Consider the following 71,318-nt stretch of genomic DNA (forward strand, 5'->3'; position numbering starts at 1 on the left):
CTTACATGTTCACATTTCTTTAGATGAAATGAAGGGCAGAGGTGCGCTCCTTCACAGCTCCAAACTCCGCCATGTCAACAAGGCCTTGGGCATCTGGATGTCCCCTGCAGAGGATGAGTCTGGGAGGTTCTGTGCCTTAGCCTGAGGACCACTCAGAGCATCACTTTGATCCCACGATTCCCCTGGGTTCTGGAAGCTCCCTCCCCCCGCCACCTCCATTTTCACATTGTAGAATACAGTGCAGAGAGAAAACAAACCCACTGCTTATTCAAGGACCACAGGTCTTAGAACATGGTTGCACCGTGTCTGTCTGCAAGCACTATGTGGTGGGCATGGGAGCTTATTGGCCTGACATTTGTAGTGTGGCTGCTTTGGGTGCTGCAGGCCCCTTGGGAGTAGAGAGGCTGGAGCCCCTAATCAAAGAAGAGGTGGGTGGCAGAGGGGCTGTGCTCTGCACCTCTGAGCTCTTTAAAAAGGGGAATGGAGCTGGTCAACGGTTGTTAAGAGGACAACAATGACAAAATCTTCTGTAAGAAGAGGCTGCCAGGCTCCGTTAGTTAGAAAGCCGCCCTGCGTGTGCACGAAGCTTGTGGATGAAAGGGTTGGGGGCTCACACCAGAGAACACGCTGAAGCAGAGAAGACTCTCAGCCGAGAGCTCCTCCCTGCAGCCCCCGGGGCTGCTGCAAGCAGACCTTACTAAGTGGACTCTGCTGCGGGCTGAGAAAGGCCAGCTAAGCCCCTCACCACTTGCAATTTCCAAGTGTGTGTGGGGTATGCTGCCGCCCGCGGGTGGGTGCCGTGTTTCCTCTAATTGCATAATACTACACCGTTCCCTGTGTGTAGTGGCTGTTCTATATATACACACAGGGAGGCAACATATGGCCCGCCCTACCCCCACCTGTCAAAACTGTGACTATATCACTTCTGACGACCAGAAGGAAGCTGCTAGGCCGAGCCAGGATTCTAAAGGCTGAGGAGGTAATTCAGAGCCGTGAAAGGCGGCACCATATGCTTTGGGGCTGCCAGCTGCTTCTGTGCCTGGGGAAGGGTTAGTGCCTGTCTGCGAAGGCCAGGGATGCACGCACTGTCTTTGCTGCAGTGCGCGCTGGCGCAGAGCGGGGGATTTGGGGTGCCACTTTTTCTCTTCCTGGAGGGGAAACTTGTTGGGGGCCACGATTCTCCATGAGGGGATTCAAAAAAAAATCACAGTCTCATCTAAAACTTGCCCTTGATAACGGTCAGGCCTGGCCCAATCGCATTTCTTTAGAAAACATGTTTGTTTTGGTGGTTGTTTTTTGGTTTCGTTTTTATTGGATAAAGATTAAGAAAGCGCCATCTCGGTGAGAAGTGAAGCAAACCCGCCCGGCGGCGCGCAGCCCGGGCCGGGTCCCTGGCGCTGGGGGCGGGCGGCCGCTCTACCTGGAGGCGCTGGTTTCTGCCAGCCGGTTGTTCATGATGCCCAGCGCGCCCACGCCGCCCGAGAAGCCGTTCTGGCGCGTGTTGACGCACACGCTGCGCGGGTAGCCGTTGGCCGTCTCGGACAGCTGCTTCTGCAGCAGCGCCAGCGACACCTTGTTGGACGCCGTGAGGTCGCGCATAGAGATGAGCTCGCCCGACAGGCGGCGGCCCTCGGCGTCGCTGTCGCGAGTCGCGGGGTCGGCCCCCAGCGCGGCCAGGCGACGGCGCAGCCGGGAGCCCGGGGTGATGGCGTTGCGCCGGGCCAGGGGCGCGCCGGGAGCCGGGCAGCAGCGCGTGCAGCAGCGGCAGCTCAGTTTGCGCAGCATCCAGTTGAGCACCTGCTTGATGAGGATGGAGATGACGTTGAAGAGCGAGTAGATGCAGCACACTCCGAGCAGGATGAAGAGGAAGTTGCCCAGGCGGTAGAGCCCCTGGTTCCGGTAGGCGGCGTGCTGGCTGCTCACTAGGTCCCCGAAGCCGATGGTGCTGAAGGTGACGAAGCAGAAGTACAGCGAGTCCATGTAGTCCCAGCCTTCCACGCTGGTGTACATGGCCGAGGCGCAACAGGCCAGCAGCACGGCGAACAGGCCCAGGATGAGCAGCACATGGTACACCGAGGGCTTCCAGCCCGCCAGGCTGTCGGCCTCGGACAGCGCCGAGCCGCGGCGGAAGGTGGCGGGCAGCAGGCCACTGCGGCGCAGCTGGCGCTCCCGGCAGGCGCGCATGATGAAGGCCAGCAGCGAGATGATGCGCTCCAGAAAGAGGTTGAAGAACAGGATGGTCCCCGCGCAGCCGAACAGGCCGTAGGCGATGAGAAAGGCCTTCCCGCCCACTGTGGCTGGTGTGGTCATGCCGAAACCTGCGGAGATAACAGCCAGGGTCAGCGAGGGCTGGTGGTCGCGTGTGCCGTGGCAGGCGAATGCAGATGCGGAATGAACTCATTTGCTGACCGACTTAAGTCAGGCGGGGGCGGGACAGTACTTAGACGGTTCCCTCTTTTGGTGACTCTTGATCATGGCGAATCCCAACAAGATGGCGCTCTGCCCTTTGCCTTGGGGGTATTTGGGCGGATATGCACTAGGATGGGACCCGGGGGATGCAATGAGCAGCACCAGGTGCGCAGATGCAAACCACTGAGCTGCCCACAAACCAACGAAGGACGCCTGTTCCCCTAACCGACTTTTTTATGGACACTGTCGGGCGGACAGGCTTGCTGGGCCGGGCTTCCGGAAGGACATCTTGGAATCAGGATTGCTTACTCTGGGCCTAGTGAGAGAGAAGTGCCTGATAGCTCTGGTCCACTACGAAGCCCACACAAGGATTATTTGGGGACCAGTTCCCCTCCCCGCCTGTAGACTGCAAATCTGGACCTCTGCCCCTGGGAGCTCTGTCCTGGAAGATCTGCCTTGTACTCAGGCAAGCTGCCGAGCGCTTTGAACCCTTGCAGTTAAGAGGTAACCGGCCCACTTGTTGAAAGCCAGGCCTTAGAGGGCTGGTTAATGCATTCCCACAGAAAGTCTGGCTGTCATGGGGTGTGGGTGGAGAGAAAGCTCTCTTGATTTTCTTAGTGCTTAGAGTCTGAGGTGTCTGAGCATTGTCAGACATCTCCACATCCGTGGGAACAGACCTTCAGAGGCAAACCACTCTCTTCATACCCCACAGAAGAGGACAACCTGTGCGCTGCTGGGCAGTAGTAGGCCCAGCGCTAGGAAGACAGCAAGGATGCTTTGTCCCATTTGACTTATTATCTCCTTAAATATGCCAGAGATCTTACACCTACCACGTGAAGTGCAAATTCCCTAAGCTGAGATGCTAATCACGTTCTTGATTCCCTGGAGGAAGTGCCCAAGGAAGGAGCCTTTCATCTTATGCTTTACTGACTGACGTTCAGGGGAAATCGTATGACATATTGCTTATCGAGAAAGATAGTGTGTTCTTTGCATTCCACAGTTGGCCACAACAGAATATTTAAAAAGCAAGTAACAGTAACATAACAAAGAAAATGTTAGTGGTTTGCCCAGGAATTTGTAAGAAGGATTTTACAATGTTCTAAAGTCAATCTCAAGTTCCTGGGGTCACGAAGAAACCAACGCCGTATGTGGATTGGTGTATGCGTGTATGTGTGTGGGGTGATGGACACTTGTAATCCCAGCACTTAGGAGGTAGAGGCAGAAGGATTCGGAGTTCAAAATCATCTTTGGCTACATAGTAAGATGGAAGCCAGCCTAGGATATAGGAGACCCTGTCTCAAAAAACAAAATAAAGTGAATTTAGAAAGTTCAAGATTGCAGGCTGAAGGAGCACATTCTGCTTTTGCAGCAGTTCATATCTGAGTAACTAGAGTCCCTGAGTGGTGCAACGGCCCCTCCTTCCAGCTGCGGCCTGTGGCCACTCTGAGATGCCCCCACCGGAGCTGCTACCGCGGTGGCACCTGTTAAAATGCCGGCATTCTCCTGAGTCTGCAGACATCACAGGAGCTGTCCATGCTCCTTTCCTGAGTCAGCTTAGGACCTTAGTGAAATACCACTGCAGGAGCTGTCCTGCAGGAGCGGTCCTCTCTCCAGCTTCCTCAGCAGCGCCACAGAGATGGTGCCTCAGCCAAAGCAGGCTGCAGAGTCCAGGAAGGACTTCCCACCCTAATCCTTGGGCCCAATACAGGGAAAAAGAAGGTGAAAAAAAAAGCCACCAATCCCTGAGCAGGAAAACCCCACCAATCCCTGAGCTTCCCACAAAATGCTACCAATCCCTGAGTAGGAGAACCCATTAACCCTTGAACCCTCCAATCCCTGAGCTCCCCAAGCTCAGGACTTGAAATCCCACTAATCTTCAATCTGGAAATCTCTGCCCTGAAAAGCCCCAACCCCTAGGAAATCCTATCTGAGCTCTGCCCTTTGTCTACTCCAGGGTGCAGAGGCAGCCATCCCTGGATTTGTCCCTCTGCGTCCTGGACCTGTCAATAAATCTCTTTTATGAAATTTGCTGCCTCATGTGATTTGCACGACAGAAGAAGCCAGGAAGCACTGGAGGGAAGGGAAGAAGTGGGGCTGAGGCTCCTGGGAGCTGCGAGGCCTCTGCTGAGGGGGCTCTCCTGTCTCACGATGCTTTTCCTCTGGGACACTGTCCCACCTCAGAGCCATCTGGGTCCTGGGCTTCTGAGTCCCAGGATACTCTTCCATCCCAGCAGAAACGCTTACAGCTAGAGTAACTCTAGCTCCAGGAGGATTTAAGACCTCTAGCATTCAAAGCCTTGGGTGCTTGCCCTCCAATAGACCTGATCCACGTAGTTTAAAGTCCTAAATTGATAAGCCAGTGTCCAGCAGCATACCTAGACCTTGGGACATGGGAGACATCATAAGGGCGCCTCCCACGTGAAGGAGAAAGTACGAGCCATCGGTATTCACAGCATCACGAACCAAAGAGGCTGTGTGCAGTAGGAACGGCCCACTTCAGTAATATAATGCAGTATTTTAAAAGGGATGCCTGCCTCGTTGATCCAATGATAAGAGTTGGGGCTTTCTTGGGGAGAGGGTGGAAAAGATAGGGGTCCTCAAAATGACATCCAAATGCTAGCTGTGTCGGATGTGTTATACTCTATTTTCTGTGTTTTCTCACACTCCTGTGTTAAGAAAAAAATATCTTGAGTTTTAGAGTGTTGCAAGTGGAAGACTTGAATCTCCTTTTGTTGTAAGTTACTATTTAAGCTTGAGGACAGTTTTACTAGAGTTTGGGAGAAAACCAATGGGATCTTTTTTATTTTGTCACAGCTGGTGATTCTAGCCAATGGGACAAGGCTCTACCACTGAGCTCCATGCCGGGCTAAGGGACCTGCATTCTGACCGGGACCCCCATTCTGGCCGGTCCCTTGCCCCTCACTGTGTGGCCAGCGAGGCTGGGCTGTGAGCCTGGCCTGCAGCTTGTTTGGAGACTGACTGCCATCTCCACTTGTCACAACACACCGCTTCCACTTAAACAAAGCCGCCGGAGGGCTGGCGGGGCGGGAGGGCGGATGGATTCCTTTGTTAAATTCCTAAAGAAATGGAAAATCTTAAGCCTGGGAAACTGAGCTTAGCCTTGTTAAGAGAATGCTGAATTGGATTTTCCTGTTCTTTCCGTCTTTCAGCTAAAATCTCAAAACTGAGAAGTAATTCCTCATTCTTCCTCTGGGGTGGGGGTGGGGGCTCCTGCTGCTGCTGCTGGGGGAAGGGGTGGCACGGAGAACGCCATCCGCCCTGAGTGCCGCGACTCTGCTGCTTGAAGGCTTCGTGGCCCTCCTGCATCGTGGCTGCTGCCTTCACCTGGATGTGTGGAGCCGCCACTGCTCTTGCTCTGTTGCACAGATGACGAGGCTGGGCACAGCGTATGAGATGTCTGTTGCTTCTGGATTCGCACAGGCAGGGTGCTCCTCTCTCCCTTGGGGTCCCCACAGGCCAACCTTGCTCCATGTGACCAAGACTGTCTCTTCCATCCTCCAGTGGGGGGCAGATCCCTGACTGGCACCCCTAACCCTACCCCGTGTCTGGCTTCCTGATTTCCACTGAGACCTTCCTTCCTTTAGCACTTGGATTTAGGGTGTGGATCTGGCTTCTTTTTAGAAAGCCAAATCCCCCAAGGGCCCCAGCAAGATGACCAATACCAGATAAGCGGCTTTTAATCCCAGCATTTGTGCCTGGCCTGTTCGTACTGCTGCTACATATAGCAGGGCCGGAGCCTGTGCTGGAGTCTTCTGTGGCCCACGCTCTGTTTGTTCTCAGCACAACTACTTGGGAGGGCAATGACCGTACCTCTGGAATGACTGGGGGCTGTGGACCTCTCTGTACATAGGTGACAACAGGTCACTGACTAAGCAATGACAGTCATTGAGCATCTCTTATTTTTGTCTTACTCACTGGCCTCACTTCTCTCCCTTACTTTCTTATAAACCATAGTTAGTTCAGCTCAGGAGACAAGGAGGGAACAGTCCACTCTCCGTCCCCATTAACGCGCAGATCTCTGGGTCCTGGGAAGGGCTGAGGAGCTTGCCTAGACTTTGCTTCCTCAGTAGAGCAGCAGTGCCCTCAAACCCAGGCAGCTCATGCGCTTCCAGACAGTCTGGAGAAGGGCCTCGAAGCCCCAGGCACAGAGAAAGCAACCCCGCCACAGAGACTCTCCCCACCTGCCACACCCTGCAGAGGTGCAGTCCGGTTCCTGCTTCACACGATTTGCCATCCCAGTCTACAGAAGCAGCCACCCGGGGCTTCAGGATGTCACTCTGACAGAAATGTGAGCCTGCCTCCCCCACAAATGCCGCCCTGCTGGCAGGGTCCCCGAGTTTAGCTTGAGAAGCCTGGAACCGAGACAGGGCAGACACTGCTGATGGGCATCATGTACCCCTGGGTGACAGTTTCTGTGTGACACACCAGACACTGACGCTCTCTTCCTATCCAGCCACTCTGTGAAGAGCTGCTGCTGGACCCGCTTGTCAGAGGCTGCACTGCCCTGGCCTGCCCTTGCCACTGGGTTAGGCAATAGGAGACTTGGCCCTTTCCCTCTGGGACCTTCTGTCAGAAGGTGCTGCTCTGTCGACTCTGGGGCAAGGGGTCTAATTTATAGTTTAATCTGGCATTCTCTTGAGACTAAAAATGCCACTAATAATTTCTCCAGGATGATTTATCCATCAGGGTGTTACAAGCAGTTGGTTATATGATTATTGTCCAGATTCCATGACATGGCCCATTCCAGGGGGTTTATTAGTGCATTTTAACAAGTATCTATCTCTGTCTGAATCTCCTGTACAATAACTGAAATCATTATGATGCTAAATTTAAGTTAAATATGTCAGTAGATATCTTGGAGGATTTCTTAACTGGACTCTGTCCAGCTGTAGAGAGTTAATTAGAATTTCCACTGTAGGCATATTTTTTACTAAAAGATCGTTCCCTGTGTGAATTAGGACTGGAACATAGGGCCTGCATCTTGATTTGCTAGTCCCACCTGTTTGGATGACACTTCCCTAGGAAGCATTTCCTAACAGCGCCATCTCATTTGACACAGTTTTGACACCATCTTGTTCCGTGACCTAGGCTTGCCTCAAACTTTCTGCAATTCCCCTGTTTCAGGACTGGGATTACAAGTACTGGAATTACATGCATGCACCACCATACCCTGATAAATTCGAATTGGTTAAATTCAAATTTAACTCAATATTCAAGAATTCCAGGGTTCATGGGAGGATGGGCTCAGCTGAGTCTCTTTGTCTGGAAGCGGAAGAGAAGGAGATGTGGGGTGAGCTGTGAAGTGAGGGGCTGCATTGTGGGTGGAACGCAGCCTGACTCAAGGAGGAAAGGAGGGGGACTGGAGGGAGAGCTCAGTGGTCAAGAGCCCTGGCTGCTCTTCCAGAGGCCCCAGGTTATATTCCCAGTAACCAACCTCATGGCAACTCACAGTTGTCTGCAACTCCAGTTCCAGGGTATCTGGAGTTAGAAACATGATGCACACAGATACAGAACACTAACATGCGTGAAATAAAAAGAAATAAATGTAAGAGAAAGGAGAAAGGTTCTCAGCCATGCTCCATGGATGAAGTCTTGTCAGTTGAGAGAGACAGGATCAGAGACGTCCCAGGCCACAAGCCGCAGACCTGGCATTTCAGGGCTGCAAGATGTCAGCCTGCTCTATGTCACTCTCCTGGGTAGACAGCCAGCTGTCTTGGTAAGCCTGAGCCATCTGACAGTCAGGGCTAAGGATGGCTGGTGCTGAGGAAGGCAGGGTGCCCCAGACATCAGCTGAGCCTTCACAACCCAGGCGCTGTGCCAAGTACTACACGCTGAGCAATCTATCTAACCCGTGGGTGCCGTAACTCAAGGGCACCCACCAGGTTTCCTTGATTTTAACTCCCAGCCTTTCCCACTGTCTACCTTTTAACATGTATCAAATTGTCATGCACCTTACAAGCAATGACAGAATTATTTAGCAGATTTTAAATTCCACGTGATACATCCACGGTTGAGACTATGTATACTGAATAGTGCCTTTGATCGACAGGCGGTGGTGGGAACTACTCTCATACCCATGCGTGAGACTCATAAATGGGATCCACCTGACAGATAAAGATGCTGAGGTTAGTAACTTGCCTGAGATCCCTGCATAAGTGATAATGTTCGTAGCTGGAAGAACTTGGGATAAGACAAGGGAAGAGAGATGCACGTGAGAGAGTTTGGAAGATAAGGAAGGCTGTGCCCAGTGTGGCAGGGCTTAGATCTAAGGTCACAGCAGAATCACCTGGGCAACCTACAGACTCTCCCAGTCTCCAGGTGTGCCCACAATAGCACCCCCTGAAGGAAGTGCCCCTGCTGGAGTGACTGGGAAAGCCCAGTGGGTGGAAGGGGTGTTTGTGCTCAGTTTTGAAGACTGGAATTTCAAGAGCATCGTAGCCAAACTCCAGGATCAAGAGAGGCATGCCTGTACACAGGGTCTGGGGCACATGTGGGGGTCAGCCTTCTGGTGCCTGCTTGAGGCTGCTTGTGGCTGTTGGAGGATGCAAGTCTGAGGGGAAATGAAAAGGAGAATGCTGGGAGAGGCTTCTATCTACCTTGTAGCTTTGCATGAACAAATGCTACACAGCTCTGCTTTCTAGGAATGAGAAAGTCTGGAAGTCGCCATTCCCAAGGCTTGGGCACCTTTCACAGACTTCTGAGGGCAGGACCTGTGGTAGCTGGCTCTAAGCTCCCTTTACAAGGGAGGCCACATGGACAAAACACTTCTCTGTAGACTCTGATTTTCCCTCCAAGAAACCCAGTGCCAATCTTTCACTGTGGTTATGAACACAGAAGGGTGTGGTTTCCAAGGGGATGGAAGGGCCTTGTGGGAAGCACCTTAGGCAGACATGGCCCCTATACCATGGCTAAAATGCTTCAGCGCAGATGTGTGAGAAAAGTGCACTTTAAAACATGACATAGGAATCTGGGCACTGGAAACAGCTCAGCCTGCCTTCATCTTGGACACATCTGGTCCCTTCTCAGCCTCAGCTTCACCTCTGGGCTCTCTCTCTGCTGGGTAGGAGGTCCATGTAGAGGTAAGCACCAGCTTTGTCAAGCCCAAAGGATAGATAGATGATCAATAGCTAGATGATAGGTAAATAGATAGATAGATAGACAGATAGATGATAGATAGATAGGTGATAAGTAGATAGATAGATAGACAGATGATAGATAGATAGATAGATAGATAGATGATAGATAGATAGATAGATAGATAGATAGATAGATAGATAGATAGACAGATTGTCTTAGTCAGGGTTTCTATTCCTGCACAAACATCATGACCAAGAAGCAAGTTGGGGAGGAAAGGGTTTATTCAGCTTACATTTCCACACTGCTGTTCATCACTAAAGGAAGTCCGGACTGGAACTCAAGCAGGTCAGGAAGCAGTAAGAAACATCCCTCCATGGCCTCTGCATCAGCTCCTGCTTCCTGACCTGCTTGAGTTCCAGTCATGACTTCCTCTAGTGATGAACAGGAATGTGGAAGTATAAGCTGAATAAACCCTTTCCTCCCCAACTTGCTTCTTGGTCATGATGTTTGTGCAGGAATAAAATCCCTGACTAAGACACAGATGATGGGGAGATAGATGATGAGATGGGTAGATCTATCTTGGTGGGAAAGCTGAGACCGTGGCCTTGTGTTCCATGTTAGTTGCTGCTTGTGCTTGGGCCAATTTGAAAAGCAGGCTGTCTGACTTAGGCCTCTCCCGTGAGTGCAGGGTGGGTGTCGGCTCAGTCCAGTGTCTGATGACTGGGTACAGAGGCAGGAGCTGGCCAGCCACAGGACACAAGTACCACCTCCCGTCACCCTAGACAGGCTCGCCTGGCCTGCCTTTTGGGACCGGGAGATGATTTCTTTGGTTAATGGCAGGAGCCTGAGGGACCAGGGAAGCTGGGACAGGGGACTGACCCCCGTGGTGCAGGCCAGTGCTTTCTCTTGTTGGTGCTGCAAATGAAATCCGAGGCCTTGTTCATGCACACATGCGCTGTGAGTTCCTTACCTCTGAGCCACAGCCCAGCCTCCAGCTAGGCCAGCGCTTGCTTTTTAACATGAGAAAGGTTTTGGTAAACTGTGAGCGAGAAGCAGCTCCCTGGAGCTCCGTGCCTGGCATAGATTCCTGCTGGGGCTGCTCTCAACCCCCACTCTGTGCTCGTCTCTGGGATTAAACTCTTCTCTCATCACCAGAAATCATTCAACAGAATGAGTTATTAAAAGCTGGTTAACTGCTCCTGCCTCCGGTAGCTCCTGCTTCACAGTCACTCCTGGGGAGCCACTGTCAAACACAGGCCCTCTGGAGCTGACGGGAAGATGACTCATTTACACAGAGTCAGGCTCTCCTGCCCCCCAGCTCTGTCCCTGTCTCCTGATGACTAATCCCCTTCAAGGATGAGATCACCACCCCTCCTGCACCTCCACCAAAAGAGCAGAACCCCAGCCTCAGCCCAAGACTTTGGGCTGAGACAGAACCTAAAACCAGACAAGGCCTTGCCTGAGGCAGAAGTGTGGCCAACAAGAACCCAGGGTTAGGAGCAGCTGGCTGCAGGGTTGTCCCTCTGCCTGCTAAGCCCTGCTCCTGGATCTTCCCACTTCCGAGCACTCTGACAGTGCTCCAGGGATGACCAGGAAGAGTCTGGCTGCCCGTCAGAGAAAGACAGAGAAGGGATGGAAGAAGGCAGCCCCTAAACACCATGGCTTCACAAGGGAACGAAGTCTGCTTGCAGTGAAAAAAGGTTCAACTCCCCTTAGCCAGGTCTTTACACACATGCAAAAGTACTCCCTGGTCTCCTGGGTAGCCTCAGGCTGCCTTGAAGGCCTCTGTGCCCAGGCTGAAGAGACCTCAGGGAGAGAGGGGATAGAGCCCCTAAAAGCCTGCTGCCGAGTTCTGGGGATGCCTCAGTGACCCACAGAGATGCACAGTCTCAGTCTTTCTACTGAGCATCCCCACAGATGCTGGCCTGTTGGCTGTCCGTAGTAGACAAGAAGGCACAAGGAAAACAGACCCACAACTGCGCCCAGAGAAGTGCCCAGGAGGGTCCACAGAGAATCCCTGTCTGCCCTGCCAACCTGCTAACAGGTGTCACCCAGAGGCTGGCAGACAGGCCCATAAAGCAACTTCCATAACACCTCAGAGTGTGTCAGCTCAGAGCCTCCCTTAGAGCCTGGCGGGGTCAGCAGGGGTGGGATTGTCATGGCTGAGCTGATGACTTAGGCTGGGCTGGTTCTAAATGTGAACTCTGACCTCAGTCCCTGTAGCAGGAAAGCCAATGTCCATTTGTTGTACAGGAAGTAAGTGGAACAATGACACCTTGGGAACCCCAGGCCTAGCGCCCAGAGTCATTACACAGGCTTGGGGAAGGAACGCGTAGGAAAGAAGAAACACAGAACACAGGGCACAGTTTGGGACACCCAAAGCCTTTCCATTGTCCCTGTGACCTCCACCCTGCCCCTGGGCCCCAGCCTGCAGGAGAAAGGGTACAGCTGTGACTTTGCTTCAGGCCGCATACCTGATCATCACATGCAGAGGTTGGCTGTGGTCAGGGTGCTACTCTGGCTTTGTGGAAGGAGATGGGCACTGTGGTGGTTTGAACGGGAATGGCCCCCACAGGCTCATAGATTTGAATCCTTGGTCATTAGGGAAATGGTGCTATTAGTAGGCATGGTCTTGTGGGAGGAGGCGTGGCCTCAAGGGAGGAAGTGTGTCCCTTGAGGTGGGCTTGATGTTTCAAATACTCAAGCCAGGTCCAGTGTCGCTCTTTCTCCCTGCTGCCTGCTGAGGCGTGAAGCTCCGGCCTGCATGGCTGCAAGCTTCCCTCCGTGATGAGAATGTGGAGGGAACACTGTCTGAACATGAGCCAGCCCAATCAGATGTTTTCCATAGGAGAGTTGCTGTGGTTGTGGTGTCTCTTCACAACAACAGGGCGCTGACTAAGAAGACAGGGACCAGGGTCTGGAGTTGTCAATGACCTTGGTGAAGGTCACAGAGGCCGTCCGAGGCCTCGCTGCTGCTCCTTCACTGACTCCAGTGAGCACAGAGATAGCCTGGGAACACTGCCTCTTCCTGCACACTGCACACTGCCTCACCTCTGGCGGGTCTTCTGGAAGCGCAGGCTGACAGTGTCACTCCTGCTCTGGCTGCCTGAGCTCCGACTGTTTCCACAGCCAGCCATGCTGAGCTCCCCGCAACCCTCACCTTGAGAATCGACTCATCAGCAGGTGGCATGTTTTGAAATTTTTATTACATTATTTTTCTATTTATTGGTTGTTGGGGAGGGTATGTGTATATCATGGCCTGGTGTGGAGGTCAGAAGACAAACTGTATGAGTCGATTCTCTCCTTCTACCATGTGAGTCCCAGGAGTTGAACTCAGATCCTAGGATTTGGCAGCAATATCTTTATTCTCTGAGCCACCTCACCCACCGGGTATCACTTTCTTCTCTTCAAGTGTTTAGTCTCATGGTGTCTGTGACTGTTCTGTGGTTGACTATTGTCCTGAAGTCTTATTTAGTCCTTGGTTTTTTCCGTCCTGTCTGGCCAGCAAGAGGACACAATTTTCCAGGCTTCTTCCTATCCTGGGGGGAATAGTTTTGACATTCTTCCTGAAACTGACTCTGTCACTCTCCAGCAGATACTGTTCCAAAATCACTGCTTCTGTGTTAGTTGGAGTTGCATTCCTTTAATGAGTTTCTAAAGTGTTTCTTTCTTGGCCTTTGGGCTGAAACTGCTTCTATATGTGCTGTGTTTTTGATACATGAATGTAGGGAAGGAAAAAAGCTGTGATCAATAACATTGACAAACCGCCAAAGACCTTGTTCACCAGGAAAGCACCTGTTGAACAAATTGGCTTTTCAGGCACACTGTGACAAGGGCTCACGTACCCCATGGGACCTGTCTGTGAGAGGCTCCTGAGAGGCTGACTCTGTGATCTGGGCGTGGCTTTGAGGATGGGGGGAAGGCAGCCGGCTTTACCTGGGATTGATGTTGGAATGAAGCCAGCCTATGATGGACGGGTACCTCTACCATTCTTAGCGGGCAAGTGGGAACCACAGAGCACTGCCACTCGCTCCAAACAGCCAGACAGAGAACGCTTGGCTGCCCTGTGGTGCATGTGAGGACTTGGTGATGGGCTCTGCTCTTAGCGGTCTCTGAGGTGGTTGTTCCGTGAGCTCCTCTGGCGTGGGAGTTTTGCTGAGTCGCAGGGCAGCAGAACCCTTCTGGGAGCACCAGGCTAGCTTCTGGCTTTGGGGAGCTGGTTGGTCTGTCACCAGACGGCCCTGTCCTCATTGTTTGCCGTGGGCTGCCATTCATCACATTTGTAGTCAGCTCCCACCTCAGGGTCGGCTTTATGTGGCGTAAGTGCAGGTGTGCACGTGAGCACTTGTTTCCTATGGGCAGCATATCTCTGGGTGCTGAGACTATGATTCTTATTTTAAGTTTCTTCTGTATGCTTATATAAATATTTCACATTTCTGGGAACAAATGGGGGTTGTTTTTGCTTTTGCCTTTTGCAGCGTTGGGAACTAAACTACAATCTTGCGTGTGCTAGGCAAGTGCTCTACCACTAAGCTATATCTCCATCTCTAGCAGAGTTCTACTAGCGAGGATTTAGTCTCTAAGGTCCTGCCTGGCGACAGTGAAGGTGTTGCCTACAGAAATGACCTTGGAGGAGATGCTCCGGGAAGCCAGGAAGCTCTGAGAGAAGGGGAAGGGCTTCTTGGAGGAGGCGCCTCTGGGTCTGAGGAGATGTTCAGCAGACAGAGGAGAGGATTCAGGGGTGCTGTAGTGAGGCCTCCCTGGGAACACGTGTGGTATAAGGATGACTGAAGGGAGGAAGCTGTGAGGAACTGTCGCCATTTACCAAACACTTCCTGAGGGCCTGGAGTTTGCCAGGCCCTGTGCCAGGCCCGTGAGAGTCACAGTGATGCTCTAGGCACTGATGCTCCCTGCACTATGACACTTACTGTCAAGTATGTAAGGTGGGGGTAAACCACACACAACACGCGGGTGCGTCACCGGTGTGATGGAGCTGAGTGCTATAGGACAGACAGCAGGCAGAGGGCCGGGCTGCCAGGGGCAGGAAGAGGACGCAGCTGCGGTGGGGAGTCAGGAGGGGGCCAGCGGAGGTCTCAGAAGACAGCAGCGTCTGATAATTGTGTCACTGGGTCAGAGGCACTGAGGGGAGAGAGCAAAGAGCTCACTCCCAAGGACGCAGGCACTAAGAAGACGGGAAGGCTGCAGACAGAGAGACCCAAATCCACCAATGGCCTCACAGAGGGAAAAAGGCATCGAGGAGACTTCAAGCCGCAGTGGAGGCACTGAACGTGTTAGGTGACATTTTTTCTTTCAGAATTTCAATTTTAAAAGGGAACTGCAAGAGTAGCCATCAGTGTGTGTGTGTGTGTGTGTGTGTATGCGTGAGTGTGTATGTGTGCGTGTGTGCGTGTGTATGTGTGTATGTGTGTGTATATGTGTGTGTATGTGTGTATATGTATGTGTGTGAGTGTGTGTGTGTGTATGTATGTGTATATATGTGTGTGTATGTGTGCGTGAGTGTGCGTGTGAATGTGTGTATGTGTGTGTGCATATGTGTGTGTATGTGTGTGTATGTGTGTATATGTGTGTGTATGTGTGTATGTATGTGTGTGCGTGTGTATGTGTGTGTATGTGTGCGTGTGTGTGCGTGTGAATGTGTATGTGTGTGTGCATGTGAGTGTGTATGTGTGCATGTGTATGTGTGTATGTGTGTGTGCATGTGTATGTATGTGTATGTGTGTATGTATGTGTGTGTATGTGTGTGTGCATGTGAGTGTGCATGTGTGCATGTGCATGTGTGTGTATGTGTGTGTGTATGTGTGTGTGCGTGTGTGTATGTGTGTGTGTGCACGTGTATGCGTGTGTGTGTGTATGTATGTGTGTGTATGTGTGTGTATGTGTGCGTGTATGTGCATGTGAATGTGTGTATGTGTGTGCGCATGTGAGTGTGTATGTGTGCATGTGTATGTGTGTGTATGTGTATATGTGTGTGTATATGTGTATGTATGTGTGTGCGTGTGTATGTGTGTACGCGTGTATGCATATGTGCATCTGTATGAGTGCATACGTGTGTGTGTGTGTGTGTGTGTGTGTGTGTGTGAGTTGTGGGCATGCATATATTTGAGAATGTGTGTAAGTGTGCTTATGTGTATGCACGCACATGTATATGAGCGTACGCATGTATGGGACAGGGCAATAGTCAGGAAGAGCTAAAGGAACCAACTCAAGGTCACAAACATGAGAGAACAAAGTTAGGCACTAAAGGAGGTAGGATGTTAACAAAGAAACAAGCTGACATGGTGTGGTCCCAGCACTTGGGAATTGGGAGTTCAAAGCCACCCTCTGCTACATGACACTAAACCAAATCAGAACAACCCAAATGAAACTAAAGGCTAAGATAAAGCCAGACAACAAAAACGTAAGATGGAAACCTCATTGCTCGCTCAGGATTGGCAGCTGGGAAACAGCTTGCTCTGGGCATGAGAGGAGAGAGAAGGGGGCTCTGGAGCACCTCCTGGGAGCACGAGAGGAGAGAGAGGGAGGCTCTGGAGCACCTCCTGAGAGCATGAGTTGAAAAGAAAAGGGGGCTCTGGAGCACCTCCTGGGAGCACGAGAGGAGAGAGGAGGCTCTGGAGCACTCCTGGGGATCCAAGAGCACCCACACACCAGGAATGCCACTTTGCTTCAGAGAAACAAAGCAAATCACTCATATATTGGGAAATGATGGCCAAACCATAGGCTCTGAAGTCAGGTATTTGGGTCCACCCAGCTGCCACGCCTCAGCGGGAGCTTCAGCAAGCCACATGCTAAACCTCCATTCCCTTGTCTATCAAATGGAGACAAGTTGGGAGGATCAGACAAATAGTCCATGTACTTGGCAGAGTACTTAGTGGAGAGTAGACATTAATGCATATGATTATTGGCTTGTTATTAAAATTGGGTTCCTGCACAGGGCAATGTAGGGAGGGCCAGGCCACACTGGGAAGGCCTCTAGCTTGTCCAAGATACAGTAGGCAAGGTGCCACTTTCTTCTGGCTTGCCTATGCACTCAACTATTACTAGCTTTTATAATGTTACAAAGAGATGGCATGAGGTGAGACTGCTGTGACAAGGGGCTTAGTGTCTAGCTAGGATGAGAGGAACACTAGCTCTCAACGCTGGGTCTCCAGGAATGCCTAACGATAGGCAAAGAGTCCCTCTGGTGAGAATTCCAAATGCCGTCTCTTTAAAAAGCATATTTATTTTTATTATTTGTAAATTATATGTTTAAGTGTCTCTGTGTAATATTTTACATGTGCAGGTACCTGTAGAGCAGAAGTTAAGGCAGATGCGATGCTGGGAACCAAAGTCAGGTCCTCTGAGAGGACCGTGCCCACTGCTACCTGCTGAGCCGTCTCTGTGCTCATATGCTGCGATGGGTTAGTTTCAGCTGTCAGCTTGATACAATGTAGAATCATCTGGGAATCATCAGGCTGTCCCTGGCATGTCTGTGTCTTGATTGTGTTAATTAATGTGGGAATGCACATCGGGAGGCGCTGTCCCCAGACTCAGAGGGGTTAGGCACAAAGAAGCTGTGGGCACGCTTCTCACGGATGTGGAGGTGACTGGTTGCTTCAAGTTTTTGTCTTGACTTTCCTACAATGAACTGTAACCTGGGATTGTAAGCCAAAATAAACCCTTTCTTAAAGTTGCTATTGTTAGGGTATTTTATCACATAAAACTAATACAGGTGGTTAAAAAATATATTAGAAAATAGATTATAAACTACAGAAATGCCTCCCCTGTGGTTTAATGGTAGTCTTCTGCCTTTATGAAGGGATAGTAGAGGCATCCACTTCTGTCTTCTGCAAGACCAGAGGACGAGCACTGCTGTCTGTGACCCACGTTTAAGTACGCGTGCGAGTCCTTCCTCAGCCTGAAGCACTGATTCCCACGGCGCTTACTTGCTTTCTTCCTTTTAAGGAACCCAATAGCTGGCCTTGCTACTTTTGGGTTCTTCTTTTCCCACCCGTTATCCCCCCATCTCACCCCTGTCACTAGATGGGAGAGAGAGAAGGATAGAGGGGGAGAGAGAGGTAGAGATCCCAGAATCTAATCTCTTTCCTTTTATTTCTTCTTTGAGCACGACAACTAACAAACCACAAGTACCTCTCCCCAATGACTACCAACCACCAAACCTGCCTCTTGCGGACTTTAGCAATTATATGCTCTCTAAAAAGTTCCCAGAACTCCAAACATCACATAATTGCAGAAACTATCTGTAGCTGCGAAACCACACCTCTGCTAGAGCATGAGGCAAATCACAGTCATCTGCTTCCGACTGCCAGCCTACATCCTACACTTGGGATTAAAGCGTAAGTACATTCTTATAATATTTCTGTGCTTTTTTAAAGAGCCCAAAAATTCCAAAATTGTCACTACATTTCCACCTTCCTGCTTTAAGCCTTTAATTGTGCTGTGTGTACCGGAAAATTATAAACGGGGACATTTCCAATAAAGTACACAATTTTTGAGGGTGGTGGCCAAGGATTTCAGGAGACCTCTCCAAGTCTTCCTGCTGGACAGCTTTGCCTTGGATGTAGGCAAACACTAGCAGCTGAGCAGCACTATCACCTGCTTTAAACTGCATCTCTCTCTCTGTGTAGGCCACAATTTTTAATTTCTCCTTTGAAATTTTCATCTATAATTCCTGAATGCACAATGAATCCGCAGGACGTCAATCTACTCCCCTCCAAGGTCAGCCCTGCTGTCCCCGATGATGGCAAAGGCCCACAAACTCCAGGAGCTGTTTTATAACACTGAGTTTTCAGGGATAGAGTAAGATGTTTATCTGTGGCTACTCCCAGAGCTGCAGTGTCTGCAGAAGCATGCATTAGATCTCCAATGCCAGGTGAAGCTCCTTCAGGCTGCATGCCAAAATGAAAACATATTCTTATAGTAGTTCTGTGTTTTTAAAATAAACCAAAATTTCAAGAATTATCACTACAGAGTCCTGGACTCTGTGTTGCCCAAGACCATCGCCGTGGCAGAGCAGCATGGAGGGATTGCTGCCAGGCTGGGTCTCAAACGTGAGCCTCTCATCATCATCATCATCATCATCATCATCTTTATCATCATCATCATCATCATCACCATCATCATCATCATCATCATTTCTGAATTTCCTTAATCCTCCTCCTGTCCAATTCTTTTCCTCCAGTCTACAGGAGGCAATGATGGTTGGCCAGGATGTGCTCACAGACTTGTGAGGCCCATGTCAGGCTGGACCGGGCCCACTTCTTCTGTCAGGGTCCCAGCACTCTGCATGTGGCTGTATTGGTAGAGAGCTCCTTTGAGATAAACAAAGGCAGCAAGGAGGCCCTCATGTGCTTCTGTTAGAGGAAGCCACGTGGGCTTAGAGACACACAGAGGGACACAAGAGGCTCACAGAGATACCAGAGCCTTGACCTCAGTGCTGGCCAATGGCACTGTGAGGAGGCAGTGCATTCTGGGAGAGCTGCCTGGCGACGATGTCACAGAGCCAAGCCGGATTCACATGGGCTGGCAGCTTAGCCACACGGCCAGCCCTGGCCACTGTGTCCAGCAGCAGTGGAGGCAGCAGGGAGCCCAGAGCCTCGGTCAGGAGGCTGTGTCTCTATCCCACGCCCACTAGCAGGGGCGTATTTATACCCAAAGAAGTAGCCTGCCCTGTGAGATGGGTCATCGCTTCTGGCTACATTGTCAGCGTCACTGCTGGGCCATCTCCCTCCTGCAGGCTGATGGAGGTTGTGCAGCCCAAGGGCAGATGCCGTTGCAAGCAAGTCCAGTTTTTGTGTCTTTCAGGTTCCTTATAAACCTCAGGACTTAGAAGATTCCAAATAAACAGGACAACATTTTTGCTTTGAAACAAACACAAACAAACAAACAAACAAAAACCGTGAGTCTAGGTGCTGGCAAGATGACACAGCAGGAAAAGCACTCGCCTCCAAATCTGAGACCCCAGAACCTTTATGGCAGAGAGAGAGACCTGACTTCTAAGACTGTCCCCTGGTCCCCATGTGCCCTCTATAGCAGGCACACACACACATACAATAAATAAATAAATGTAAAAAAAAAAAAAAAAGACAAGGCTAATGAGGTGGCTTAGCAGGTCCAGGTGCCTGCTGCCAAACCAGATGACCCAAAGTCAATCCCCAGGACACAGGAAGTAGAAGGAGAGAACAAACCCTAAGTAAGTTGTCCTTTGACCTCTGGGTATGCACTGTCTTTTAAGTTCCCACCCCCAGACACAAAATAATAAAATAATTTTAAGAAACTTACATAATAAAAATGTTTAAAAATTACTGAGGTATGACAACATATGCCTGTGATCCCAACACCTAGGAGGCTGAGGCAGGAGGATTGCTTTGAATTTGAGGCCCGTTTGGACTACAAAATGAAACCCCATCTAAAATAATAAATAGGGTGAGCAAGATGGCTGAGAGGGTAAAGGTGCTTGCTGCCAAGTCCAGAGACCTCAGTTCAATTCCCAGCACCCACAGTGGAAGAGAAGGAACTCTTGAAAGCGCTTCTCTACCCCCACACACAGGCTGTATGTAGTGCGTGCACATTTGTGTGTGCACACATGCACAGTCACACAGGAAAATGCAATAAAAACCTGTTAAATGAACTTCTTTAGATCTCAATAAACTGTAAAATGCCTTTAGCATTTATCACCTTCAGTTCTTTTGTTTTGACACAGTGACGCATGAATTCCAGACTGGCCTTGAACTCTTGATGTTCCTGCCTCCATCTCCTAAGGGCTGAGATGACAGACAGGGGTCGTAACGTCGGCCACATCCCTACTCTTACAGGGTTGCAAGCGCCACTGCACAGTGACCAGGCAAGTCCAGTGCAGACTGCACAAGAGAAAGGACCAGTGCGAAGAGCGTGCACCCAGGCTGCTGCTGCTTCAGAGTCACGGGTAAGAACAGGCTGCAAAAGCGTCCAGGTTTCTACACCAGTGGATGGAAAGGCGCGTTCTCGTCTGAATGCATACAGACTTAGTGGGAAGAGATCGTGCCTTTGAGCATGCGCAAAGTCCTGCAGTCAGGAGAGCGTGCCTTTGAGCATGCGCAAAGTCCTGCAGTCAGGAGAGCGTGCCTTTGAGCATGCGCAAAGTCCTGCGTCCAGTGCTCAGCACTGCGTAGACCAGGTATGGCAGCACAGGCCTATCCTGCCTGCATTGCAGAGCGAGAGGAGAACGACCAGAAGTTCGAGATCCCTAAGACTCTATCCCCCCCCAAAAGGCAACAAATACACCCACCCCGTCCAGTCACAGGTTGGCATGTGACTATAATCCTTTTAAAGGAATAAATTGAAGTGGAAGTTTTTAAAAAACTAATTATTCTCTTTTTACCTGTATGGGTGTTTTGCCTGCGCGCGCGTGTGTATGTGTGTGTGTGTGTGTGTGTGTATGTGTGTGTATGTGTGTGTGTGTGTGTGTGTGTGTGTGTGCAGTGCCCCCAGAGGCCACAAGAGGGCATCAGATCCTCCTGAACAGAAGTTATAGATGATTGTTAGACACCACATGAATGCTAGGAACTAAACCTGGGTCTCCTGCTCTTTAACCGCTGAGTTGTCTCTCCAACCGTTGGAGACATCTACGTATACACAGCTGCTAGGGCATTAGATAGTGATCCTATCCTCACGACTACCACCGACCACCACCGACCGCCACTGTTGCCCTGTCTTTGGATGTACAGACTGAGGCTCCGGTGACTGTGTGAGGAATTGGTAGAGTGGGGTCAGAACTCCATCAGAGACCCCACTGACGTGACTGAGCCTCTCTGTAAGTCTCTGGGGATGTCACCTTGGGGATCTCTGATGACATCACCTGGGTATCTCAGAGAAGAAATCTGAAAGCTCTGCTGAGCTGCTGGGGACTTCTGCTCCGAGGCTGGACACTCCAGAAGGTGACAGGATATGGGCCCCAACCATGCGTTCTGTTGGGTCTTTGTTAAACACAGGTTGGACCATGGACAGTCATGAGACCCTGTAGCTGCCCGTGGTCTGGCCCCCGTGAGCCAGGCATGGGGTGGGACATCCTCCACCCCACTGTGTCCAATTCTGAGGTCTGGAAAGGGGCACTGAGTATTTTCAAAGTGAAGTGTCAGCAGCCCAGCCTCAGTTCTCTTAGCAGTTCCTGTGATTGTCAGGGGGAGCACGGAGGTCCTTCCAAGGGGCCCGTTCACCAACAAGGCAGCAGGGATCTCCAGATGTGGTGCTGAGCCCCAGGCCGGCTCTACCCCACCCAACGAAAGGCCAGGGACATTCTAGAAACGCATCCCACTCTCACCTCTTTAGTGTCTGTTTGTCTATGTGTACCTGTGTTCGTGTGTGGGTGGGTGCATGCATGTGTGCATCTTGGTCTAGGTCACCCTCCCTCACCGCGGTGACACACGGGAGGAGCTTGCCTCCCAGCACCTCAGCCACTGAGCTCCCACAGGATGGTGTGCCGGGCGGGGGGCTGGGAAAGCCTCTTCTCTCCAGTGCTTCCCTCCCAGGCCTGAGGATGGCTGCAGCACTGCCCCGGCATTCTTATTCAGACACACGGGTCCTGTGTACTTTTCTCCTGTCTGAGAAGCACAGACTGCAAAAGCTATAATTTCCCAGGACTTGTTGTAGGTGCCCTTTGTTGGTAGACGTGGACTGGGTATGAGTACTCTGTAATTTTCCAGCCTCCTGAATAGCCCCTCTGGAGCTAACACATTCCATGTACCAAGCATTAGCCATCCCCTTTCCCACCCCCAGACAACCCAATTACTCACTCTCCTCACCAGGGTCCTCCTGGGAGGCACGGTGAGCCAGGCCTTCTGGAGAGATGCACATACTTCTGACAAACCCGGTACATCCTCTCTAAGGAATACTATGTATCTACTAAAAAGGATGCTTCAAAAAATACATGAAAGCAACACCCCAAATTCTTATCGAGAGGGGCGACTCAGAGGTCAATCTCCAGAACTTACAGTGGGAGAAGTAGGGAATATTTTGTTCTTTCTTCTATTTCTTTTCAGCTTTTGGTTTCTTTAAGCAAAGGCTATTGTCTTTTTTATTTTATTTATATGTATGTGTCTGTGGACATGTGTGTCCACCATGCGGGACCCAGAGATCAACCTCAGATTTCAGGGTAGGCAGTTACCCACGCCTGACGGCCCATTCTTTTGTTTTAGCTTGTTTGTTTGTATGGTTCTTGAGACAGGGTCCAACCCTGGAACTCTGTAGACCAGGCTGGCCTCGGGCTCACCTCTGCCTCAGCCTCCCAAGTGCTAGGATTAGTGGCATGCACCACTGTGCCCAGCTATGGCTTATTATTTTTACTAACGACAAGGTTGGGTGAGCAGGGTCGCCATTCGTGGGTGAGAGGTTCGTGAGGCTGTGGGGGAAGAACTGCCACGGGCAGAAGTCAAATCCAAGAGGAGGGTGAGGAAGCCCACGCGGCTGGGCCGGCTCTGCAGTGGCGGGCGCGTCGGTGCTGCGTGGGTATGTAAGGGTGAGCGGAGGTGGGGGAGAGGCGGCACTGTGAGCACAGGCCCGGCCGGGGCTAGCTCCAGACCTGACCTAGAGCTGAGCCTGCGGGGTGAGTAGTGGCTGTCTGAGACCCGGAAGGGCTGGGGACGTGCCAAGCTTTCCCTGGCGCAAACAGGAAGCCACTATCAGAAAAGGCGGGACACAGGTTCTCGTCTTTCCCTCCCTTCATCACTGGTAAGTAGCTTTATGGCCCTCCATCTGGCCCTCAGAGAACCAACGTGGTGGGGGTGGGGCGGGCCAGGCATGGCTTCAGCAACACCTGGGTTAGACGTTCAGCTCTGTGATGGCCTGGCTCCCTGATCCCAGACAGTCATGTGATCTTTTAATTTCTTATTTTAGATTTATTTTATTTTACGTGTGCCAATGTTTTGTCTGCACACCATGTGCATGCCCAGTGCTTGCAGAGACCGAAAGAGGGCATTGGATGCTAGACCTGGAGTTATAGACAGTTGTGAGCTGCCATGTGGAAGAGGGTCCAAACCTGGGTCCTCTGGGGGACAACGAGTTCTAACGGCCGAGCCATCTCTATCCCTCATAACCTACCTGTTTTTTCAGTTCCTTGTTTGCAGATAATGGTACACGGTGTACCCACTGCCACAGGATGGAGATGAGGGTGTAAGGGTCATGTGTGTAGCTGCTTCACGCTGTGCAAACACCTTCCGATGCTCTCTATGCTGACAGGTTCAGAATCTCAAAGACAGAGGCTAAGAGCAGAGCACAGCGGGGCACAAAGCTCATAGATTAAAAATGCCGAGCTAAACTTCAATTAAACTCTTGTTTTCTTTGGGCAAATAGTTTGCTCAGGGCTGAGGCCAACAGGTAACGTAGGATACTACACCCAGCACTGTCACCCAGGTAGAGAGAGGTTACAACAAAGGCTCTTCTGAGGAGTCTAGCATGGGATCCAGGTTCCTGGTGGTCTAGCCTGGGGTCCTGGTCCTCATGGTCTCCCATAGTGTCTTCGGCCTTGGTGGTCTAGCCATGGGGTCCTGGGCTGTGGTGGTCTAGCCTGGGGTCCTGAGCTGTGGTAGTCTAGCATGTGGTCCTGGCCCTCATGGTCTACCATAGTCTTTGGCCTTGGTGGTCTAGCATGTGGTCCTGGGTCCTGGTGGTCTACCATGGGGTCCTGGGTTCTAGTGATCTAGCATGGAGTCCTGGGCCTTGGGGCTTGTATATTTACCCAGCAACACACTTATATTTCTTAAATTTCTCCTGTACACTTGAACTCTTTGTTTCTAAATGGACTTGCAATAAGGAAGGCTGCTCCTACACATGCAGCTGGAGTAATCCAGGGCACTCCTGAGGCCAGCATGCATTTTGCTACTAAGGACTGGATTCCAGAATATACATGTGACGACATCTACTGGTGCTGGGGAATCTCTCCAGCGTCCTCAGGGCTGTACACACAGGACATCCTACAGACACTTGTCGAGTAAACAGATAAACGGAATCATGTTTCTGATGCTGAACTAGAACACAAGGTCTGATAAATGTTCCAGAACGCCCCACCCTGCATCCACACCACAGGTGTCGGGCTCTCTGCTTCTCGGCTCTTGAAAGGGTGGGTCTGCTTCCGGTTTGAGTGGGGCTATTGGTTTAAGGCACAGCTGTGGTGACAGGCTGCTCTGTGCTGAAAGGTAGCAGGGTCGCCCTGAACAGCATCTCAGTACACAGCGCAGCAGGGAAGCAGGACTGGAGATGCTCTGACTCCTGGGGTAATGGGGTGGGGCTTCTTCCGGCCCTGTGCCCTTCCCCTTCCCCTCCCCACTTAGCCCTGAGTAGAACTCATCAGAGTATCAGCTTGGAGTAAGCATCTGGGGTGCCCTTCAGCCATAAACAGCCATAAAAGCAGGGAGGTTTTATGGGAAAACATTAAAAAGCGAGCAAGCAGGGCTTTAGACAGGGCAAAGGAGAGCACAAGGGCAGAGACTCCATGGATTAAGGGCGTCATTAAGGGATGTAGGCTGCTGTACAACACGGCCCCAGTGCCTTTCTCTCTGAAGGGCACAGGAGGCTGCTCTGCTGAGGAAGGAGCTTCCTCCTCTAAAGGCTTCTCCAAGTACACTCTGGAGAGTTCCAGGCCCTATTAACCCCTTGTCCCCAATCTTCATATGTGGTCTTTTTTGAACCCCAAGATGTATTTTATTCTTCTGTCTGTCTGTCTCTGTCTGTCTGTCAGTCTGTCTCTGTCTTTCTCTGTGTGGTTATGTACACATGAGTACAGCTACCTCTGGTGACCACAAGAGGGCATCAGATCCCTTGGAGCTGGAGTTGCAGGTTGCAGGAGGCTGTGACCTGCTCAGTGTAGGTGCTGGGAATTGAAGTCCTCTATGGCCACTTTCCAGAGGTCCACCAACCTCTAGCTCCTATCCCTGGTCCCCTACCTAATCTACCTAATTCTACCTAATCCCCTCCTAGGCTGATACATGGTATCCCCTTCAGTCTATTTGAGGACTCTCTCTTGACCCCGGTTAGCCCCCCCCCCCCCCACACACGGGGTCATTGTGAAAAGACTTGGGTACTGCTTCTGCATTCCATCTGCCAATAACTTCCATCCACACTGTAGCTACAAGATAGAACACCATGAGCCAGTCAGAACTCAAAAACAATTCACAGCGGCAATCCTGTCAGAGGAGCGTGGGGTCACACAGTGGGCTGGAGCTAAATATACAGACCAAGTACAATGTCACTCAAAGTAGGCACGCACTACTGTTAGAGACGCGGAGCTTTTGATCAAGGGAGGGGACAGCTGGCCGTGGGTGACTCAAATGTTGGTAAACAACTAAAACAAGTTATTTCACAATTACTCGGCTGTTCCTAGGCAATCTAGATGCTGCTGGTTTAAGCTAACTAGATTGCCTGACTGTGTGGCAATGAAAGTCTTCTCCAGCACTCAGGAACTTAAAATGGCTCCTGCTCCAAGTCTACACACCTGTCTGGCCCTCACGGTCTGCCACTGAGAGAATAGCAGGTCATTATTTAGCATGCTTGAGGCAGCCTGGTCCCGCTCCTGTCCTCACTGATCTGTGGCCTACCACCCTGTCAGACATAGTGGAAAACCAAGGATCTGGGGTCGGCATCTCGGCCATGCTGAGACCATTGGCTGTGTGCTCTCAGCCCGATCACATATTCAGACAAGCAGAGCCCATCATAGAGGAATCGTTAATGCAAAGGCCAAGGCACCAGCGCCCACTGTCTTGTACTATCTCCACACACCATGAGAGCCCAGGCCCGTGGGCAGCCCCATTTTATAGATGTGAAACCGGGAACTGGATGTAGAAACATAGGCTGCAATTCCAGCACTTAGGAGGAGAAGGTGGGAGGGCCAGACATTCAAGGTCATCTTTGGCTACTCTGTGAGTTCAAGGCTGGTCTGGAATACATGAGACCCTCTCCCAAATGACACATGCAAGGAGAAGGTGTTCACTGTAAAGACGTCCCGAGGGAGGATGACAAGGGATGATTAAAGAACATTGCATACATATACGAGACAAACAAGGCCCACCCCTCCCCCAAAACCCTTTGGGAGTCTACTTATTTGTTCTGCAAACAGCAGGCAGTGGGAACACTTGAGGCCCCTGCTCTCATACACAGGGAGTGGGCAGGAAAATGACTAGGAAAAAGAACGCATGCTCGTAGGGCAGCCAGGAACCAAGTGAGAGGGGCCTCCGGGGCCAGGAAGGCTCCGCCTCGAGGGGTGACGTTTTAGCTCCAGACAACAAGAAGTTATGCATCTGTGGCTCACAGGTCAGTGTGCCCAAGATTAAGAAAGTAACTGCTGATGTCCTGGGGTCTGAGAAGATGTCCAGTGAAGGAGTGGAAGAGGGAGCAACATGGGCCTCCTGCAGGTCATCAGGAAGAACACAGTTCTGGGCAGTGTAGATTCATTGAAGGGCTTCAGGCAAGAGCGCGCATTGGCCTGATCTATGGTTTAAACAGCTTTGCTAAGTTGGGCGTGGAGGCTCAAAAGTGTAACCTCAGCCCTTGGCAGGTGGATGTAGGGGGATTTGGGGTTCAAAGGTAGCATTGACTATACGTTGAGTTATAGGCTAGCCTGGGCTACTTGAACCTCCCCTCCTCTCCCTTTTAAAGATAATCATTGGTTTTGGAAAGCAGGTTGTCAAGAAGTAGAGGGGAAACAAAAAGGTAAGATGGGTTAGGGACTGTGGCAGCGTTCCGGGGAGACCCACAGAGGGTTGGGGGCACTGAGAAGAAAGTGAGGGAGAAGAGGGGGTTGTGGTGAGCCTTGCAGGTCGAGCTGGCAAGATCTGACAACGCAGTAGACAGGGAAAGCTATGAAGAGAGACTTGGGACAGCTCTGTGCTCTGTGATTGGTGACATTTATGGAGGTAAAGACTAAGAAAAGATGAGCTGAGGCAGAGGATCAATTCCGTCCCTCGACACAGCTTTGCTTGTTGCTTTATTGTTGTTGGTTTTGTTGGTTTTGTTTTATTGTTATTATTTTTTGAGACAGGGTTTCTCCGTGTAGTTCTAGCTTCCTCTGTGGACTAGGCTGGCCTCGAACTAATAGAGATCTGCCAGCCTCTGCCTCCCCAGTGTTGTGATTAAAGGCGTGTACCACCATACACTGAAGTGGAAACTTACGGGTTCTTTGGGAAGTCCGTTGTGTTAGATGGAGTTTTGCTGGGGCAAATGTGTGAAGAAAGGTAGCTGAAGTGGACACAGGCGAAGGGCTCAGGCAGACAAATGGAGGAACATTTCACTGAGGCAGACACAGGAGAGAGGATGTTCTGCTAAAGCAAGCATGTGAAAGGACATGTGATAAAGGATTCTTTGTTAACAACACACATGTTGATTGTTTTATATTTCATAGTTGAGCTGGGACTCCATAGAGAGAAATGCACCAAAAATCTCCTGGTAATGCGCTGCAGTTTCTTAACGCTTCCACAGACTCCAGCTCACTGACAGAGGGATGCCAGCTGAGACAGAGTACGTAGAGTTTTGCTAAGTCAGACTCACGTGATGAGGCCAGCTCCGTGGAGGACACGGGCTGTTTGGAGGGTATAAATAGGACCCGACGGACAGTGAAGGAGGCCGAGCCAGGCTTGCTTATAGAACTCGCTGTGCAAATCTTGTGGGTCTCTCATCTTGCTGATCATGGCTTCCCTGAGGGAGGCACAGCTGAGAGTCTTCTGGTGATTCTCTTGGTCCTTCCTGCTGACTTGAGCTGAGGCTGAGGCCTGGCTGTCTCTTCTAGGCAGTGCCACCTCTTCTGATTCATGGTTGCTCTTCTGACTCTTCTGGACTGCTGGTGTATTCATGAAGAGTTTGTGAGTGGATCGAGCTGCCACCGCAAACCTGTGAACTGAACGTCCGATTTCCAGACAACACAGAGGGAGTTGCTCCAAAGGACCTTTCTAAACAGGTCCTCTTCTCCCATATCCTTTCTTTCCCACTACCTCTGGAGGGGGGTGGCCTAGAAGGGGGGTTAAAGCATTTAAGAACCATCACTAAAAATAAGGTTTAAAAAAATTAGTTATAATGCACAGCTAATGTCTGTTTGTTTGTTTTTTGGATTTGTTTTTTTTCTGAGACAGGGTTTCTCTGTGTAGCCCTGGCTGTCCTGGAACTCACTCTATAGATCAGGCTGGCCTCGAACTCAGAAATCCGTGTGCCTCTGCCTCCCAGAGTGCTGGGATTACAAGCGTGCGCCACCACCGCCCGGCTTACTGAGCTTTTTTATCACGGCCTTTATCTGCTTCTTCCTTCCCTCTTTCTCTTCTTCCTTTTTAAAGGTTTGTTTGTTTGCTTTTGTTTGACAAAGGTTCTCTCGTGGCTCGGGTGAGCCTTGGCCCCTGGTGCAACACAGCCCATCTTGAACTGATTCTTCCGTCTAGCTTGCCCTTGGGTTTGTAAGTGGAGGCTTCACAGTTTACTTTTTCTTTAATAAGCATGCCGGTAGACTGGGAAATCTTAACCAATTGTTCACATTTACATTCATTTCAGGAATGTTTCCAGAGCCGTGCGCCATGTCTGATGCGGTCAACAGAGGAGAAGGACCAGCCGCACACAGTCTTACCCGCCCAACATCTATCTGCAAAGGAGACAGGCGCTAACCACTACTCACATGTGTCCCCACAGGAAGTGTGGGGGTGCTGCAAGCTCGTGGCTGGGAGGGGTTTGAGGTCCTACATCTGCACTGACTGACGTGGGGAGGGGAGGGGCTGCTACATCTCCTCCAGGATTGGCTAACGTGTCACCTCTGCTCTCTGAGGAAGAAGACATCCATCCTATGATCTAAGCTCTCCAGGCCTCCAAAGTGCTTCTCCCAGGAAGTGCCGATTTGTTTGCTCCCCCTCTGCAGAGACCTCCCCGCAGCATTTCTAGCAGGGTCTGGGCTGAGCAGCCAATCAGGCTTGCAGAGGTGCTCAGAATTCAGAGCACTTGGCAGCAAGGAAGGAGATCTCGGCCATTTGGAAGGGAGACGGGAGAGGGCTGTGAATCAGGGTTTGCGTTGACTTCAACTGTAACTTTCCAGAAAGCTGGGACACCCAATTCCAATAAAAGCTTCCTGAGTATTTCTGGAGGCATCGTGGAGGTGCTGGGCTGTGTGGGTGGGTGTGGCTTTTCTTGGTTTGTGGAATTATATTTTCTTACGGATAAAAACTTCCATCAGATTTGTGAGCCAGTGTCTGTCCATGTGGGGTGTCCTGAGCTGGTGAATCACAGGTAGTGCCGGGGCTAGGAACTCTCATGACAGACAGACAGACGGACACAGCTAAGACCAGGCACGGCTGAACTCTGAAGCAATGAGAGAAACAGGACCAGAAGCAGTCTTATTCAGAACTGAACTTTTCCCACCATGCCTATTAGGGGAGGGAACAGTAGTGTGTGTGTGTGTGTGTGTGTGTGTGTGTGTGTGTGTGTGTGTGTGTGAATATGTGTATGTGTGTGTTTGTGTGTGTATGAGTGTGCAAATGTGTGTGCGTATGTGTGTGAGTGTGAATATGTGTGTGCGTGTGTGTGTGAGAGTGTGAATATGTGTGTGTGTATGTGTGAGTGTGAATGTGTATGTGTGTGAGTGTGAATATGTGTATGTGTGAGTGTGAATATGTATGTGTGTGAGTATGAATATGTGTGTGTGTATTTGTGTGTGAGTGTGCGAATGTGTATGTGTGTGCATATGTGTGTGTGAGTGTCTGTGTGTGTGTATGTGTGTGTATATGTGTCTGTGTGTGTGTATGTGTGTGTATATGTGTCTGTGTGTGTGTATGTGTGTGTATATGTGTATGTCTGTGTGTCTGTGTGTGTGTGTCTGTGTGTGTGTATATGTGTGTGTCTGTGTGTGTGTGTGAGCCGGGGGAATCCCAGATGACAGAGCTGGTTGCCCAGCAGCAAACCTACCAGCTTTGGTGAGATTAAGCCAGTGGCCAGACAGAGGGACCAGGAACGTGTTCAGTTTTACCAGTCACAGGGGTGGGATTAGGGAAGGAGGATCTGGGAGGGTGGGAGTAAGGGGCACATCTTGCACTTTCCCAGTGGTCCAAGATTTTCATTCATTCATTCATTCATTCATTCATTCATTTCATCTATTCACATGTGTTGGCTAAGTGAGTACTTTGTGCCAAGCAACATGTTCCAAAATGGATAGAAGATACCTTTCTTCTTCCATTATCTCTAATGTTCAGGACCCACCTCATGGTGGTCACTGAATACATCGATGCTGACCTGGTCATGGTCACTTTACTAAGTGTAGTGGAGACCAACACAAGTAAGAGAAAGCTGCTGCCCTGGGGAAAGACAGGACAAATAACAAACAATGTGCCAGGTCACGTGCCAGCTCCGGACACGCCCTCGTCTGCCCAGTGCAAGCTTCCTTTAGAGCTGGGAGGCTGGCGCGTGTCTGAGGCTACAGGAGGGTCTCACACCAAGCGCCTTGAAGAGCAAGTTCAATGGGGAGGAGATGGGGAGGAAGAGAGGGGTCTTCGGGGTGGAGGGAATGGCTGAAGTGCCTGGGGCAAGTGTGAGGGTGTGTGGGTGTGTGGGAGCGTTGGCGGTGCGATGAGGACGGGTAGCCGGACGTTAAGGCTGGAGAACGGACGGTGGTTTCCACACTGCCCAGCAGCGGGGCCTGGGTCTACCTTTAGGCTGTGATCTTGAGCACACTCTCTCTTGAGCCAGCCCTTGAGAGGCACCATCACGCTCGCCTGCTTAACGGAGAGGACCCAGAGAGGCCTGGGCTGTGGTGGCTGGAAAGCAGGCAGCCCTTGCTTCAGCGTAGCCATGGAGGCTAACACAGCAGAGTCAGAGCAGAGTTCCTGAACTGTGCCTCCGCCTCCGTCCTGCCTGAGACTTCCTTCCCCACCTCTCTCCTGCCAGTGGGCAGACCTGAGGCTGGGCTACGGGTCTTCCAGTGTGGTGGTGTATAAGTCAGGAACAGTGGACAAGACCCTGGGCAGTTAGGACCCTGAACCCCCATTCTGACAGGACCGCCTTGCATGGTGACAGGCACTGTAAGCCTCTCTGAGCCCGCCTCTGAAGCTACAAAATGAGGGGCTATTTTTGTTTGTTTGTTTGGTCTCTGTTCAACGGGTTAGGAGGAGGCGCACGTGTTAAACTGCATAGCTGACATGCAGCAGGAGGGAGAGTCGGCCAAGGAGATGATGCGGCACTGGTTGTTCCCCTCAGTCCCAGAACAGGCCCTGACTGCTGGCATGGCGGGCTGGAGGGAGGAGCTGCGGGAATCATTCATCCACCGAGGGGAACCGAGCAGGACCCCCCTGGGCCGGATTTCTCTGTTACTCTCAGACTCACAACCTCCTCCTACTGCCGAGTCCTGCCAAGAAATAGGTGGAGGTCTGGGCGGGGCTGCTGGCGGCTCTGTGGAGGCTGGGGCAGAGAAGCACTGGGTTCAGTCACTTAGTCCTTTGTTAGATCATGTGCAGAACGCTAAGACCTTGGACGGGGCCTGGAGATGCAGCTCAGTTGCCATTGTGCATGCCTAGAAATCACAGAACCCCAAACTCAATCCTTAGTGCCCCATAAAACAGGTCATACTTGGCATATGCCTTCAGTCCCAGCACTTGGGAGATGAACTCAGGAGGATGATAAATTCAGATCATTCTTGGCTACATAGCAAGTCCAAGGCCAGTCTAGACTGCTTAAGACCCTATCTCCAAAAATACATGAGTAAATAAATAAATAAGTAAATAAATAGCACTCCAGTTAGGTGGGCTTACAGAAAATTTTTTTTTAAAAGGGAACCTTCTAGGGCAGGCATGATGATACAAGCCTGTAATCCCAGTACTTGGAAGGTCGAGGCAGAAGAATGGGGTATTCAAGGCCATCCTCTATAGGGCTGGGAAGCCATGCGACCAGGGGAGCCAGTCCAGAGCACAACTGAGGTTGAGACAGGTCCAAACTCCGAAAATCTCATCTTGAGACAAGCAGGAGTAGGACCAGTCCCGCCCTGTCCCAGGCCTAAATGTTCCAGTGCTTGTAGCCTCATGACCCCCACCTCGGTCACGTAGCCTGGGGGCCAGGTAACCGGTTATAAGATCACTCTGGTAAATATCCAAAGTTCCTCTTCATGTAAATAAGGCATACCCAGCCTTAGACCTGGCCAATGACGGACACTCACCCTGAAAGCCTCTACCCACTCCTCAAAGGGCTAAATAGCCTTTGTTCTCCCAATTAAATGAGCTGTTCAGTGAAGCCTGCCTCCCAAGAGTCTATCCACGTTGCTCTCACAGTGGCCTGAGGCCTTCATCACCGCCTGAGGTCCTGCATTTCTCCCTCAGGCCACCATTCCGATCAGAGGGAGAGCTAGGTGGGAATAACTATCCTCAACTGCATAGCAAGCTCAAGGCCAGCCTAAGTTACTTGGAATTCTGCCTCAAAACCAAACCAAACCATATCACCACGAGGGTTATGTAACAGCACAGGAGACATGCCCCGGGGACAGAGTCCATTTCAGAGTGGTGGATGCTACTCTGTGGATGTGGCAGAGACCCAGAGGGACCCCCCCCCCCCCCACACACACACCAGGGTGGTGATACAGCTCAAGACTCGCCAACAAGGCAAGGCCAGCTGTGACTTAGGAGGCACACACAGAATGTACCTCACTCTGGAAGCTGAGGCCTTGGACTGAGAGGCCAGGAGAGAGAGGTCACTGGGGAAGGAGCAGGTGCAGCCTCAGTGGTAGCTGAAGGCCCAGGACTGAAGGGACCATGCAGAGAAATTGAGGTTTGGCACCACAAAGAGAGCCTATGAGAGGCTATTGCTGAAAGTGCAGCCCAGTTGCAGCAAAAGACCCCAGTGTTTTGGAGATGCCAGAACCATGGGATGAGCACCAAGAACAGCAGCAGCGGGGAGCGGAGCCAGATGGGGCCTGGAAAACAGTCTGAGTGCTACAGAGGGCGGAGCCAGAGACTTGACCCGAGCCCTTAGGAGGAACTTAAAAGACGGACAGGATCCCAGACATTGGACATTCAGTTATTTACACTGTGGGAGTTTGGTTTTGCTTTGCTTTGATCATAGCTGAACCTGGTTCTTTCCTCTTGAAGTAAGAAAGTATTTAGCTTATTTTTCATTTTATAGAAGCTTGCAGCTGAAAGGCATTAGATTTTAAAGACTGGATTTCTAAAAGAAGTATCTTAAAGAGACCCAGTTTTTAATTGTTTTAATTTTTAAAGCGTGTGGGACTTTGTAAGCTTGAAAATGCTTTATATTGTGACATCTTTACTAATGTGTACTGTTGGAATAAATAAGAAGGAAAAGTTCTGTCTTCACAGTGATGTGTCTGTGTCTGAGAAAGGGTGCTTCCTAGTCCTCTATCAACCTGACACAAGCTGGAGTCATGGCGAGGAGGGGGCCTCCACAAGAGCTGGCTGCAGGCAGGCCTGTAGGCATTTTCCTTAACTTGATGTATGATGCGGAGAGGGCCCAGGCACTGTGGGTGGTGTCACCTCTGGCCTAGTGGTCCTGAGTTCTATCAGAAAGGCCACCGAGCCAGCCACGGGAGCAAATCAGTAAGCAGAACTCCTCTGTGTGCCTTGTTTCACCACAGCAATAGGAACAGTGTGCACGCAGGGAGGCCTGGGGCCATCAACATACCATTTCAAAAAATGTGTTTACTTTTATTGTGTATATGTGTGTTTTGTATGTACATATATCCATGTACTACTTATGTGTGGTACCTGCAGAGGCTGGAAGGGGTGCATCCTCTGGAACTGAAGTTATAGATGGTTGTAAGCTGCCATGGGGGTGCTGGGAACCAAATCCAAGTCTTCTGCAAGGGCAACGCGTGCTCGACTCCTGACTTAGGTCGTCTCTATAGCCCCAATCTCTTTTTCCCTCTTTTTTTTTTTTTTTTTTTGGTTTTTTGGTTTTTTGGATTTGGTTTTTTCGAGACAGGGTTTCTCTGTGTAGCCCTGGCTGTCCTGGAACTCACTCTGTAGACCAGGCTGGCCTCGAACTCAGAAATCCGCCTGCCCCTGCCTCTCAAGTGCTGGGATTACAGGCGTGCACCACCACTGCCCAGCCTTTTCCCTCTTTTTAAGATAGTCTTTGGCAGACCTGGAACTTGCCATGGAGTCTAGACTACCTGGCCAGCCAGGCCCAGGGTCCACCCATCTCCACCTCCCGAGCGCTGGGACAGCTCTGCCTAAAGCTGCACAGCCACCACCCCTTGCTCTGTCCCCTGGCTCCAGAGTGCCCAGAGGTCTAGATAGAGCGGAGAGGCTGTGTGGAATGGGGCCCTGAAATCCCACTGTAGACAAGTATAGGCTGCCAAGTAGGAAGTCTCTAGCTGATTCCCTCACACTGTGCAGGGTGGGAAACACGGGGACCTTGTCTTTCCAGTCTACCACAGCCATCCTGAAGACAAGGGAGTATAAAATTTGAAACATTAAGGCACTGAGTTTTCCACCACGGTCACCTCGGAATGGGTCCCCTGAGATGCAAGGGAGCCAAATAGAACCCTCCTTCAGGAGGCCCAGACTCAGGTCATTAGCGACCTGGTCATGCATTGAGTCAGGCATGTAGCTGGTCGGAGCCCAAGATAGTGACAGCGAGTCAGGCTCCAAAGCCTCCTTCAGTACAGCCACTCGCCACGGGAGGAGGTCTAGTTGCTTCTAAGGACTAGAAGTGGGAACTGCTATAGAATGGCAGTAGTTAGGAACTTCCCAGGGCCAGGACCTAAGCAGCCAAGTACCAGCATGAGTGAGGACCGGCATGGGGAAGGACTGGCATGGGGGGAGGACCAAGGACCTTCAGTCTCCCTTTTGCCTCTCCCAGCACCTCTCTGCACTGTGTTCATCTTCTCTCAGGCCTGTAGACAGCCAGATGCTGAAGCTTTGGGGTCTTCTGCCTTCTCCCTCAGCTCCAGTGGCATTGGCTACTGTGAAGCTCTGATCCTCGAGCCTCCCGGGGTGCACTCCTGGGGCTCCATACACATTTTGGTTGTGTTGGTTGATAGCCCTCCTGCTGATTCCAGAACCTGGGGTCAGTGGTACCGGGCAGAGCTAAGGGGAGGGCCTAGGCACTCAGGGAAGACTTGGGGCTGGGATAACCCCAGGAACCGACCAATAGCCTTTGGCTGTCTCCTAGCTTCTCCTAATATGAGAAGCCTACAAAGCCAGAAGAGGCCAACTGTAGCCGGGAATGTGGGTACTTCGACTGCAAGCACACACTAAAGTCTGTGGCTGTCACCTGCAGATCAGAACATTTTACAATCTCTTCCCCGTCTTCCTCACCAAGGGCTGAATGCTGATTCTTCTAGAAGCCCAGGTAGCAGCTTTGAAGTAGTTTAGCCTGCTTCAGTCTTTGACTTCCTGCTTTGAGCAGTGTGTACGAACGGTGTCCCCCACCTGTTCCCCACTTCGCCCGTCCTTTCCCTCTGTGAGTGGGAAAGGCATCTGCCTTCGGCAGTTCTGAAGAAGCTGTTCTAAAGCTTGCGAGGTCGGCGCCCTTTTGGGCCCGCTATGGAGCCTTAGTCAACTTATGGGCCTTGCGAAGGACAAGGAACACAATTTATTCCTTTCTAGTCTTGGAAGGGCTCTGGGTCTCCTCGAAGGCTTCAGGTGAAATTCTCACATTTGGGAAATGAGTTCTAAGCCAGCTGAGGCCACATAACAAGTTACAGCTAGCCTGGGTTACATTACACAGCGGGACAGCCTGGGCTACATTACACACAGGACTGCGTCTTAAGGATACACACGCGCGCGCGTGCGCGCGCACACACACACACACACACACACACACACACACACACAGAGAGAGAGAGAGAGAGAGAGAGAGAATTCGGCTAGCTAATCTGAGGGTGGTCTAATGGTCGGGATCATCAGTCAGCATAATTCTGCCACTATCTGTTCTACAATGGGTTGCTGACCGGCTTTTCTTAGCAGAATGTTCTTTTAAATGCTGAGGGAACATTCTAGAACATCTTCATGGTGCTTCCAGCTATAGAACTCCAAGGGCATACCTTTGCTCCATTTGGTACAACTCTGAACCACTCAAGACCAAGGTCCTTGGAAAGAGTCATCAGCACTGGACTCCCCAGCAGCTGGCTGAGACTTGGAACGATGACGGACCGTCCCCTAAGGGACAGGAGGGGAGGCCACATGTGCCTCTCGTCTTAGCCATTGACAACCTGCAGCAGCATCTGCTTGGCCCTCTCTCATCCAGCGCTTCCCACAGGAAGCAGCGATGGAGGCTGAGGACTCCTAGGTCAGCGGGATCCTGGAGAATCCCAGTGTATAGGTGGCCAGCATCCGCGAGCAGTTAGCGGAGGGCCGAGGCTTGGTAGAAGCAGAAGCTCACCTCGGGAAAGAGCCAACAACTCCTCCCTCCAAGATGGCTGGCCAGAAGCTGTGACAGCAGCAGCACCTCTGACTCAGCGATCCACTGCTGGAGACTCTCCCTGAGGAGATGCTCTACAGAAGGAGCCGGCCATATGCATAGAGATGCCCACTGTGCCATTACTCAAAATAGCCCAGACCGGGAACTACCCAGCTAGCCTGCGGTCAGGAAACATCAACTATGGAGAGCAGCGTGCACCTATTCACAGCCACGTGTGAGGCCATGAGAGACGTAGACTTGACGTAGGTGCTACAATCCCGCATCAGCCAGGACCTGCAGACACGGGAAGAGCCAGACTGCAGCAGTGCTATCTGGTCTCTGGCTCGCTTGAACAATCACTGTTTACTGTGGCCTGGGTCAGTAGTGGGGTGTGACAAGGGGGGACAGGGAATAGGACCGTACTTCTGTTCAACAGCTTCAAATCCAGTGTACGCTTTCCCCAACATCCTTCAATTCTGACACAGAATCACTTTCCAACAAAAACCAGTTAATGAAAGAAGTAAGTGAGAGAGGTGCTCTCCCCCACACAGCCCCTTGGCAGGCACGTATGTCACTCCTGGTGTCAAAGCCACCTCCAGCTACACCACATACATGTTAGAAGAAATTGTGAATTACCCAAATGAATTATGGTAGTGACAGTTCGGTCTTTTAATATCTTAGTTTCCTCTGCAGCAATAAAAACATTTTTAAAAACCTATATTTTTGGTTTAAAGGTGTGTGTGTGTGTGTGTGTGTGTGTGTGTGTGTGTGTGTATGTGTGTGTTTAGGACTTGTTACTAATCTCAGGGACAAATAGTTAAGTGTGCCTAATTCTGAAAGCAGCAAACTAAATTATGCCAAAAGCAAGAACTCCCGTACCTACACCATCTCATCTCTGCCGGCATGATTTTAGCTTTACAGCTAAGAAGCTCCACCAGGAAACCTAATAGAAGGGAGCAAATATATTTCTGTTTCGAACAAGCTGCCATTTGAGAAAGACTTTCAAATATGTTCTTCTGTATGTATAAATCTGACAGCAGATGCATAATTAAATCCCCAAGGGAGAGCTTCCTTTTAATCTTTTCAAAGAAAACCCATAAAGCATCTCCTAAGATGTGAAGTGATGGATTAATACCCTTTGGACTGCTCCACGTTTTCCCAGCAGCTCGAGGGGCAGGGGCTGCTGTCCTCACTGCTAGCACGTCTGATCCCAGGAGACACAGATACCACACGCCGAAGGCCAAGCTTGCATCTGCCACGAGTTCTGTTGCTCTGGGTATTTGTTAAATGGCGGAATGCAGATACAAACACGGTCACATTAAAATACACTCAGCTCCAACCCCCTAGGGAATATGTCACAGAGGGTAAATGGGAGAAGTAGTAATTACCCAGGGCTTCAGATCTATGTGAGCAATCAAGACGGATAATTTAGAGTATAAAGTGGACTTTTTAAATATCTTGCTTGAGCTACTCAAATAGACTTTTTGTACAGCCCCAACTACCGCTGAGTAATTGTAGGCACACTTCCCCACAGGGTCTGTGCTGTGCGAACACGCGTGTGTTTACACAGTTGCAAAGCACCCAGCTCAGGATATGGGGCTCCTTTCAAGGGCAAACATTCCCTCTCACCAGGAGGTTCCATCTGGCCTTGAATACACATGGCCAGATTGAACCTTCCTGTGTGCTGCCTACTGTTGAAAGGCAATTCTGTCCTGTTTGTTACCTACCCTGAATACCTGTTCTTGACAGCAAGAGCTTTCGGACTTCACCAGGATGTCCCTTCTCGCTATCACTTGTGTCCTGTTTCTGACTTTCTGGGCTAGTATTGGTTCTTGCCTATCCAGACATTTAAGGCCTCCAGCTGCTTCTGCCTCATCTGCCTGAAACATCTGTGTTGTTATTGAAGTTTTTCTGTACTTACTCAGTTGCTGGCCTGACCAGAAAACTAGTCCCTGCCTTAGTATGAGATTTATGCACACACATGCCCACGCATACACACACACACACACACACACACACACACACACACACACGAAGGGGGGAGGAAGGACAGGACAGGACAGAGACAGAAACACACAGATAGATAGATAGATAGATAGATAGATAGATAGATATTAGTATTTCAGTTTCACACAAGGATATTCCCCACTGCTATATGTATACAGTTAGTGTACTATGCACACTCCAATGCTGGATTAAGGTGAATGACCTTGGGTAACTCTCCTAACACTGAACCACACAGACTTGACCGAAGGTCTCCTTTGTGTCTGGTCATCTTTAGTGATGATGGCTATATGCTGCTTCTCAGCTGCCTATATTGGAATATGCTTAAATCCCTGGAAGATAGAACAAAGATTGATTTTTTCAAAATATAGCACTGGGCCTGATACACACAATACTTCGTAGTTACTGAACGAAGGGTTGTACAAACTAAAACTATGATCCGGGTAAACAACAGCGAGAGAAATACTCTATTTCATTAGGCAGGACACAAAAGTAGATCCCTGAACTCCGCATTGCTGCATGAACCACACAAATCCTGTGATGGTCGCTGATCAAATAAAGCCCAGAACATAATAGTTTTTCTCTTCAGAGGATGAGGTGGCAGAAGAGAGGATCCTGGCTGGGCTGGGCTTCCCTGCAAGTCTGCATTCATCAATATATCATCAATAATAACAGATGGGCATTTAAAGGGAAAGAAAAATATAAGCAGAAAGAAATGGACATCGTAGGACTTCGCTGACATCTCATCCAAATACTCTTTCCACAGAGAAGGTGGGGATGAGAACCACGTGGCCAGCGACTCGGCAGGACTTGCTTGACTGACATAAGAGGATCAGTTTAAACCACTGTCCCCAGTGTTGCACCAGCAGGCAGTGGCAGAGACTGCTCATATGGCCGCTTGGGTTCCTGCAGAGGGTCAGCTCGGTCCTCAGCCGCCACAGGTTGGTACTAGTGTTGCCCTGCAGATTTGTCTTTTCAAGACAGGGTTTCTCTGTATAGCCTTGGCTGTCCTGGAACTCATTCTGTAGACCAGGCTGGCCTTGAACTCAGAAATCTGCCTGCCTCTGCCTCCCAAGTGCTAGGATTAAAGGCGTGCGCCACCATGCCTGGCTGCCCTGAAGATTTTGGAAGCAACATGCCAGGGCCATTCACAGCGCAGCCACAGCGTTGGTATAGTCTGTGCACACTGCCTCCTACACCTGAAACCACAAATCGAGAGGGAACACAGTTCCTTTCCACTTGACTAGAGAACAGCCAATACTGACACTAGATTAAAGATCGAGATTAAAGATGGAGCAATCTTCAGAGAAGCAGACTTCATTTTGTCCACAAAGACAAGAGAGAAGCCTGGGTTCAGAATCACAGCTTCTGAAGGGAGGGTGAAGCCCAGGAGAGACGCGATGTGAGTTCAGGCCACAAGAGCAGGGTCTTGGGGTGGGGGCGGGGTGGGGCGGGGGGCGGGGCTCCACAGCCTGTATGGGAAGAGAACACTGGCAACAGATTCTGCTTATCCTGCAGGCCCGCTGGGAAGCTAAGGAAAGTCACTGGGAGGAAGACACTGTGATGTAGCCTGTTGACAGGTACACCTGGAGGTAGAAGGGCAACAGGGAATGCTTACAGGAGAGTGCATGTTAACAATGAACTATAAACACATGATGTCATCCTCCAAGATTAAGCATCCTTAGTACTTTTAAAGCACTTAAAAAATGCCTCTAGTTGCTATAGCAACTCGATGCAGCTCTTAAAAGGGGATTTTTGAGGGGGTCATTTTGTTTCTTCAATCACCATAACAACATGATATATTTTTAAAGGGTATTTTTATCTAATTTGTATAGACTTCAGACTCAGTCCATATTTGCCTTTTCTATTTAAAATAATCAGATCAAGCATGACATGGAAGAAAAATGACTGTCAGCAAGGAAGCATTTTCACAGACTATACATACATACATGCATACATACACACATACACACACACACACAGAGAGAGAGAGAGAGAGAGAGAGAGAGAGATGCCGAGAGACATCTTCCTCTGTGCATATCCTGAGTAAACCTGCTACCTCTCTCCAGCCATGAGGCAGCAGTAGGCAGGCGGTGGATAGTCCGTGCCCCATGCTCTGAACTGGCACAAGGAAACGGTGTTCACAAAGCCCCTCACCTCGCAGCCCTGAGAGCACAGCCCCTTTCTCCTCAGTCGCATCCATCGGTAGAAGAGCACCTCTTGGGGCGACTGGTGTGACCAGAAAGTGCTTCTCCAACCCTGAGACCCAGAAAAAAGAGTGGGCGGAGCCACAAGCAAGCCTTGTCAAAGTCTGTTTCTTCTGCGCTCTGTACACCTAAATAAATGGGGGAAGTGGCTGTTTTACATGATGCCAAACTCCGGGGAAAGGAAGTGGGTGGACCGAGTGGTGGCGGGAGGAGACTTCGATCTAGCTGAAAAAAGCGGGGGTGGGGTGGGGTGTCTCAAGAGTCTGCACATTTCCCCCGGAGGTTGTGAAAATGTGAGCTGTTTATATCAAAGTATAAAGTAAAGGCGACTATCCCCTGGCTCTTCGTTGGCACCGCTACTGCTTGGAAAAGGGGAGACAAAGAGAAGAGGTCAAGAATTTGGAGAAGTTAGGGGTGTGTGAAGGGAAAACCAAGGGAATGGTGTGAAACAGTAAGCGGAAGGGCTGACTTATGAATAACGGATTTTACTTTGAGGGGCGGGGGAGTGTCAACAGAAGAGGAGGAAATTACAACGCCGAGAATGGATGCAGAAATGGCTTTTGTAATCATTCCTGAGGCTTGTAGGGCCTGTGCTGGGTGGGAAATGGCAGCCCTTGACATGTACTCGCACATACGCTTTTACAGAGGACAATATTAAGGAGCAGAGGCTGAAGAAGGAGCCTTCAAAGTGTCTGGCTCCTGGTTGACACACAGTCAATGAGTGTTAGCTGATAGGAAAGAGCTAGAGATGGTCCATTCGGGCCACCTCTCGCTCCGAATGCAGGAAAGAAAAGTAGGAGGACGAGAGAGGACAGAGAGCGAGACAGAAGTAGGAAAAGGGTATCAGAACGGAAAGGAGGATCCCGGGGACGCCGGCCCGGTCTCCGATCGGTGGAAAGGGTAGCGAGTGACAGGCGCACAGAGGAAAGGCGCGGGGCGCGCCGCTCACCTATGGTCGACACCACGGTGCCCACGAAGTAGAAGGCTCCAGGGAAGTCCCAGCGCGGGCGCAGCGCGTCGGCGCGGACCCCGGCGGCCAGCGCGGCCTCGTAGTGCCGGAGGAAGGCGCGCAGCTCCGGCTCCGCCACGCCGTGCGCAACGCTGAAGTTGCGCAGCGTGGCGCCCCAGCGCGCCCGCGCCTCCGCCTCGCCCGGGCTCTCGAGCGCCGAGAACACGGTGGCGCCCGCCACCAGGTAGAGGCCGATGAGTGCGGCCAGCAGCACGAAGCGGCCGGTGTCCTCGTTGAGGTGCGAGCGGCGGCAGCAGCAGCAGCAGCAGGAGGGGCGCGGCAGGCGGCGGCGGCAGCGGCGGGGCGGGGGCCGGGGGCTGCGGGAGGACATGGTCCGCAGCTCAGCCCCGGGGCTGGGGCGGCGCTCGGAGCCGGGGCCGTGACATCCCCGCCGTAGGAGCAGGAGCGTGAGGATGGTGGCCAGAAGTCAGGGGCCGCGGCGGAGCCCCCTGCAGTCTCCCCGGAACCGGGGCGGCAGGGCGATCCGCCTCTGCCGGGCGTTCAGGCCACGCAGCGGTCGTCCGGCCCAGCGGACACCCGGGCTGGAGCGCTTCTCTCCGCGCCCCGACGCCTTTCTGCCTCTCGCGGCTCCTCACTTGCTGCCCTCGGGCTCCTGGCTCCGAAGCTAGGCCAGCGCCGCCCGGTGGCCGGAGTCCACGGGACCCCGGGCCGCATACTCCACTCTGGACAGGCCGCGGGCTGCGGGCAGGGTGAACCGTGGAGTCCGGACGCCTAGAATCGGGGCACCGTGGCAGGGCACAGAGGGAGTCCTCGGGAGCGTCCCATGAAGCTGCTGGGGATCGGTCTCGCCTAGGCGCAGGCTGCGCGGGCAGTCCTGGTCCTCCGGTGTAATTGAGCTTCCGAGCGAGCCTCAGAGCCAAGGCGAGTCCTCCGGGGAAACGCTCCCTTCCTTTCCCCGCTACGGCTGAAGAGCTACCCGGCACGGAGAGGCGGAGTCATCCGAGCCCGGGGCGGAGTGTTGGGGAGGGGTGAGTGAGGAAGGGAGGAATGGGTGGAGAGTTGGGCTGCTGCGACGCCTCCGGGTCGTTCTGGCCGCAACAGTGCGTCCCAGCAGAGTAGGTGTCCCACCGCCGCGCTGGCTGCCAGCTCGCTAGAAAACCGCGTCCTTCCTTCCCTGCGCTTGGACTCCTGAATGTCTTCCTTTTTCAAGCCGCTGGGAAACTTTGTTCAACTTGGTGCTTTGAGGTCTCAGGGGCTGGGGGCCATCGGGAGCCAAACCCGATTTTCGATTCTCCGCCTCTAGCCAGAAGTTTAAGTTCCCTTTGCTCACCCTTTTTTGTTCCGATCCGATCGCAGCGCCAGGACTCCGGCGGAGTCATCTGGGGGAAAAGATACGGTTTGGGAACCGAAGACAGGCAGCCTCTCTGGGCTCCGGGCGTGGCGGGAACCAGGACGTCTGCTCCCCCTCCCGACTGAGCCACCGGCCGGCGTCAGCACCGCGGACAGCGCATCGGTGCCGCAGCCCGCGGGTGGGAGGCTCCAGGCGGCGGGGGCCCGCCACCATAGGCTAAGTGGCTCACGCCGCACCGCGGTGTTCCCCAGACCCTCCTTGCTTTCCCTTCTACCTCCAGAGTGTCCCCTACCCCACCCCGACGCAGGTGCGGTCGCCAAAACAGCGTGTCGCCAGGGTGCGGACGCTGCGGAATAGAGACGAGAGGAGGAGGAGTCACGCGCAGGTGGGGGACTCAGGGCCACCAGAGCAGGAGGATCACAGGCCGGGTGCTGCTGTGGCTTCTATGCTACCCCTGTTCTCCAGTCCTAGGGACGAGAGCCTGGATACACCCCGGGTGCGGTGGAGGGTCAGGAGGGTAGACGCTCGCTAGGAGGAACAGCGCGCTTTGGAAGACCCTTAGGAAAGCATCCTCCACCCTGCCTCAGAGAGGAAAGATAGCGGATGATGCCTGCAGCCGCAGGTCCTTCTCTGCCTGGCAGAAACCAGTTTGGCTGGTGTCATAAAGTTGTGTAGTAAGGAACACTCTCGGTATAAACAGATAATCCCTACGTCTCCGGATAACTCTCCCCTTCTCCCTTCCGGTTTTTTTTTTTTTTTTTTGACCCATTCTCTTTTTTATTGACCTCGAGGAGGATCCTGCTAATGATATGGGCGGGGGAGGGTGGGGGAGGATGGTCGTTTCTTAGACAATCCAGGTGGCTGAGAGCACGCTGGCAAAATACAGAGCTGCCTCACCTGGGTCCCCTCCCCAGGCCAAGGCTGAGCTAGCGTCCAGCTTCCACTGCAGGAAAACGCCAAGCTAAGATCGACTCGGAGAGGTGCTTGCAGTGTGGTGGTATTCACTGTGGACCACTCACTGAACATTTCACAGCCATGAACCTGTGATTCTCCCACCCATGGAGAGAGAGGGGCACAGGCTGGCACTGGAAGCGGTGGCATCCTGAGCAGCATCTGGCCGGGACGTAGACAGGGAGAATGGCGTTTGCATCTTAGAGACATTGCTCCAGAATACGGGTGGAGGGGACCGTGCTCCTCTCCTCGGTCTGTGCAGGTGGAAAGAAACCCGTCCACTGCGGCCTGCAGGCTTGGATGGCAGGCGGTTACTTGTGGTTCAAGGAAGAAAACAGCTTGTCTACTGAGAGAGCCCTGAGGGCTCTGATTCACTGTGTAGCACACAGTGGGAGCTTTATCCAGTTGCCAACTATCATCACTGCAAAGGACTGTTATGGTCAACTGTTCCTGTCCCCAGCCTTTGCCTCCCCTCAGCTCCCTGCAGGTGTCAACCCAGCTGACTGTTTCCTCCAGTCAACCCTGCAGACAGTGACAATGGCCCAGCCATGCACCTCTGGGACTGAGCCCCACCAGGTTGCTCAGTTCTGAAGGAAGCCTTGAGAGTGTGGTTTCAGGAGATGGCCCTGAAAGGCACTGGCAGGCCAGACTCCCAGAGCAGGGATGGTGTGCCCGACCGCTGTGCCTTGTGCCTCTGGGTCCATCTCTTGGCCCAGCTGGCAAAGGGCCCACCCTCTCCTCCAACTTGTGATTCCTGCTTGATTAGCAGCAAACCCTTGGCATCACTTTCAGCACCAAATGACAAATTTATTTATGTAATAGGGAGATGATGAGTTCCCTGCTCCGAGATGTGGGTCCTTTAGAGAACCAGTCCCATGATGAATGTGGCTTTTGCCCACTTAGCCCCAGACTGCGCCAGCTGGCGCGCCTCAGTGCTCTTACCTCAGCCCAGAATTGCCGCAGCAGCCTCCTAAGGAGAGGACTTGCCTTGGCAGAATTTCCTCACGTAGGTCCACTTGAACGGCCAGTCACTGCTGATGTTCTGCCCACAGTCTCATCATGTGACCTCTAAATCTCACTTTCCAAAGGCTTCCCAGTGCTGTACAAAATTGGTGTTTAAGACTTTGAATTTGGGGTTCAACACCTTAAATTATTCAACTCTGAGTTGGGCTGTCTGTGGGTGTTATCCACTTCTGCCTGCCACCTCTCACCCTTTAAACACCCTGCTCCCCACCCAGTCACCAGGGCCCTGCTTATGCTGTGAGCCCTTCCTCTTCAGATCTTCAAATATAAAGCCAATTTAGATCTTCTTTTCTTTTAAAAATTTGATTTCATTGTGTGTGTGTGTGCACACATGAACAAGTCCACCCTAGTATGTGTTTGTGATGTCAGAAGACAATTTGTGGGAGTTGGTTTTCTCCTTCCACTGTGTGGGCTCTGAGGAGTGAACTCAGGTCGTCACGTTTGGTCCGGAGCACTGAGCCACTCAGCCAACCCACAAAGCCTTTCCTTTGTAGGAAATTTGGAAGCAATTACTTTGATGCCAGAATTTTAGCCCCAATCTTCTTATGTCTGATGTACTCAGAAACTTCAGACAGGACAAATGAATAGACACAGCCTCTCTGCCTTCCTCTGCTTCCTCTTTTCGTCCTCCCTTTCTCTCTTTATAAAGGGAAGCACAATGTTAGAGTGCTAGCCAGGAAATTTAGGTAAACTCAGATTCATCCTCTGAGGACTACAGCTAATACACACAGAATTGTGTATCTGTTACATACAGACACACTGACAGTCAGAGCAGTAACAGGTAGGAACAGTGGTTAGGTCAGCTGATATGTGAGAAAATAAAACAGTCTGTGTGTGCAGTGATGCGTTCAGCTGTAAGCGGAGCAGAGTGCTGACTTGGCAATAACATATAATAATCTTAAAAGAGCTGTACTCATAAGGAAAAATTATCACAAAGGTGTACAGAGTGTGCATTACAGTTTTATGAAACTCCCGTAAGGAGTAAATCCACAAAGATGGTCACGTAGGGGTTAAGGGTGAATGGGAATGACAGTGGATGGGTGTGAGACAGAAAAGCATCCAGTTGTGTATTATAAATCCTGAAATTGTATGCTATGGGAACTAAAGCTCAATAAAGTTGTTTAAGTACTCACGTAATTGATTTGGCAAGTTTTTACTTAAAAAAAAAATAGAAATAAAGCCAGGCATGGTGCCCTATACCTGGTGTAATCACAGTACCGAGGAGGCCGAAGCAGGAGGATTATGTGTTTAGGACGTGCCTGGATTATGCAACAAGTTTCAGACCAGGCTGACCACATAGTGAGCATATGTCATAAACAAATACCTGCCCAGAGGAAAATAATTACTCCTTCCTTCTTCTCTTTCTGAAATGGCCTGGAACTCACAAAGATCTGTCTCTGCCTCCTGAGTGCTGAAATGAAAGGTAGTTTATTAAAAAGTAAAGTAAGTAGTGTAGAGAGGTGGTTTGGCTCAGTTGGCCGGTGCTGGCCTAGTGGGCACATCTTGGGTTCAGTCCCAGAACCATGATAATTTCGCTCTATTGACTTGTCCCACCAGCAGCAGTAAGGTTCCCTCATCTCCAGATCCTCGCAGACATTGTTGTCAGATTTGCTGACGCCAGCCTGCTGACTAGAGCTAGGCAGGATCTCAGAGCAGATTTAATTTGAATTTCCCTGGTGGGCATATCAAACACTTTCTAGAATAGTTATGGAATGGTCAGTTGTGCTCCTGTCTGTAGCAGTGCCCAACTAAATACTCACATTGATCTTGGTGGCAGCAGCGGGTTCCTCGCTACCCGCTCCAATGATCTGAGTGAAAGACACACACACTCAGCCTTTATATTTTGATGGCAAAGTGGCTGGGCCGCTTCCTTACCTCCACGCGGCTAATCCACCTCCCTGGATATTCCCAAGCTATTACTTACTAAAATCTACATTCCATCTCTGCTGCCCTGGACCCAGTGGGCAGCCCTTTCAGGGCCGACCTCCCCAGCTCCTACATGGTGCTGATGTTTTCTGTCCCACACTTTCCAGGCAAGATGTCTCCTCTCCTTTACCTTCTCCTTCTTCCTCCTTTCTCTCTGTCTGTAGTCCGGGAATCCTAAAAGTCCTCTCTGTCTGCCCTGCCCAACCATTGGCTTCTAGCAACTTTATTTACCTACCAAAACCAACTAGGGGCAGAGTCCCTCATTCCCTTCTTATTTAGTTTTTCAGTTCTTTGCAAGTTCTGGATACCAACCCCTCGTTTTCTGAAGTGTAACTGGTAAAGGCTTCTCCTGTTCTGTGGGTTGTTTGTAAACTGCTGACTGCATTCTTTGCTATATAGACTTTCCTTGTTTTCATGTATCTGTCTGTTGGTACTGGAGGTCAACTGTAAACTTCTCCACTACCTCAGTATCTTAAAAGACATTCCCTAAACCAGGCAGTGGTGGTGCACACCTTTAATCCCAGCACTTAGGAGGCAGAGGCAGGCTGAACGCTGAGTTCAAGGCCAGCCTGATCTACAGAGTTCCAGGACAGCCAGTGCTACACAGTAAAACCCTGTCTCAAAAACAAAACAAAACAAAACAAAACAAAACAAAGCCCCAAAATAAATAAATAAATAAATAAATAAATAAATAAATAAATAAATAAATAAATAAATAAATAAAATAAAATAAAATAAAAAGCATTCCCTGTATTTTCTTCTAAAAAATCTGTGTTTCAGGTTTAAATTAAGGTTGTGCTCCATTTTGATTTGATTTTTAGTGAAAGGTGAAAGATAATCTAATTTCATCATTCTGCAGAAGAACTGTAGCTTTGCCAGCACGATTTGTTGAACAAAGGAAAAAGCTACCTTTTTTCAAAGTGTGCTTTTGCTTCCTTTGTCAAGCATTAGGCAGACATAGTGTGTCATTGTACTTCTGAGTCTTCTGTAAGACTGGTTGGTCTCCTCGTCTGTGCTGGTCTGATGGTCTCCTCGTCTGTGCTAGTCTGAGGGTCTCCTCGTCTGTGCTGGTCTGAGGGTCTCCTCGTCTGTGCTGGTCTGAGGGTCTCCTCGTCTGTGCTGGTCTGATGGTCTCCTCATTAGTTTGTGCTGGTCTGAGGGTCTCCTCGTCTGTGCTGGTCTGAGGGTCTCCTCGTTAGTTTGTGCTGGTCTGAGGGTCTCCTCGTTAGTTTGTGCTAGTCTGGGTCTCCTTGTTAGTTTGTGCTGGTCTGAGGGTCTCCTCGTCTGTGCTGGTCTGAGGGTCTCCTCGTTAGTTTGTGCTAGTCTGAGGGTCTCCTCGTTAGTTTGTGCTGGTCTGAGGGTCTCCTCTTTTGTGCTGGTCTGAGGGTCTCCTCTTCTGTGCTGGTCTGAGGGTCTCTGCTTCGCTGCAGCGCCACAGAAGCGCCAAGCTCTGCACTGTGGTCCATGCCTCGCTCTTGTTCCTCAGGATTGCTTTGAGTATTTGCGGTCATTTGTGGTTCTGTGTAAATAGTTTTTTCCCCAGTCCTGTAGAATATGACATGGGGATTTGGTAAGTATTGCATTAATTCTGTATATTAATTTTGGTAGTATAGACATTTTCACAATATTGATTCTGCATATACAGGAACAGGGAATATTTGTCATCTTTTAATATCGTCAGTGGTTTTCTTTTTTAACACCTTTCATTGTAAAGTCCTTCCACTTCTTTGGCTAGATATATTCCTAAATATTAGATTTTGGGGAGTTATTTTAGATGGAATATTGTTTCTAATCTCTTTATCAGAGAGTAAGCTATTAATATAAATGAAGGCTACTGTATTTTTCCTTTAAGATTGATTTTTTTCTTCCACAGCTTCCCTGTGTTTATTAGGTTCAAGAGTTTTCTAGTAGACTCAACAGTCTTTTAAGTAAGGAATCCTGATGTTTGAAAGCCAGGTGAGTTTTTCCCTTCTTGTTCTTCCTTTATATCTTTCTCTTGTCTAATTGCTATAGCTAGGATTTGGGGCACTATACTGAGTTAGAGAGGAACGGTGGGCACTTCTCAGTCCCAATTTTAGAGGAAGTGCTCTCTGTTTGCCTCCATTTAATACACTGTTGGGTGTTGTTTTGTTTATTATTTTGAGGCATGTTCCATCCATTCCTAAAATCTCCAGGACTTTTATCATGAAGTCATGGTTAACTTTTTAGATGCTTTTTTTCAGTGTCAATTGAAATAATTAACTACTGTCCTTCAGTTTGTTTATATGGTGTGTTATATTTATTGATTTATATTGAACCAACCTTGACTTCCTGGGATGAAGCCCATGTGGTCATAACGTATATTTTACTTAATGTGTTTGTGATTTGGCCTGTGAGTATTTTGTTAAAAATTATTATATGTATGCTCCCCAAATAAATTGTTTCGTGGTTGTTTTGGCTTGGTTTTTGTCATTTCTTGGTTTTGGCACAAAGATGATACTGGCTCCACAGAATCAATTTCTTCATTTTCTATTTTGTGAAACAAGTTTAGAAGAATTGGTATGGTAGGAGTGGCACACATTAGAAAAGGATATAAGGCTAGTTGTTTCCCTAGATCTAGTTCTGACATGGAGTTTTTGACTTGGGGGTGGCTATGTGCACCAAGTACACCGAACGTAGCGCCTGGCTCCATGTCAGAGTCTACTACATTCACATCCTTTAAGTCCCGTAGACTTCTGCTGTGGTTGATTTTGTTGTGTGATGTATTATTGGAAAGGGATTTTTTAAACAATAAAGTTTATTTTTTAAAACTGATGGAAGTCGGTCGTTTCTGTCCTATGAAAGGCTGCTTGAGCTTCCTCCTTGGTTGTTTAGAGCAGCCACTGTCTTCCCTACATAGTCTTGAAATTAGGCGTTTGTTTTCTTCAGTGATTTGGCAAATGCTTCTTCATGCCTATGTCACAGAATGTAGAGGAGAAAACCAATGAGCAGAAGACGGATGTGCTTGAGGGACAGCGTGTGTCCCTTTTATAATGAGCCCAGGAGCGGCCTCACTAGCTGATCTCATGATGATGTCAGTTCACGCAGTGACGGACGCACTGAGATCCAGAGCGATTCTCTTTCTCTTCCAGAGAATCAGCTTCCTCATATTGGTGGACTGGGGCTTGATGAAGCTAATTTAGGTCAGTGTCTCTGCAAGCATTGCCACATAGTGAGGTTTCGGCTACACCTGCAGAGAGCAAGGCCGATGAATGAGAACACGGCATGGAGTCAGGGGTTCTGCTCCTGTCTGTGTGATGAATGCATGTCACCATGATATCTGTGGACAAATGGAGCACCAGTCACTCCCTGCTGACAAGAATCCTAGGGTAGAAAAGAGCCTCAAAGGCCACTGAGGACCCGTTTATCTCAATCTTCAATCCAGAAAGCCCAAAGGAGTAACTGTTTCCATTGAGAAATGGGTTTTAAATGCTTGTTTCAATACTTTCTTATTTAAAATCTCATCAACAGTTTTGTTTTGTAGGTAAGGACACCAGGCATATACTGATTTTGTTTCAGATGAACTTGACATTACTTTTAAAGACTATACAGGCTGGACACGTATCTCAGTTGTTTGACACTTGCCTGATATGAGCAGGGCCCTGGGTTTAATCCCCAGGGCTGAAAAAAGGAGGAGGAGGAGGGGAGAAGGGGAGGAGGAAGAAAAGGAGGAGGAAGAGGAAGAGGAGGAAGAGGAGGAGAAAGGATGAGGAGGGGAGGAAAAGGAGGAGGAGAAGAAGAGGAGGAGGAGGAGAAGAGGAGGAGGAGGGGGAGGAGAAAGAGGAGGAGGAGGAGGGGGAGGAGAAAGAGGAGGAGGAGGAGGAGAAGAAGAAGAGGAAGAAGAAGAAGAAGAAGAAGAAGAAGAAGAAGAAGAAGAAGAAGAAGAAGAAGAAGAAGAAGAAGAAGAAGAAGAGAAGAAAGGCTCTAATTACGTAGCTCTGGCTGGCCTGGAACTTGCTATAGAGAGCAGGTGGGATTTGAAGTCATAGAGATCAGCCTGTCTCCATCTTCTGAGTTCTGGGATCAAAGATGTGTGCTGGGAAGCTTTTAACAAGGGTGAGAAGCCCAGAGGAGCAGGGGGAAGAGGAGGAGGAGCAGGAGGAGGAGAAGGAGGAGGAGCAGGAGGAGAAGGAGCAGGAACAGGAGGAGGAGGAGCAGGAGCAGGAGGAGGAGGAACAGGAGCAGGAGGAGGAGCAGGAGGAGGAGTAGGAGGAGCAGGAGGAGGAGGAGCAGGAGGAGCAGAAGCAGGAGGAGGAGGAGCAGGAGGAGGAGCAGGAACAGGAGGAGGAGGAGCAGGAGGAGGAGGAGCAGGAGGAGGAGGAGCAGGAGGAGGAGCAGGAACAGGAGGAGGAGGAGCAGGAGGAGGAGCAGGAGCAGGAGCAGGAGGAGCAGGAAGAGGAGGAGCAGGAGTAGGAGGAGGAGTAGGAGGAGCAGGAGGAGGAGCAGGAGGAGGAGCAGGAGGAGGAGGAGCAGGAGCAGGAGAAGGAGGAGCAGGAGGAGGAGGAGTAGGAGGAGCAGGAGGAGGAGCAGGAGCAGGAGGAGGAGCAGGAGCAGGAGGAGCAGGAGCAGGAGGAGGAGGAGAAGCAGGAGGAGGAGGAGCAGGAGGAGGAGGAATACAGGAGAATGTGCAGGGATAACAAAAGCACACTCTTTCTCTCTTGTATGCGTATGCTTGCGCGCACACACACACACACATACACACGTGCATGCACGCACACACACATTCACACACACACACACACCCTCCTGGTCCTCTTCAGCAGCATTTCGTGTGTCAGGCTGTGTGTCAGGCACTGTGCTTGAGGATTCTAACAAACTACAGTCGTGTTGCTTTTGATGGTTGTACAGGAAGGAGCATGGGAAGGCCACAGAGGAAGCTGCCCTCTAGACAAGGCTGCTAAGGCACAAAGAGAAGTCAGCGAAGGCTTCAGTGGACAGAACTGTGACTCTGTGTGGTCCTCCCGCCCACATCTGAACCCCATAGGCTCCTACTGAACACACAGTGTGTTTGCTCCCTCACAGAACCATCAGCTGGAAAGATTTGGGAGGGTGGAGGGGCTCGCTCCAGAGAGGTTGGCTGGAGGTTAGCACTTAGATATAAGACATGTCCCTAAAGGCTCTTGTGTTAAGGGCCTGGTGCTCAGCTTCTGGGTCAATCCACTGAGAGCTAATTAGATCCTGGGGTCTTGGAGTGATCCGTGGATTAATCCCGTGATGGATTCTTGATCTAAAGGCATTACTGGGGATGATGAAAGTAGGAGGTGGGACCTTGCTGAAGGAAGCGGGTTCCTGGGAGAATGTTCCAGAAGGGTGCACGCTGCCCCTGCCTCTCTCCTTCCTGTCTTGCTCCTTCTTGGCCACCACAAAATGACCAACTCTGCTCCATCTCTGCACTGTGAAGCTCTGCGTGGAGACAACAAAGCCCCCCACGGGGGTGGGGGGGGAGACCTCTGAGCCCAGGGCCTGGCTGGCTCCTCCCCCTTCAGGCAATTGTCACAGTGGCAGTGGGGAGTGTGGACAAACCCACCTGCAGGGCTTCTCCGTGGCAGGAAGTGCTGCGTGAATTTTCTCTTGACACGATTACAGTCTGGGAGAAACCTGCCCACTGCCCCATGCACTCATCCTTCTATAGTAAAAAGCACAGTGTGCTGTGACCTGAGCGTGATGCCCACTGGGAGACACAGCTGTCCCAGCTCCCCTGGCAAGCAGGTCTCCATCTAGAAGGCGCCGGCTGTGCTGGAGGAGGCTCAGAGACTGTGTTGGCTGTTCCCACGGCCCCGGGAGGTCCAAGGCCCCGTTTGTTAGGGAAGTGTGGCTTCATTTGCTCACTTCTTTTTCACCCAGCAAAATGGAACAGTAACTGCGTACCAAGTGCTGGCACGTTCTGTATCAGGAGCTGAGCTGCCTGCTCTCCTGTCTTCCCGAAGTCTCAGTGTTAATACGTATCCACACTGATGGAAAGCGACCATCGCACTTTAGCAACGAAGGCGCATGCCACGTTCCGGGAGATGCATACGGAGAGACTTGATCGAGCCGGGACACAGGGGCAGGCAGAAGCAAAGGAAAAGCTGTGTGTGGCCAGAGGGGACACGTGTGAAGAACCAGCATGGACAAGTCCATTAGCTGGGGCAGAGACAAGGAAGAGCTCGCTCTGTGGGGCAGGGGAAGACCTGTCTCCTTCAGAAACCTGTTGGGTTTAGTCTGGTGCTGCTACATATCCAAATGCCACTGAATACTGGCCCCCAAGATCTGGCTGCCCCCCACAAGCAGATCCTCGTATACACCAAGTGCTGCCATGTAAACCTTTAATCTGCTCCCAGATTAAAATTAATGATTAAAATAAAGAAGCTACAGCCAGTTACTGGGGAGAATAGAAATAGGCGGAGTTGCAGTTACCAGACTGGGGTCGCAGGTAGGGAGCACAAGGAGGAGAGTAAAGGAGGAGGAAGACAGAGAACAGGTCTCAGTTAGAAGCGATGGAGGAGACGGACCAGGAGCGTGTGCTCAAGTGAAATGCCCCCTGTCTTAGTCAGCTTTCCATTGTTGTGAAGAGATACCACGACCAAGGCAACTTTTATAAAGGCAAACATTTCATGGGGGCTGGGTTACAGGGTCAGAGGTTCAGTCTGTCATCATCATGGAGGGAAGCTTGGGGGCATGGAGGCAGACACGTGCTGGAGGAGCCCAGAGCTCTACAGCTTGATTGGAAGGGGATGCTCTTCCACATTGGGCATCATCGTCTCAAAGCCACACCCACAGTGATGCACTTCCTCCAACAAGGCCACACCTCCTAAAAGTGCCACTTCCCTTGGGCCAAGCATATTCAGTATCCCCTCCGCCCCTATAGCTGGAGACACAAACAGCAAGTACATGGGTAACAAAGCTGGGAAGTAGACAGCCTAGTAAATAGGAATATAGATTAGGGGTAATCCCCCTATAATTGCATACAGCTAAGTAAATAAATCCTGAGTCTCACTCATTTGAAAGCTAGATGAGAATAGAAATAATTCTAATTAATTTGAAGAAACCCTACAGGAATTCCAGGAAAAGGGGGAAGCCATGACTATTGATTTCAGGTTGTTGCTTCAAGTCTCTTCCCCCACAGTTCCCCCCCACAGTTCCCCCTCACAGTCACAGTTCCCTTCACAGCAGTGTTTGCCACGTGCTTGACTGGCTCTCCCGAGGCCAGAAAGGCGACTCCAGCCTCCTCCTGGGGCACAGCTGCTGTTCTTTTGGACCTAGCCTACCTGAACGTTTATCTGCTTCTGACCTCACAGCCCTACACCCTGCGCACACCTGTTCCCACACACCAGCTTCGCCATCTCCAATGCCCCTTCTTCTCTGCTTTCTACTGGAAGACTTCTATCTGTATAGCAACAGAAATGACTCCCAGGCTGAATAACTCTGCTGCTGGTCCCTCTCCCAGGATGGGTTTGACCTCTTGAGGGCCAACAGTCATCTAGTATCTCTCCATGTGGGTATTCAAACAATGAGAAGAAAAGTAACATGACAAGTTCACATTTATATACCACTTCCATCAGAGATAAATCCAGGGGACAGAAAATAGACTATTTGGAAAGTGTGCCCCCAACTCTTCTCCTTCCAGTGCTTTTTGGTATTTGTTAAATTGGCAAATAACCAAACAATTCTCTGATCAGGCAGGAAGTTTTATTTGATGACTAAATAGGGAGAAATCTAAAGTACATTCTCTCTGAGCATCCCTGGATGTGGATTCAGAGACTGCATTTATACAGTAGTTAGAGACTTTTAATAGAAAAGTGTTGTATGACAACATTCCTGGTGAGATGAGAATTGTCTGTTCATCCCAGATGTGGGAACCAACAACAGACCCAAGTAATAATACCGTCCAAATCAAACTTAGTAGACCAGTGAATTTATTGGGGTTATTTATAAGAACATGATGACTCAAAGGCAGCTGCCTCATTGGATACCCACCCTGGTATGGATAATGACTCACAAAAGCTGGAACCCTGAGCTCTCTACACAATGTACAGGCATCTTTGCAGATTGGAGAACTCGCCTCAGCAGCCCTTCACTGCTTATATACCCTTGATGATGGTGGAGCTTTAAGTACCTTATAAATTTCAGGGACTTCTGAGCCTTGCAAGTTGTTTACTTGCACTCAAATCTTAAAGAGCCTTTCTTGAGGATGAAATGTTTTTACTCAGAGGAAATTACTACTCAATAAAACATGGGGAGGCTTCCAGGAGTCAGGATGCCCGGTCTTTCCCAATTTTCGCATGGTCATATCTGGCATAGTGCTGACAGACATGTTCTCATCATTATAACAAGATTACATGGTGTTACATGCCTGTGACCCCAGAGCTTAGGAGGCAAGGTAAGACGATCACAAGTTCAATGACATTCTGGGAAAGAGAAATAAATGAACATTTCTGACTCTGAAACATAAATAAATGAACAGGTAAATAGGAGGGAGTTGGGGAGAGTGTTGGGGGTCCAGGAATTACCTCAGAAATCACACCAACACTGATCTCAGTCACACAGGGATAGGTAATTGAGCATATGGCCAACGACCGATAGACCAGGGTCATGGTCCAGATTCAGGAATTGAATGATGATATTAAGTTTTTTTTTTGTTTGTTTGTTTTTTTAGCCCAAAATCCACAAACATGCTTGCCAAGTTATTCCACCAATCAGGATTTAGGGATAGGGGATTTCCTTAGGAGCATGTGTAAGACCCCCCAAAACCGAGGGTGCCCTAGCACCCTACGCCTCAGAAGGCGACACCCAAATCACTTGCGAGAAACAGTCTCGATGCAATAACATGAGGATTTCTTTATTCCAGAATTCTGGGTTCCACAGCTGTACACTGTGCAGGGGTAGAGGACTGTGGACCCCGAGTGCTGAACTGCGACAGCTTTTATAAGTTTACAACAAAGCCCACGAATCACAAACCAATCATTTCTTAGCACGGAGAGCCCTTGAAATGTGAGCCAATTGATTTGTACCAATCCATAGTTTTTAGGCCAATCAGTTTAAATTATTGGAGCTCAGTGGACCAATTAGTTTCCTATTTTCTTGGAGGTCTATAGCTGCGTGAACTCCTCGATGTGGGTAATGGCGTAAGCAGTTTACAGACGCAAGATAAGTAAATAATTAGTTCATTTCCAGTTACCTTACGGAGCCAGGATCACCTATTCAAGGCCCTTTTGCATAGCTCTTAAAGGGCAGGCTCTGGACTGTGACCTTTTACCTAGTTTCTAACAAAGAGAACAAAGAGCGGGCTCTGGAATATGAAGTGTTTGGGGCTCCTTAGAAAGCTGGAGTTAGGCTGTATTTTCTATTCTTTCACATGTCTTTGTTGTACACTTCTCCTGGCTCCTATTGGCTGGGGTAGGGACAGGGACTTGCCTTGCCTAACATTCATGTCTTAATTTGTCTTCCAGGATGGGACTTGTCTAACATCCATGTCCTAACTTGCTGGCCTCGAACTCAGAAATCTGCCTGCCTCTGCCTCCTGAGTGCTGGGATTAAAGGTGTGTGCCACCACCGCCCGGCTCAATATGGAAGTCTTATTCCAAATAGTTTCTTATTTGGTGCAGGTGTCTCTCTTATGTTGGGGTCCATCCCAGGGACAGTTTATAAAGGCAAAAACCATAAAAGCTTATACATAGGGTTAGAAGGTACTGTTGGGTGGTTGGTTCAGGTCCAAGCTTATCGTGGCTAACTATATAAAAACAGTCCTACTGACTTCTATCATGATTGATCTCTAAGGACACAGAACATAACAGAATACGCAATCGATCTTGGCATTAGAAACTTTCCTAGAAACAGCAGAAACATATGAGAAAGTTTCCTTATAATGGCGAGCTATCCTGTAACAGTCACCTAGGCCTTAACATTTTACCTAAACCTCAACATCTCATCTAGGCCTTACTATTTTACCTAGGCCCTAATGGGGAAGCCCTGGGGGTGGGCGTGGCTCAGTTGCTGAGCACATGCTGTTTTTGTAGAGGACTTGGTTTGTATTCCCAGTACGCGTGTTAGTTGGTCCACAAAGTGCCTGTAGGTCCAGCTCCAGGATTTTGATGGACTCTTCTTGAAGCACTCATGTGTACACGCCCCCACCACATGTAATTAAACAATAGTAAAAGTAAATCTTCTAATGGGAAGGGGAAATGAGAGAAAATCACCAGTTCTAACCAGCCTGAGAAGGAAGAGCTTGTGCTTTTCCTTGAGGAAAGAAGTAACCTGATATCAGGCAGGTGTAGCTGCCAGCAGCTATGGCGAATGGGTTACCGGGTTCCCTGGAAGGAACCCTGGGATTAGAAACGGGAATAGAAACCATGGAGCCACAATGAATTTCCTGTTCAAGGCTCAAAGTTTAATGGAGGTCCCCAAATATATATAGGCAGGAGAAGACCCTTCCCCCAAAGGCTGGAAACAGGTCTGCAGAATTAGTTGGCTTGCTCTGCAGGCGGCCAGTGCCTCAGGGAACTGCTGGTCCTTGGAGAACAAAGGTGGGCTTCACCTTGGTCTGAGCACTCCACCCTAGGTGGAGCAGGATTATGGCTAGCACAGGAATTCTCGCTCCAAGGCTGGGAGAGGAACTTCACTTTGGTCAACGTCAAGTTCCTGCCGAAAAGAACTTTCTTACCATCTCATGAAAGTCTGAAACAAAGTAACATTGGACATATTAACAAGTGAGAAGTCCTGTGAGTCTATTAACATGCACACATCCACAGAAGACATATAAAATAACGCATATAAAAAATGGTCAAGTTGGTTAAGACTTTAGTTCTGTCCCAGCCAGGTCTGGTGGCACAGACCCATAACCCCAGGTACTTGGGAGATTGAGACAGGAGTATTGAAAGTTCAAAATCTGCCTAGGCTACAGAGTAAGTTCAAGGTTAGACTTAGGGAGACCCTGTATCTAAATAAATAAATAAATAATTGGAGGAAAGCTTGCTAATTGGATGCCCACTTGCCTAGCATGCTTGAGGTTCTAGGTTCAGTTTCTAGTCCTGCAGCCATTTAATCAAGAATCAGTCAACATGCTCTTCACTGGGAAGAAGATACAAGCTATTGCAGTGGAAGGAAAATGTTTTTCCTGGGGATGAGGATGCTGGAGGGGCAGCCATGCGTGGAAGGCTTTGGGGAGCTGGCTCTGTTCCAGGATAAGCACCGTCCTGACTGACTTCTCCCTGGCTGCCCTCTTCTTTTCAGCTCCCGGGCCTAGTTCTGCATCTGACCCTGTGGGATGTGCAGCTCAGATGATAGCTGGCAGTCTGGAGAGCTTCTACGTTCACAGTTTCTACCTGAGCTGGGAAAGGGCAACAACCAAAAACCAAACCAAACCAAAAAAAAATAGCAAAAATCCTGTCAATTGTTGATCCAAACCAATACTGAGATAGGGTGTCACGTATCCCAGCAGGCCTTGAGCCTGTGCCTTCTCCCCCAAGTGCTGAGAGCACAGGCCTGCGTCAGCAAGCCTCCAACTGCTTTAGCAATTCGTGAACAGTGGCAGTCTTTCTAGAAAGGTTAGAAAAGTTGCTCTAGTGTACTGAAGAGAGTTTGACAATACAGGTAAAATCCAGCTGAAGCAAGAACAAAGGGTGCACTGGATGCCCCCCAGGTATGGCATTCCAGCACACTGGGCAGTTGGAAAGGGAATTGGGGGACTAGAAAGACAGCCCAGCCAATAAAGCACTATCTGCACAAATGTGCGGACCTGAGTTCAATCCCAGCACTGCTACTGAAGAATCCACATCCTAGGGCTGGGGCAGGGGTTAGGGAGAGACAGGTGCATCCCTGAGGGCAATGGCCGGTCAACCAGCCTCACCAGTACCAGTGAGAGCTCTTGTCTCCAAAAGAAGAGTAGCCAGGCTCCACTTGCACACAGGAATGCTCTAGGGTCTGGGGTGGGGGTGTGGCTGGGGTGGGAGTGGGGTTGGAAATAGTTAAAACTCTTTGAAGCTACTGAAGAATCCAGAATCAAGGTCTGTGTGATCTTCTTCAGTTTCTCCCCAGCTTCACAGAAGTCTCCCAAATGAAGACAGGTCTTCCAAAAGAGATGCAAATGTCTTAATCTCTCCACCCATGAAAATTTTACTAACCAGGAATATTAATGGACAAAGGTCTTTAAAAGAGATATGATTGATGAATGCCTGTAATCCTAGCACTTGGGCCATGGATCCAGGAGAATCAGGAGTTCAAGGCTACCCTGAGTTACACAAGACCCTGTCTCAAAATTAGAAAGAAACAGAAAAAGAAAGAAAGAGGTCTTTGTGGTATTTACCCACACAGATGATTTTGGTTTAGCTGGTTATCTGAAGGGTGTCACTGAGCGACACTTTATCATTGGCTTTTTCTGCTTAGCATGATATTTTTATAAGTTCATCCGGTGATAACAGGATACGTTAGTACATCATTACTTTATATGGCTGAATAATATCCCATCATGTGGGTGTACAACACTACCCATCTACCACCTACAGATATTTGGAGTGTTTCTGCTGTTGTGAATTTGGTCTAATGCTTGTGTTATGTTAATTGTGTTCCCAAAATGGCACGAGAATCCACATGGAAGCCGTGGAGGGTCCCTACCTCCAGTTGTCTCTGATTGGTAAACAAAGTTGCCAGCAGCCAATGGGCAAGGAGACAGAGGCGGGACTTTAGGATTCTTGGGCAAGGGAATGGAGAGAGAAGGATTTATAACCACCGTGCCGGGGGAAAGGAGCAGCCATACCTGAGAGGGCAGGACCTGGAGACAGCCAACATATAACAGCCAGGAAAGAGTGACCCCAGCCCCACACACGTGGGTCTAGGGCAGCAAAGATATAATGTAGATTTCAGTAAGTAATAACTCAGGAATATCAGAGGGGAAGTGTAGCCACATGTAGGTTTGGGAGTGGCCCAGCCATTGAGCTGTTTAGGGCGTACTAAAACACAAGGCTCTGTGTGTGTGTCTTTCATTCAGGCAGGAACCCAGAACACTGGGGCTGCTGCCAGGTCGATGTGAGTAGAAGGTAACTGGCAACATTTTGCCTTTGGGTATTTTCTTCTTTGCTCACTGTGTAGTCCTGGTTGGCCTAGGGCTCACTATATGAATCAGGCAGGCCTTGAACTTGTGGTGATCCACAAGAGTTTGGGTCACAGGCATGAGCCACCATACTGTAAGACCCCCCAAAACCGAGGGTGCCCCAGCACCCCACGCCTCAGCAGGTGACACCCAAATCACTCGCGAGAAATGGTCTCGATGCAATAGCATGAGGATTTCTTTATTCTAGAATTCTGGGTTCCACAGCTGTATACCGCACAGGGTAAGAGGACTGTGGACCCCGAGTGCAGATTTGGGACAGCTTTTATAAGTTTACAACGAAGCCCTGAATCACCAAACAATCATTCCTTAGCATCGAGAGCCCGCAAAATGCAAGCCAATCGATTTGTACCACTCCATAGTTTTTAGGTCAATCAGTTTAAATTATTGGAGCCCAGTGGACCAGTTAGTTTCATATTTTCTTGGAGGTCTATAGCTGCGTGAACTCCTGGATAGTAATGGCGTAAGCAGTTTACAGAAGCAACATAAGCTTAGCTCATTTCCAGTAACCTTGTGGGACCAGGATCACCTATTCAAGGCCTTTTTGCCTAGGTCTTAAAGGGCAGGCTCTGGACTGTGACCTTTTACCTAGTTTCTAACAAAGAACACAAAGAGCGGGCTCTGGAATATAAAGTGTTTGGGGCTATTTAGAAGGCTGGAGTTAGGCTGTATTTTCTATTCTTTCATTCCCCACTTCTTCTCTTGTTAGGAGTTCTAATCTTAGAACTATAGAACTAAATCTCTGACTCTATATATTCTGGATTGTCCTGCCCTAATTTCTGATATTGTTGGCATAGCATAAGAATTTGCACAGCACTTGTTTGTTCCCTAATAAAAACTATTAACTGGTTAGTTACACAGGTTCCAATTGTAAGCAAAAGGAGTAAAATTACAAAGGGTCTCATCAAAGCAGAAAGCAGGGTGGTCAAGCGTACAAGATAAGGGCCTTTCCACCAAGTCTCAAGGTATTCTGTACAGTGGCGTCTAACATAGACCAAATCTCCAAATTGGAAGCGATGTGGGACTTGCAAGTCTCTTTCTCCTGAGTAGGCCTCCCGGAGCTGCTTCCACACTTGCTGCCTCACCCACTCTAGGGCCTTGAGCCTAGAAAACAAAAGCCTGAAGCAAAAAGGGTAGGAGAGCTATCTAATCAATAACAGCAGTCTCTGTGGTCAATTTGGTGAGGGTTTCTTTCATCAGGGTTTCAGCAACAGTTCCTGAAGGCTTCTTATACAGATCCAGTCACCTATCTGGAAGCAGTGAGGAGTCTCTGGCATGCCTGGAGCATTTAAGGCAAATCTCATATTGTGGGACACCTCCTGGGAGGGCCCAGTAGACACCAAAGGAGTTGGGGTATCAAAGAGGATCTCTAGGGGGGTCAGCTTAAAATGGCAGAGGCTGTTCAGAAACAAGGGGAGAGGCACCACCCAGCCTGAGCCAGTCTCCAAGGTCAATTTACTTAAGGTCTCTCATAGGGTTTTGTTTATTCTCTCTACCTGCCTTGAGCCCTGGGGACAGTATGTCCAGTAATGTTTCCAATTAGTCCCCAATATCTCTGTCAATTTCTGACTTACCTTAGAAACAAAAACAGAACCATTATCTGATCCAATTACCTTGGGCACTCTGAAACTCGGGAAAATTTCTTCTAACCTTGGCAGCTGTTTCCTGCTTCAACCCATCTAGAGAAAATATCTATAAATGCTGGAAGATATTTTATAACCATACTCTCCTGCCTTAGCTTTTATAAAATCTCTTAATATACTCTAGGCTGTTGTCTTCTAGGTCTTTTGCCCTGTTTACTCTTTACTGCATAAGCATTTACTTGCTGGCATATCTTACACTGTTCTATTATCTCTCTAGCCTAAAACCTGAGTCATAAATATATACATTTGGTCCCTTAACTGCCAGGACAAGGTTTTTAATCCCCTAATGAGTCCTTCTGTGCATTTGACTTAGTGAGTCTTTGGCTTACTTTCTGGGGAATATAGTTCACCCTTCTTGTGTGTACCTTATCTTGGTAATAGTTGGTAGGGTGGCCAGCAATCTCAGTCCTTTTTTAAGTGAGGCTGCTTCTTAATTTTGTTCTATTTCCCAGTGGCTGTCTCTTATAGACCCATAATCAGTATAGGCTCCTGCATATCCATTCCTGAAGCTACTTGTTCTGCCTGGTTGTTGCCCATTGAGTCTTTTCCCTGGACATCCTGGGCAGTGAGTACTCACAGTGGCTGATTTCATTAGGACATCTAAGAGGTCCAAGATTTCCTGTTGGTTTCCTCTGATGTGAGCAGTCCTCTTGGCATACATCCCTGCAGATGTGGGCTGTGGCAAAGGCATACCTGTTATCCATGTGGATGTTGATATTCTTGCTGGTTCCAAGTTCCAAGGTCTTGGTGAGGGCAACGAGCTCCACTTTCTGCATTGACATGCCAGGGGGTAAAGATTCTTTTACCCAGATGACATTTGTGCCATCCACCATAGCAGTACCTGCTTATCTCTGCCCATCATGAAGAAAACTGCTCCAGTCTGTAGCAACTTTCAGCAGGGGTCTGTCTCTCTATTTGAGGCAGTTAGATGAAGCCCGTTGGGCAGGAAGCATATCTGCCCCCTCTCCATTTTGGAGAGTATGTCTTATTCCAACAGAGAGTAGGAACAGTCTACGGTGACCCTAAATTAATGGGCTATCCATCCCATCCCTAGGTCCACTGTTCTTTGGGTTGTCCATGAATACATTTTGGTGCCAGGGGCTTCTTGGACCCAAGATCTTTTTTTGGAAACAGCGCCATTGGCTTGAAAGACCGAGTGTTGAGCCCCTGTGTCCACCAAGAACTGAGTGGGTTTCTCTTTCACTCCCACAGTTATCCTTGGTTGGGGGAGGTGGTCAGAAACCCCATCTCCCCTAGTCATTGTCTTCACCCAGAGCTAACACCCGGGTTTGCCATTTGGGGGCACTTTTCCCAAGACCTGGGAATTCCTGCTCCCGGCTTCTATCTCTTAGGGCACACTCTGGCTCAGTGGCCTTTCCTTATAGTATGCACACTGGTCCTTTTCTGTCTCCCTTTTCTGCTTTTTCTAACTATTATAGGCAGGATTCTCTGTCTCTTCCTTCCTTCCCTGTCATTTTTCTTTCTTTTTCTCCGTTTCTTCTCCTCCTCTGTCTCCTGGTCTCAACAAACTAAATCTCTCTACATACTTTCTCAATAACCTACATTAAATTCTTCTACAGACCTTTTCAGCAACCTGCACCAAATCCCTCTAGCCTCTGAAGCTTTTTCCTGATATCTCTACTAGCCCTGTCTATAAAAGCCATTGTCATAATATAATAGCTTTATATTCCTTGCCCCTGGATTCATAGCATGTATATTGGGAGAATGCCTCTATGAGCTGCTCTAGAAAAGCTGCAGGTGACTCATCTGGTCCCTACTTAACCTTATATACCTTGGTCAAATTTGTGGGCTGCCATGCCCTCGAGACCTGCCAGTGGAGTCTGGTGTTGGTCTTTCAGGTGCCTCTTACCTTTTTTCTGAGGGGGTGATCTTTTTGGTTTCCTGTATTACAAATAAAGCAGTCTCAAAGAGCTTAATTAGTCTCTTGGGAAATATTCCCTTAGTGAGAGAGCCACTGTGGTATCAGGATAGGTGGTCTCAGGTCCTCTCTAAATATCAATTGAGCATAATTATTACCATTTTGTAAATTATAAAATATAAGATAGACATAACATCAAGTTTATCATCCCTGTCAATTAAACAGAACCCTTTTATCTGTATTATCTTAAAAGACAGTCAGAATTAACACTTAAGAATTAACATTGTAAGAATTGACTCATGTCCTAGCTTTAAATTTTATGTCACCTGAAAATCATTTATTTAAATCTACATCAGTTTTCTCAAGGTTGGGCTGTCTGTGAGACTAACAGTCTTCAACCCCATCAGAAATCTAAGAGTGACCAATATTAACTGAAAATATAGAGAAAGCTTAACATAGTTTTTAAGACATAAACATCATATACCATGGATTTTTGATGGTTTTGAAAACCAACTATCTATGTAAAGTAATGTGGACTGTTGTCTGTTAAACTATCTTCAGCTATTTCAGATTAAAACCTAGAAAACACCCTAACAATAAACTCAGAGCCTTATATTTCTATTTAGCCCTAAACTCATAGGCTTAAACATCTCAGATCAGTAATAATAACAAAGAACTGGGTGTAAATCCTGTACTTGCAAATATTTAGTATTTATACCAATGAAAACCTTGATTTTTGTATCAAAATAAACCCTGTAACAAATAAGAACTTATGCCTTGAACTTAATACCAATTATAAAGATTTAAGTATCACAAAGATAGATTTTTCATTTAATATTTTAGAATCTAGTTTTCTGGAGGTCTCCCTTATTTTGACCTCTCTCCCAGAGGAACAATATAACCACAAAGTTTAACATCACGTCGATCATACTGATTTAAACAAGTTAAAATAAAAGAAATAAATCATTTGTACCAACTTAATGTACCAGAATACTCGCACCTGCCACATTGAGCTTCTTGTCAAGACTTATTTTCCCCACCAGGGGGTATCAGAGTCCAAGTATTTTGTCTCTCCTTTTGTTCTAAGTTGGCGCACTTAAGTCATGTGACCTGATTTTGGTGCACTTGAGTCACATGACGTGATTTTGGCGCCACAGACAGAGATGCTTTTCAGTCAGTCTAATAGTCAAAATAATATCGTCCATCTAAGTCCAAGAACACAAAACATGATACAAAACAACACCACATAGACAGCCTGACCCTGCCACTGTCAGGCCTCTAGATTCAAGAACACAGAGCAAGGAAAATCACACAATTTGCCCCTAGAGGGGCCCAGTTTCAGACACCAGGTGCCCCTGCACACATTGCAGGGACCAGATTTAGCAAAACAAAATGGCTCCCGCTGTTAGTGTCTTGCTGTTTACAGATGGAGGAGAGCCTTATTCAGCTCTCTCCAGGGTCCAACTTCCTCCAGACCCCCTCGGTCTCGACTCTAGCAGCTGCCAGTCGAACGCACCATACCAGACAGGCTCTCTGAGCCCCAGAAGCTTGCAAGCAAAACTGAAATTTTCAGAAAGACTTATAGACTCAGACTTTGACAAATGGTGAGACAGACAGAAAATAAACAGTGGCACCCTGACAAGTATTCGCCTCCACTGAGACAGACAGAACCAGATCAGAAAACCAGAGCCCTGGGGACAGTATGTCTAATAATGTTTCTCCAATTCAGTAGAACTACCATGTCCTCTCCGACATTCAGACGGGAATCTTCCAGGGTTCCTGGAGTTCCCCCCAAATACCCGGGAACGTCTCCCCCGGTCGCAGCCTGTGGTACAGAGCACATCTACTCACCACGATCCTCTGGTTCTCACGAGCCAGAGAACAACTGCCCACCAAAAACAAAAAATGCGCATCTCCTAAGATTTGAATTCAGAAAACAGAGCAGGACAGATACTCAGGACATAGACACCAGCTGGCACACACATATTCCAGAAGGGATCCCCTTTACCTCTGAGTTGGTTCTCACATGTGAAGGAGAGTTGCACTTCCCGGCCAATGCACCAAGAAAATGTAAGACCCCCCAAAACTGAGGGTGCCCCAGCACCCCACACCTCGGAAGGCGACACCCAAATCACTTGCGAGAAACAGTCTCGATGCAATAGCATGAAGATTTCTTTATTCCAGAATTTTGGGTTCCACAGCCATACACCGCACAGGGTTAGAGGACTGTGGACCACGAGTGCAGAATTGGGACAACTTTTATAAGTTCACAACAAAGCCTGCGAATCACCAACCAATCATTCCTTAGCATCGAGAGCCCGCAAAATGCAAGCCAATCGATTTGTACCACTCCATAGTTTTTAGGCCAATCAGTTTAAATTATTGGAGCCTGCACTCAGTGGACCAATTAGTTTCTTATTTTCTTGGAGTCTATAGTTGCGTGAACTCCTGGATAGGTAATGGCGTAAGCAGTTTACAGAAGCAAGATAAGCTTAGCTCATTTCCAGTAACCTTGTGGGGCCAGGATCACCTATTCAAGGCCTTTTTGCCTAGGTCTTAAAGGGTGGACTCTGGAATGTGATCTTTTCTAATAAAGAGCACAAAGAGCGGGCTCTGGAATATGAAGTGTTTGGGGCTCCTTAGAAGGCTGGAGTTAGGTTGTATTTTCTATTCTTTCAATACTTGGTTGCCTTTTGGGTATTATTTTGGTGGCACTGGTCACTGAGCCCAGGACAGGTATTGAGTGTGGTTGGCACACACTCTAGCATGGAGCGATATCCCCAGGTTCTCATTGCTTGTTTGTTTGTGATGCTTGGCACTGAACCTAGGACCTTGTGCCTGCTGGGCAAGTCCTCTCCTGCTGAGCCATATCCAGTTCCTGTTCGCTCATTCACTCACTCACTCACTCATTCATCTATTTTTATATGTGTGTGTGTTTGTGTATGTATGTGTGTGTATGTGTGTGTGTGTGTGTGTGTGTGTGTTGGGCATCAACCCTAGGACCTTGTGCCTGCAAGGCAGGCACTCTACTCTTGAGCTATGACCTAGTTGCTTTGAGATATTATCAATAACACCATCACAAACATTCATGTCTATCTGCTTGGACACCTGTTTTCCGGTTCTTTTTAGCCTTTACCTAGGAATGGCATTGCTGGATCACACAGTAATCCTGTGTTTGGTGTTTTGAAGAACCACCAGGCTCTTTTCCAGAGGGCTGAATGCAGACTCCGTCTTTATTGCCCCATTTGACTGAACCATATTTGCTTTAGGCAGCAGTCATGCCTTTCCCCCCAGCAGGCCTTCAGCAGAACGGCCCTCGCTTGTTTGAAATTCCTTCAATTAGTGAGCACAAGGGTGCAGTTTGTAACACAGTGTGCTACCTAGTTTTTATGTCAACCTGACACAGGTTAAGAATCATCTGAGAGAGATTAATATGGTAAAAATGGCCATCTTGCCAAAAGCAATCTACAGATTCAATGTAATCCCCATCAAAATCCCAACTCAATTCTTCATATACCTAGAAAGAGCAATTCTCAAAGTCATCTGGAATAACAAAAAACCCAGGATAGCTAAAACTATCCTCAACAGTAATAGAATTTCTGGGGGAAATCACTATCCCTGACCTCAAGCAGTACTACAGAGCAATTGTGTTAAAAACTGCACAGTATTGGTACAGTGACAGGCAAGTAGATCAATGGAATAGAATTGAAGACCCGGAAATGAACCACAGAATTATGGTCACTTGATCTTTGACAAAGGAGCTACAACCATCCAGTGGAAAAAAGATAGCCCTTTCAACAAATGGTGCTGGTTCAACTGGAGGTCAGCATGCAAAAGAATGCAAATTGATCCATTCTTTTTTTATTATTTTTATTTTTTATTTTATTATTTTTTATTTTCTATATTCTTTGTTTGCATTCTAAATACTTTCCCCTTTCCCAGTGCCCCCCTCCCCATATGTCCCATAGTCCTCTTCTCTCCACCCATTCTCCAATCACCCCCTCCCATTTCTCTGTCCTGGTTCTCTCCTACAATGCTGGATCAAGCCTTCCCAGGATCAGGGCCCTCTCCTTCCTTCTTCATGGGAATCATTTGATATGCTAATTGTGTCTTCAGTATTCAGAGCTTCTGGGCTAATTAATATCCACTTATCAGTGGTTGAATTCCATGTGTATTCTTTTGTGATTGGGTTACCTCACATAGGATGATATTTTCGAGTTCCAATCATTTGTCTAAAAATTTCATGAGTTCATTGTTTTTAATTGCTGAGTAATATTCCATTGTGTAAATATACCACATTTTCTGTATCCATTCCTCCATTGAGGGACATCTGGGTTCTTTCCAGCTTCTGGCTATTATAAATGAGGCTGCTATGAACATAGTGGAGCATGTGTCTTTATTGCATGCTGGGGAATCCTCTGGGTATATGCCCAGGAGGGGTATAGCCAGGTCCTCTGGAAGTGTCATGCCCAGTTTTCTGAGGAACCACCAGGCTGATTTCCAGAGTTGTACCATCTTGCAATCCCACCAGCAGTGGAGGAGTGTTCCTCTTTCTCCACATCCTCGCCAACATCTGCTGTCTCCTAAGTTTTTAACCTTAGCCATTATGACTGGTATGAAGTGAAATCTCAGGGTTGTCTTGATTTGCATTTCCCTAATGACTAATGATGTTGAACATTTCTTAAGGTGTTTCTCAGCCATCAGAATTTCTTCAGATGAAAATTCCTTGTTTAGCTCTATACCCCATTTTTAATAGGGTTATTTGGTTCCCTGGGGTCTAATGATGTTGAGCATTTCTTAAGGTGCTTCTCCGCCATCCGAAGTTCTTCAGGTGAAAATTCTTTGTTTAGATCTGTCATCTTTTAAAAGGGTTATTTGGCTCTCTGGAGTCTATGTTCTTGAGTTCTTTGTATATATTGGATATTAGCCCTCTGTCAGATGAAGGATTGGTGGAGATAAGAATCGATCAATTCGCATTCTTCTGCATGCTGACCTCCAATTGAACCAGCACCATTTGTTGAAAAGGCTATCTTTTTTCCACTGGATGATTTCTACTTCTTTGTTGAAGATCAAGTGACCATAGGTGTGTGGGTTCATTTCTGGGTCTTCAATCCTATTCCATGGTCTACTTGCTTGTCATTGTGCCAATACCATGCAGTTTTTAACACTATTGCTCTGTAGTATTGCTTGAGGTCTGCCATACTGATTCCCCCAGAAGTTCTTTTACTGTTGAGAATAGTTTAGACTATCCTGGGTTTTTTGTTATTCCAGATGAATTGAGAATTGCTTTTTCTAACTCTATAAAGAACTGAGTTGAGATTTTGATGGGGATTGCGTTGAATCTGTAGATTGCTTTTGGCAAGATGTCCATTTTATCTATATTAATCCTGCCAATCCACGAGCATGGAAGATTTTTCCATTTTCTGAGGTCTTCTTTGATTTCCTTCTTCAGAGACCTGAAGTTCTTCTCATACAGATCTTTGACCCGTCCAGCAGGTCCAGTTATTCCAGGGTCCCGAGGAGGCACTACCTGAGGGTCAAAAATGGGGGGGAAGAGAGAAAGGAAGCCAAGCACGCTAAGAAAGACAAAGTCAGTCTGGGTTGTGTCAAGGCCTCATTTAATGTCGGGGAGGTAAGCGAGTTTTAAGGCTTTCAGAGAAGGAATTGACCTTCACACAAGAACAAAGGAGGGAAGGGCAGAGACACCCCTAGCGATTGAAGCAGGAAGTGAGGAGGTCATCCGTGGGGACACCCGGAGTTAAGGCTGGCAGGAACATTCCACGGTTAGGGTAGGAACAGTTTGTGGTATTCTCGGGAATCTTCTCGCACCAACAGCTCATGGGGGAGGCTCTAGTTAATTGTTCTCAAATTTTAGCAGCCACCACCTTAGGGCCCTGGGTAAGCATTAAATCTGAATAGCTCAGGATGGCTTCCCACAGATCTTTTATTTGCTTGGTTAGAGTCATACCAAGATACTTTATATTGTTTGTGGCTATTGTGAAGGGTGTCATTTCCCTAACTTCTTTCTCAATCTGCTTATCCTTTGAGTATAGGAAGGCTACTTATTTGCTTGAGTTGATTTTATAACCAGCCACTTTGCTGAAGTTGTTTATCAGCTGTAGGAGTTCTCTGGTGGAGTTTTTTGGGTCACTTAAGTGTAGTATCATATCATCTGCAAATAGTGATAGTTTGACTTCTTCCTTTCCAATATTTATCCCTTTGACCTTCTTATATTGTCTAATTGCTCTAGCTAGAACTTCAAGTACTATATTGAAAAGATATGGAGAGAGACAGAGAGAGAGAGAAACAGAGAAAGACAGAGAGAGGAGAGAGAGAGAGAAAGAGAGAGAGAGAGCAGCCTTGTTTAGTCCCTGATTTTAGAGGGATTACTTCAAGTTTCTCTCTCCATTTAGTTTGATGTTGGCTACCAGTTTGCTGTATATTGCTTTAACTATGTTTAGGTATGGGCCTTGAATTCTTGTTCTTTCCAAGACTTTTAGCATAAAAAGATGCTGAATTTTGTCAAATGCTTTTTCAGCATCTAATGAAATGATCATGTGGTTTTTTTTTCTTTGAGTTTGTTTATGTAGTGGATTGCATTGATGGATTTCCTTATATTGAACCATCCCTGCGTCCCTAGGATGAAGCCTACTTGATCATGGTGGATGATCATTTTGATGTGTCCTTAGATTAGGTTGGCAAGAATTTTATTTAGTATTTTTGCATTGATATTCATAAGGGAAATTGGCCTGAAGTTCTCTTTCTTTGTTGGATCTTTGTGTGGTTTTGGTATCAGTGTAATTGTGGCTTTGTAGAATGAGTTGGGTAGTGTTCCTTCTGTTTCTATTTTGTAGAGTAGTTTGAAGAGTATTGTTGTTAGGTCTTCTTTGAAGGTCTGATAGAACTCTGCACTGAAACTATCTGGTCTCGTGCTTTTTTTGGTCGGAAGACTTTCTATGACCCCTTCTATTTCTTTAGGGGTTATGAGACTGTTTAGATGATCTATTTGATCCTGATTTAATTTTGGTGTTTGGTATCTGTTTAGGAAATTGTCTATTTCCTCCAGATTCTCCAGTTGTGTTGGGTATAGGCTTTTGTAGTAAGATCTGATGATTTTTTGAATTTCCTCAGTTTCTGTTATATCTCCCTTTTCATTTCTAATTTTTGTTAATTTGGATACTGTCTCTGTGCCCTTTGGTTAGTCTGGCTAAGGTTATCTATCTTGTTGATTGTCTCAAAGAACCAGCTCCTGGTTTTGTTGATTCGTTATATGGTTCTCTTTGCTTCTATTTGATTGATTTCAGCCCTGAGTTTGATGATTTCCTGTCTTCTACTCCTCCTGGGTGAATTAGCTTCTTTTTGTTCCAGGGCGCTCAGGTGTGTCGTTAAGCTGCTGGTATATGCTCTCTC

General features: G+C 49.0%; 1 protein-coding gene across 1 annotated transcript; it reads right to left on the reverse strand.

Annotated features, from left to right (window-relative positions):
* Positions 1–1,289: 1,289 nt before the first annotated feature.
* On the reverse strand, positions 1,290–43,042 carry Kcnk12 (potassium two pore domain channel subfamily K member 12). The gene is made up of 2 exons (XM_052186576.1): positions 42,016–43,042; positions 1,290–2,318 (listed from the first exon to the last, which is right to left on the reverse strand). Exons 1-2 carry the CDS (start codon positions 42,404–42,406, stop codon positions 1,417–1,419), a joined length of 1,293 nt encoding a protein of 430 aa, XP_052042536.1. The 5' UTR covers positions 42,407–43,042; the 3' UTR covers positions 1,290–1,416.
* Positions 43,043–71,318: the final 28,276 nt, after the last annotated feature.

This window comes from Apodemus sylvaticus, chromosome 6, assembly GCF_947179515.1.
Source record: "Apodemus sylvaticus chromosome 6, mApoSyl1.1, whole genome shotgun sequence".
Taxonomy (NCBI): Eukaryota; Metazoa; Chordata; class Mammalia; order Rodentia; family Muridae; genus Apodemus; species Apodemus sylvaticus.

Excerpts from the sequence above, each read along its gene's own strand:
- Kcnk12 (XM_052186576.1), bottom strand. The coding sequence starts at position 42,406 with ATGTCCTCCCGCAGCCCCCGGCCCCCGCCCCGCCGCTGCCGCCGCCGC. Across the intron at positions 2,319-42,015 it reads CACCGTGGTGTCGACCATAG|GTTTCGGCATGACCACACCA; the intron begins GTGAGCGGCGCG and ends TTATCTCCGCAG.